Source organism: Triticum dicoccoides, chromosome 1A (assembly GCF_002162155.2).
Source record: "Triticum dicoccoides isolate Atlit2015 ecotype Zavitan chromosome 1A, WEW_v2.0, whole genome shotgun sequence".
Taxonomy (NCBI): domain Eukaryota; kingdom Viridiplantae; phylum Streptophyta; class Magnoliopsida; order Poales; family Poaceae; genus Triticum; species Triticum dicoccoides.
In genome coordinates this window covers 549,933,327-550,004,375 of record NC_041380.1, presented here as the reverse complement: position 1 = coordinate 550,004,375, position 71,049 = coordinate 549,933,327, and the positions used below count along the sequence as shown (strand labels likewise).

Here is a 71,049-nt window from a genome sequence, read left to right as displayed (position 1 = left end):
GTGGAAAGTCTAGATTGCATTATATTTTTTTCATTTTTCTGCCCATATGGAAATTAATTTGACTTGCAAACATCACAAATTGAACCCAGTGCAGTAATTAATATGATAGGAAAACAGACCATCACTATTTGCTCAAAATGCAAATACAAAGATACCATCTACTTGGCACAATCTACTTTGGTCAATGTTTTCCATAGAGATCCCATTGCCTAATTTAAACGAAGAACGCATGACCCACATTTAAATGAAGAACAATTATTTATTGAAATTCGATGGTCCAAGTGGCTGGTTATTATCGTATAGCAGCACCACCTGAAAGCATCATATAGCAGCAGCAGCTCATAGCAACTCATCATACAGCAGCAGCAGCAGTCTGCAATTCATCATATACCAGCAGCAGCTCATAGCAATTCATCATATAGCAGCAGCAGGAGCAGCTCATAGCAATTCATCATATAGCAGCAGCAGGTGCAGCTTGTAGCAACTCATCATATAGCAGTAGCAGGAGCAGCTTGTAGCAACTCATCATATAGCAGTAGCAGCAGCTCATAGCAATTCATCATATAGCAGCAGCAACAACGCATAGCAACTCATCATACAGCAACAGCAGCTCATAGCAATTCATCATATAGCAGCAGCAGGAGCAGCTCATAGCAATGCATCATATAGCAGCAGCAGAAGCAGCTCATAGCAATTCATCGTATAGTGGAAACGGGAGAGGAGATGCAAGCGGGCAAGGCAATGAATGCTTGCGTGTTTGTTTTTACTTGAGGATCAGGTGTGACACGGGCGTCAGCAATTGCATTTTGAGTGTAATATAGGCAGACAATAAAGTCATTTCACTATTCCCCTTCCCTTCAATTTTTAGTGAGGTTCTACCCGAAACACCCCCCTCCAAAGCAAAATTAGTTAAGCCCAAGCCCATAACTCAAAAATGACTTCTTTACATCTTTTATGGCTTATTTTGACAATATGCCCTGAAAAGGCAGAATCGAACTGGCCCTTAACCTGCAATTCAATTGTGCGTGCAATGATGAATCACTCATGCCTGCTATCTGTACATTAGGCATCATCATACATGGCATAACCTAATACATGTGCATTCCATTGTAGAATCTGGAAATATGCAATGTTTATGTTAGTTCATACGTTGCACATGATGTTTCAATGCCCGATCAGTCAAGTGATGGTCTTTAAGCCTCCTTTGCTTCTTTTCTTGATATGTAAGATTTTCTCACACATCTGTTCAATTGCTTGTTTGCATCAGCCAGCCATACTAGGACTGTTTGCTTTGATTACTTGTTGTTCTTGACATAACACTCTAACAGAGCTTGTCAACGATTTAAACACTAAGGGCTGTTGTAGTGGGGCCTTGTCTAACTCATAGGTGACATAAAGGTTTGGTTGTACACTACAGTAGGCTATCCAAGAGTACCTGGAGATCCAGTTCGAAGGTATGCCTTGTTTTTACATAGTGCAGACATAGTAAATGCTCATTTCATTGTGTGCAAGTGCAAGAGACGCAGCATGTTTCATTATGTGGTGTTATTTTGTTATAATCTCATTCTTTTGTGTTCACAGACTGAAAAGTATGCATATTTATCTTCCAAGGAGACGAGTAACTAGTTTGTGTCACCTTGCAGAGGGGGTGCAATGAAGATAAGATTGAGGATTTCCAAGTACAAGATGTTAGGAAGGAGCCTTGCAAGAGAAGTAGGAGTTGCGCTGAGCCTCTTCAACCTGCTAAGGTAAGTCACTGTATGCAACTCAACAGTTCAATTCCTTGTTTGTTTCAGGCATACTTAATTTTCTCTTTTCAATTGCTTTATTTGTCCTTAGTTAATGAGATGCCCAAATAATCATGCCTGATGTTCGGTACTTGTATCACTATTAGTTGACATAATTAAAGGCCTTACCATTTAATTACTCTGCCGAAGTGTGCCTGAAGCTTTGAAGTCTATTAACCAACTATTATTGCATGAGGCTCACAATCTAGTTTATACTACGCTAATGATTGCATAGTTTTGCCTGTTGTAGTATGTTTGTATGAAACCCTCTGCTGTTCATTATGCTTCCTAAGACTTTAATTGAGGCACAGATGGCCAACTGCTTGCTTACTTATACGCAACGTGCTGTCTAAATTTGTAACTTGTCTGTGTTTTCGATTGGGCCCCAACATCATGCTCCTCTGGTGAGCTTAGAGGGATTTCTGTATGCAGGCTGCACAGACTATCTTTTTTATAATTTTTAAAATATCACCTGCTTATGCTTCATGACGTGTAACATTTTTTTGAAAGTGACGTGTAACATTATTGTTAGTCCTGTTTTGCCATGTAGTACAAAATAGTGTCTTGTTCGCTTCACTGTTGTAACTATTATTTTGCCCTAGTCATGTGTACTTACAGAAACATTTCAGGATGAAGTGACATCAACCCAAAGATCTGCGAGCAGTGCGGCATGGCCGTTACCGAATGATTATGGATTGGAATTGGAATGTGCTGATGTTCTCGAGCATCAACTAGAGGTGGCAAGACAACATGTACATGATTGTCAACGTATAATCAACAAGTTGAGACTGGACATGCAGGTATTAGATGCAGGAGTCAAAAAATGAAACAAGACACTGAGGTAACCATGAATGAATTGGAGATTTTGCAGACTGAAATTTGTGCTATCTGAATTCGGCCAATCCTATTTTCTGAAGAGATTATAGTTCAATTGGAGTTAAGTTGATGCGCGTCCATGATGTACGAGCTGTATTTGCCCAGTGTATGTAATTTGCTATTTGTGTATGCTTTATTATCACCTCTGCCGAACCATAATGCCCAGTGGGTACAATCGGCTATAATTTCTTTATTGTATAGTGTAGGATTATTCTACCTTTCTATGCCTTGATCTCTTTGTTGTAATAGTGTAGGCTTTTTAGAGGTGATAGTATTGAGTAGGATAATTCTTTGAATACGCTATATCGTTCAAACGGGGGCCAATTCGCCCAACCATGGCCCGTCACGGGCCGTCGGGTCCATGGGCCTTCTACGTCTCGTAGGATCCATGGGCCTTGTACGTCTCGTAGGATCCATGGGCCGCCAGATCATTTATGGGTCTTGTACGGGCCTTTAATGGGCCGTAGATGGGCCTATAATGGAAATCATACGTTTTATGGGCTGACCATAACGGGCCGTTAATAGGCCGTATTTGGTGATGCTATGAAAATGGCCCAACAGACTAACGGTCCGCAAACGGGCCGACCGTAACGACGGGCTGAATTTGGCCCACAAACAGAAAATGACAGTAACGGGTCGTAAGTAACCGAATGTTGCAAATGAGCCCAAGAATAAATGGGCCCTCAGAAGGCCGAAAGTTAACTTGGGCTGGAAACGGCCCAATGGAATAACGGGTCGTTAATGGGTATAAAGTGATACACTGTTCATTATGGGCCAGTTTCACCACCGGTCGTTAATGGGTGTAAAGTAATACACTGTTCATTACGGGCCAATTTCAGCACGGGCCGCTAATGGGCCAAGAGTTACAAAGGGCCTCATATGGGCCGAAAGACGTCATGGGCTATACGTGGGCCAGAAGTGAAAACGGGCTGGAATCATATTGGACGGCCCAGATGACGCTACTGGGCCTAATTCAGATAGGGCGTAACGGGCCTTGGATTAGCAGGCTGTAAATGGGCTATATGCGAATAGGCCGTTAACAGGCTTTCCATGGGCCGGCCCGCCAGCTTTTAACCAAGTCAAATGGGCCGGCCTTTTCACAGGAATGGGCCACTGTTGGGCCGTGCCACGTGTCGACGTATCATAGGCGCCTTCTGTCCAGTGAGTGGATGACATCTGTCCCAACGATGAGACGACACGTGTTTCCTCTAGCAAATGATGATTTTACACGTGGAAAATCCCCATTGGTCGGGGCTGTTAACGGGTTATCGGATCCAAAACCCGACCCGATAGCTTAACGGTGTTCCGTTAAGGTGGATGCCACGTGTCGGTCACCCTTGACGAAAGCACTTCTGTGACGCGCGATTTATCGTCATGGAAGTGGACGCTTCCATGATGATAATTTTGGTAATGTCATGGAACACTTCTACGACAGCGCAGGTATGACTATCTTGATTCTGTCATAAATTTGTCATGGATGTACATGCATGACAAACAAAGCGACCTACTGTGACAAACACGTATCATCACGGAAGTGTATTTTTTGTAGTGATGGCTCATGCTCATGTATTGTGTGAGGGTTGAAAATGCTAAAGCGCTTTAAAAACTATGAACCAATTGCTTGGCTTGTCATCGGGGTTGTGCATGATGTGAATATTTTTTGTGTGGTGAAGATGGAGCATAGCCAGACTATATGATTTTGTAGGGATAGCTTTCTTTGGCCTTGTTATTTTGAAAAGACATGATTGCTTTATTAGTGGGCTTGAAGTATTATTGCTTTTATGTCAAATGATAGACTATTGCTTTGAATCACTCGTGTCTTAATATTCATGCCATGATTAGATATGTGATCAAGATTATTCTAGGTAGCATTACACATCAAAAATTATCTTTTTAATCATTTACCTACTCGAGGACGAGCAGGAACGAAGCTTGGGGATGCTGATACGTCTCCGTCGTATCTATAATTTTTTATTGTTCCATGCCAATATTATACAACTTTCATATACTTTTGGCAACTTTTTATACTATTTTTGGGACTAACATATTGATCCAGTGCCCAGTGCCAGTTCCTGTTTGTTGCATGTTTTATGTTTCGCAGAATATCCATATCAAACGGAATCCAAACGGGATAAAACGGACGAAGCTTATTTTTGGAATATTTAAAAATTTCCGAAAGAAAAATCCACGCGAGACGGTGCCCGAGGTGGCCACGAGGCAGGGGGCGCGCCTGCCCCCCTGGGTGCGCCCCTGACCCTCATGGGCCACCCGTAAGGCGGTTGATGCCCTTCTTCGGCCGCAAGAAAGCTATTTTTTGGTAAAAAAATCACGGCGAAGGTTTCAGGCCAATCGGAGTTACGGATCTCCATATATATATGAAACGGTGAAAGGGCAGCAGAACAGAACGCAGAAACAGAGAGAGACAGAGAGACAGATCCAATCTCGGAGGGGCTCTTGCCCCTCCCATGCCATGGAGGCCAAGGACCAGAGGGGAAACCCTTATCCCATCTAGGGAGGAGGTCAAGGAAGAAGAAGACGAAGGGGCCCTATCGGTGTCAAAACCGGCGGATCTCGGGTAGGGGGTCCCGAACTGTGCGTCTAGGCTGGATGGTAACAGGAGGCAAGGGACACGAAGTTTTACCCAGGTTCGGGCCCTCTTGATGGAGGTGAAACCCTACGTCCTGCTTGATTAATATTGAAGATATGGGTGTTACAAGAGTGGATCTACCACGAGATCAGAGAGGCTAAACCCTAGAAGGTAGCCTACGGTATGATTGTATGTTGTGATTGTTGTCCTACAGACTAAAACCCTTCGGTTTATATAGACACCTGGAGAGGGTTAGGGTTACACAAGGTCAGTTACAAAGGAGGAGGTATCCATATACATATTGCCTAGCTTGCCTTCCACGCCAAGTAGAGTCCCACCCGGACACGAGACGAAGTCTTCAATCTTGTATCTTCATAGTCTAACAGTCCGGCCAATGGAGATAGTCCGGCCAATGGAGACCCCATAATCCAGGACTCCCTCAGTAGCCCCTGAACTAGGCTTCAATGATGATGAGTCCGGCGCGCAGTTGTCTTCGGCATTGCAAGGCGGGTTCCTTCTCTGAATACATCACAGAAGAATTTGAATACGAGGATAGTGTCCGACCCAGCAAAATAAGTTCCACATTCCACCGTAGAGAGAATAATGTTTTCACAGATCTAATCCGCTAGCTTGTTTTGGCAACATGACGTTATGTCATGGCCCGGCGATCATTCGAACCGTTTCTCTTAACCAGCTCCACACATAACGCGAGGCGGTTTCTTGACACGTCTTGCCAAAGTGGAGATCGTGTTCCTCTGATTACGGGATTCTCATTAATGCGGTTTGTGGGTAACCCAACCGTGTCTAGGACTCCTAGATTATAGCTAAGTCCAAAACGGCTACGGAGAGGACGCTTGATATTCACCCTCTTTATAAGGGGACAAGGTTTTCGCTTTTTCCCTCTCGTGCTCAACCAAACCCTTCCCCCGCCTCGAGTTCTAACACCCAAAGCCCAGGTTAGGTGCTCCAGATCTTCAATCATGTCTGGATCCAGCCTTCAAGGCTGATGGATGCCCTCCTCCGTGACGGAAGAGGACATTAAGAAGTTGAGGGAGGCCAGATACCTGACCGCCGAGGTTTCGCATCGGCTGCCTACTCGAGGGCAGGTCGTCCCTACTCCCGAACCCAACGAGAACGTTGTGTTCGTCTCCCACTTCCTCCAAGGTCTAGGCCTCACTCTGGATCCCTTTGTCAGGGGCTTGATGTTCTATTACGGGCTAGATTTCCACGACCTAGCTCTAGACTCCTTTCTCCACATCATGACATGTATTGTCATGTGTGAGGCCTTCCTCCGTGTGACCCCTCACTTCGGCTTGTGGCTCAAGACCTTTGAAGTACAACCGAAGGTGATCGAGGGGCAGCATGCAGCGTGCGAAGGTGCATCAATAGGCAAGATGGCAGGAGCTCCATGGCCGAAAGGTTCCTTTCCAGAGGTATCCGAATTATGGCAACGGGAGTGGTTCTACGTCACGGCTCCCAGAAGTGCCAAGTGGGCGGCTGCCCCCGCTTTCCGCCCGGGCCCCCCACCACAACTGATGTCATGGATTAGCAGGGGACTGAGCTGGCGTGCCTATACTGCAAAGCCGCATCAGAGATCTCTTCGAGGGAGATTTTAATTTGGTTGCGGTAATACAAGTTATGCTGGTTCGTCAAGTCCAGCCTTGCAAACGCCGGCCCCTGCGCTTGTGGGAGTTCAACCCAGAGGGACCACGTGCCATTCAAAGTTTCCTCGGCCTGACACACGAGGAGATGTACAAGTCATTCTTCGGACCTCAAGTGGAATGTCCGGATATCACCGAGGACGTGGGCTGGAGCAGTAACCGCGTCGCCGAACAAGTAAGAAATCCCCTAGCCGAACATGCTGTCTTTTATTCGAAGTTATTTCTGAGAGTTTGCTTTTTGACCAGGACTGGCTAACAAAGGCGAAGACGATTCGGTGTTTGGCCCCCCTCCCTGAGGGTTTGGAAAATCCGGTATTGGAGAAGATGCTCGAGGTCGCACCTTGCCCGGAGCCCTTGAAGGACGATACTGAGGGAGATAATACGGGCGGACGCGGGCCCCCATCGCCATCTGCTCCAACCGAGGGAACGAGTGTCTCCACGAAGGAGGACGGTCGGGGGAGGAAAAGGACTGCTTCCGAGGATCCGGAAGCCGAAGCCTCCAAACGGGAGAAAAGGTCTCCCACTGAGGGTCCTGCCTTGGGGGGTGCTTCTGCCGCACAGAGTCCGCGAGGGGATCAGCCCTCCAACAAGTCGTAAGTGATCCAAAATATTTCAGTAGTAAGGGTATGCTATCTTTTTCCTCTGAGAAAATAACCACCGCATCTATCTTGCAGTGCAGGCCTCAGCCCCTCTCAAATGAGCTCGTCTTCGGGGGATCTTCTTCCAGAGATGATGGAGAGCAAAACGCCTCCCCCGGACTCCTCCGCTCCAGAAGCGGGCGACCCCAAAGTGTCGTCGCGGAGGGCCTCTCCGGATCCGGTGAGGCCAGAAGATAATCCCGTAGACCCCCAAAGTCCCCAGTGTCCGGCTCCCGAAGAGAGCATACGAAAGAGTCCGGCACCGTCTAGTGTGCGGTCGGACGTTCTGAGGGATTTGGTGGGGCGAGCGGCCATCTCAGAAGAGCACCGTACACTGATGGGTACGGTGATGGAGAAAATCCCGTCCGCTGAAAGCGGATTACATGAAGCCTTTATGAGTCTATTGACAGGCTTTGAGGTATGTGAGATAATATGTGATAGTACTGCACATGTTATAGTAGCCCCTGAGACTCTAGTTGTTGTCGAGAACGGCGGCGAACAGAGGATCATATTCCCAGGCAATAACCAAACTGCCTTTATGTGCAGGTGGTGGGAGCTCCAGTGGCTAGACAAACTAGGAAGTTTGCCCAATTAAAACGGTAACTGGATGCGGCAGACGCCGACATCGAGCTTGTTAACAAGAGGCTTGAAGAGGCACAGGGTAAGTGTTATTATCCGGTGAACACCACATAGTAAGAGCAGCATAATGCCAGTATCTTTAATATGTTGTGACTGCAGATGGAGCTGCCACCGTGGAAGCCTTGCGGGCAGAACTTGCCCGAGCCAAGGAACAAGCGAGGATTAGTAATGCGGCTGCTTTGAAGGCGGCCGAAGAGTTGAAAGCCGAGAAGGCCGCACATTGCGAGAGCCAGGAGAAGATGGCCAAGATGGTCATAGAATTGAAAGACACTGCTTACCGTTGCCGGGTTCTTGAGAAAGAAAACCGAGCGAAGGCAACGGACCTTGAGAAGGCCGTGGCGGCGGACAAAGACACCCGTTCTGCTATGAGAGCGAAGAAGGAGGAGCTGCGGGAAGCCGGGGATATTGCGGCTGGGAAACCCTTCATGTTACGAAGGAAGTCCGGAGATCCTCGGTATGCCCCTCTGGATCGGCTGTGGAGTTCGGCAGATGCGTATATGGATTTGGCGGCGAGTGCTGCCGATGCGGCCAAGTACTTCCAAGGTCAAACAAATCGTGAAGTGGACAAGCTGTTCTGGACGCAATTCCATGTTCCAGAACGTCCACTTTCATTGACTGACCAACTAGCCGAATGGGCCAAACTGAATAGGTTGTCCGGACTCGCCATGAGGTCTGTTGTGGATCAGCTATGGCCGGAAAGACCAAAGCTGAACAGCTATTTCAGCTTAGTGCAACAGTTCCTTGATGCGGTGTCGCGCATTAATGCGATGAAGAGGTCGGCATGCATAGAAGGCTCGCGGATGGCCCTTGCCCGTGTTAAAGCATACTGGGCGGAGATGGACGCTACCACTGTTGCGGCGCAGGGTTCGGCCATAGGCCGTGTGGCTGCCGAACACTATTTCGAGGAAGTTCTCGAGGGTGCTCGTTTGATAGAGGCCAGTGCTCGAAAAATATTATGTTTGAGTGATATGTATTCTCATTGTAAACATAATGCTTTTATGAAGTTTTTAAAAGGCTATGTTTATACTTTTGCCTGAAAGTAGTATGATGCCTCATGTGCGGCCGTTTATGTATACATGTGTATAACCTGAAAGATTGCAGTCGTCGGCTTCAACCCCCACGCATATAATGCAGAGGTGCTCGCAAAAAACGCGTGTTCACACTTAATCCAACGTCTTGGTCCTGATAAGGAGGTGATAGCGCAGCGATCGAGGCAACCAGACTATAATGCTTGAACACTTTCACTTAGCCATAGGAGTTTGACAGTGGGGCTACTAGATAGCACCTGGTGGCTCCGCACTCTCCCGATCGCGGGGTGCGTATATGCCTGGCTGGAAAACGGCCCTTTGTTAAGGCGGAGGAATTATAACATTCCGATAGGTCATCGAGTGGTTGAGCAGTCTCACGCTATATCATGACAATCAGTTTTCGGCTTTCTCTACTGAGGCGCTCGTCCGGATGAACCAGGGCACAATCGCAGTAGTTCTCCTGGTGCTACCTTAGCCGGTAAAGCGGAACGTAAGGCACCAAAACACAGGAGCTGGGTAAACCCAACATTTGACCAAAGATAATGATTCGGAGCTGATGCATATAAGGTCGAACTCGCGACACCGAACACTCCCTAAGGTATTCGGTCTTTATGGTATAAACCGGGCCGAAATAGTGCCGCTTGTAAGAAGCCCCTTGTGTCCAGGTACGTGCATTATTCTGATGTGGCCACATGCCAAGACATCAGCATCCTTCTCAATTGTGCCGAGAATTTGGCGGATATGTATCAACAAGAGACAGTAAAAAAGGTTTACGCAGGGTCTTAATCTAAAAAGAATCCTTGGAGCGGGTCCCTGCTGCACGTCTGCGCCTGTGTCTCCGTTGTGCCGTATCCTGGACGGGTGTAGCATGATGATTATCTGTAAAAGAGAGGAGCTTAGGTAAAAAAGCTGTCATGCAAAAAGATAGTTTTGTAAATAAACCATGTATAATTCGGGTTGAGTAAGAACTGCCACTTGTCTGCACACGTTGAGCCCCTTATATTTGTAACAGGGGTGTGATCATTGATCCGGTATAAATTGCATATAGCTGCACCGGACTCGTCTAACCGTGTCCGAGGTCGTGACGACCTGCTCAATGTTTTAGTTGGTGAGGCCGTGTTTAGTGTGCGGCTGTCAAGGCAGCCGCGCTCTCTTCGGCGTGCAGAAATTGCTTAATATTTCTGTTCACTGTAATGATGCCACGCGGACCGGGTATCTTGAGTGTGAGGGAAGCGTAGTGTGGTATTTCATTAAAGCGAGCGAAAGCTTCACGTTCGAGTAGTGCTTGATAGCCACTTTGGAACGGAGCGATGTGGAAGGTTAGATGTTCAGTACGGAAGTTATCGGGGAAGCCGAATATAACTTTTAGTAGCAGGGAGCCCGTGCAACGAGCCCCTGGGCTTGGCGCTATTCCTTTAAAGGTAATATTGCTATGGCGAATTGCTGGGTCTATCCCCATTTCGCGGATTGTATCCTGGTATATCAGGTTTAGGCTGCTGCCACCATCCATCAGGACTCGTGCGAAGCGGTATCCGTCAATTATTGGGTCTAATACCAGGGCAGCCCATCCTGCACGCCGGATACTTGCTGAGTAATCAAGATGGTCAAAAGTGATCGGTTGAGACGAACAGTGGCAGAACTCCGCGGTGATAAGCCTTCGGGCGTATTTTTCTGGGAGTGCCATTTTGTTTCTTCCATTGATCACGTGTAACACGTTTACTGTTTTGACTTCTGGTGGAAATTTCTTTTGTTCCCCAGCGTCTCCCTTGAGAGGCTCATCTTCATCTTCGCTTGGTGTATCCTCCCCCTTGTGTATGGCGTTGAGCTTGCCGGACTACTTGAAGACCCAACATTCTCTGTGGGTATGATTGGCTGGTTTGCCAGGGGTGCTATGGACCTGACATATTTGGTCCAGAATTTTATTCAGGCTGGACAGTTCGTCTCTGGCGCCTTTAGAGGGCGGCTTCTTACCTGGCCGAGAGCTTTTGAATCCGGCGTTTACTGTTGTGCTCTTCGTGATGTCTCCTTTGTTCCGGCGTTTGTTATTGTTGTTGCACCATGGTTTCCCGTTTTCATCTTTAACTTCAGATGTACTGGGGTTGATGGTGCTGCATTGGGCTAGCCAGCTGTCTTCACCCGCACAAAAGCGGGTCATGAGGCTTGTTAATGCTGCCATTGTTCTCGGTTTTTCTTGGCTGAGGTGTCGGGCAAGCCATTCTCCATGGACGCTGTGCTTGAAAGCTGCCAAGGCTTCGGCGTCCGGACAGTTGACAATTTGGTTCTTTTTAGTAAGAAATCTGTTCCAAAGCTTTCGGGCTGACTCTCCGGGCTGTTGAGTTATATGACTCAAATCATCTGCGTCCGGAGGTCGGACATAAGTCCCTTGAAAGTTTGCCCGAAAAGCATCTTCGAGCTCTGCCCAGCTTCCAATGGAGTTTTCGGGGAGGCCTTTAAGCCAATGACGAGCTGGCCCTTTGAGTTTGAGAGGTAACTACTTGATGGCGTGGAGATCATCTCCTCGAGCCATATGGATGTGGAGGATATAGTCCTCGATCCAGACCCCAGGGTATGTTGTTCCGTCGTATGCCTCTATGTTTATAGGTTTGAATCCCTCTGGAAATTCATGATCCAGCACCTCATCGGTGAAACATAGGGGGTGTGCGGCACCCCTGTATCTGGGTGTACCGCGTTGTTCGGATGTTATATTGTATGCTGGGGCGTGCTTGCGTGGTCCATAGATGGATCTGGTTGCGTTGTCCTTTTGGTGCAAGCCCCCGCGTGAATCGCGTACTATCTTGTGATTGGCATTGTTTGCCGCTCTATGTTGGCCGTGGGGTCGTCTATCCGGCCAGGTGGCTATTTTGACTTTTGGTTGTGAGGGGTCCGAAGCCTCCTCATCGAATTCAGGTAGCAACTTCCGCTTTGGGTAGCTCTTGGTGGGGAGATTGTCGTTGTACTTTGCTGTTGTGTTGAGTACTTTACTCCATCTGATTCGGAGTGTGTCCTGCGCAGCCTTGAGCCTTTGCTTCTGCTTTTTTAGACTCCTCGCGGTGGCAACAAGCCTTTGACGGGCATTCTGCTGCTCCGGGTGCCTGTCCGGCGTTGTGTCGTCCAGACTATTATCTTTGACAGAATTGGTTTGTTCAGTTTGATTCTCCGTATTGCCATGGTCCGGTAGTGGTTCGCCCTGCTCCAACGCTGGGTCTGTGTGATCGTTATTTCTGGCGAGGCGGGATTTGGGGCGGCGCTTGCGCTGCCGCTTTGACTGCTTCTCGAGGGAACAAGCCTTCGCTGCGTCCTTCCGTTCCTCATCGTCGTTTTATTTTGGTGTGTCCACCATGTATACATCATATGATGAAGTGGACGTCCAGCGCCCTGTGGGCGGTGGTTCATCTTCGCCTCCTGCATCGTTGTCCATACCGTCGATGTCTGCGGAGTCAAAGTCGAGCATGTCGGTTAAATCCTCGACAGTGGCTACAAAGTGGGTGGTGGGTGGGCGTCGAATTTCTTCGTCGTCCGCATCCCAATCTTGTTGGCCATAATCCGGCCCGGGCTCTCCTAACAAAGAGAGAGACCTTAGTGAATTCAGAATGTCACCGAAAGGCGAGTGCTGAAAGATATCCGCGGCGGTGAACTCCAGGATCGGCGCCCAATCGGATTCGATTGGCAGGGGCGCGGATGGTTCGGGGTCCGGAAGAGAGTCCGGCACCTTGGAGTCACGGGTCGTGTAGAGGATTATGCTGGTGTTTAGCTCGATCGCCGTCGAGACTGCAGCCCCTGAGGCGGTGTCTAGCCACCCGTCCTTGATTAGCGCAGTTGGCTCCGATCTAAGGGTCGGAGCTGATGCGGGCGCGGCCTCTGGAGTACCGTCCGGTGGCAGAGCTAGGTCATACCCATCGCAATAGTGCGGCGCGCCCGGCTGTGGCTCGAATCCGTCGAAGATCAAGTCCCCACGGATATTGGCCATGTAATACAAACTTCCAAATCTGACCTGATGGCCAGGGGCGTAGCTTTCAATCTGCTCCAGATGGCCAAGCGAATTAGCCCGCAGTGCAAAGCCACTGAGTACGAAGATCTGTTCGGAGAGAAAAGTCTCACCCTGGACCGCATCGCTATCGATGATAGCAGGAGCCATCAAGCCTAATGGCGATGACACAGAGGAACTCTCAATGAAAGCACCAATGTTGGTGTCAAAACCGGCGGATCTCGGGTAGGGGGTCCCGAACTATGCGTCTAGGCCGGATGGTAACAGGAGGCAAGGGACATGAAGTTTTACCCAGGTTCGGGCCCTCTTGATGGAGGTAAAACCCTACGTCCTGCTTGATTAATATTGAAGATATGGGTGTTACAAGAGTGGATCTACCATGAGATCAGAGAGGCTAAACCCTAGAAGCTAGCCTACGGTATGATTGTATGTTGTGATTGTTGTCCTACGGACTAAAACCCTTCGGTTTATATAGACACCGGAGAGGGTTAGGGTTACACAAGGTCGGTTACAAAGGAGGAGGTATCCATATACATATTGCGTAGCTTGCCTTCCACGCCAAGTAGAGTCCCACCCGGACACGAGACGAACTCTTCAATCTTGTATCTTCATAGTCTAACAGTCCGGCCAATGGAGATAGTCCGGCTGTCCGGAGACCCCCTACTCCAGGACTCCCTCAGGCCCCCTCTCCCCTTCTCTTCCAGTGGCGCCGGAACGCTGTTGTGGCCATCATCATTGTCATCGCGATCTACACCAACACCTCCGCCATCTTCACCAACATCTCCATCACCTTCCCCCTCTATCTACAGCGGTCCACTCTCCTGCAACCCGTTGTACCCTCTACTTGGAAATGGTGCTTTATGCTTCATATTATTATCCAATGATGTGTTGCCATCCTATGATGTCTGAGTAGATTTTCGTTGTCCTATCGGTGGTTGATGAATTGCTATGATTGATTTAATTTGCTTGTGGTTATGTTGCTGTCCTTTGGTGCCCATCATATGATTGTGCGCGTGGATCACACCATAGGGTTAGTTGTATGTTGATAGGACTATGTATTGGACGGCAAGAGTGACAGAAGCTTCAACCTAGCATAGAAATTGATGCATACGGGATTGAAGAGGGACCAATATATCTTAATGCTATGGTTGGGTTTTACCTTAATGAACGTTAGTAGTTGCGGATGCTTGCTAATAGTTCCAATCGTAAGTGCATAGAATTCCAAGTCAGGGATGACATGCTAGCAGTGGCCTCTCCCACATAATACTTGCTATCGGTCTAGTAAAGTAGTCAATTGCTTACGGACAATTTCGCAACTCCTACCACCACTTTTCCACACTCGCTATATTTACTTTATTGCTTATTTACTTACAACAGCCCCTACTTTTTATTTACTTGCTCTTTATTATCTTGCAAACCTATCCAACAACACCTACAAAGTACTTCTAGTTTCATACTTGTTCTAGGTAAAGCGAACATCAAGCGTGCGTAGAGTTGTATCGGTGGTCGATAGAACTTGAGGGAATATTTGTTCTGCCTTTAGCCGCTCGTTGGGTTTGACACTCTTACTTATCGAAAACTGTTGTGATCCCCTATACTTGTGTGTTATCAAGAGACAACATACATCTCATCAAAATATTGAATGAATACCAAATTCACATGACTACTAATAGCAAGACTTCTCCCATGTCCTCAGGAACAAATGTAACTACTCACAAAGCATATTCATGTTCATAATCAGAGGGGTATTAATATGCATAAAGGATCTGAACATATGATCTTCCACCAAATAAACCAAATAGCATCAACTACAAGGAGTAATTAACACTACTAGCAACCCACAGGTACCAATCCCGGACTTGGAGACAAGAATTGGATACAAGAGATGAACTAGGGTTTTGAGAGGAGATGGTGCTGGTGAAGATGTTGATGGAGATTGCCCTCTCCCGATGAGAGGAGCGTTGGTGATGACGATGGCGATGATTTCCCCCTCTTGGAGGGAAGTGTCCCCGACAAAACAGCTCTGCCAGAGCCCTAGATTAGTTCCGCCTCGTGGCAGCGGAGTCTCGTCCCGAAAGGTTGCTTATAATTTTTTCTCCTCATCGAAAGACTCCATATAGCAGAAGATGGGCATCGGAGGGCCACCAGGGGACCCATGAGGCAGGGGGTGCGCCCAGAGGGGTAGGGCGCGCCCCCCACCCTCGTGGGCAGGGTGTGGCCCCCCTCTGGAACTTCTTGCGCTCATTATTTTTTTAAATATTCTGAAAATGACTTCCGTGAAGTTTCAGGACTTTTGGAGCTGTGCAGAATAGGTCTCTAATATTTGCTCCTTTTCCAGCCAAGAATCCCAGCTGCCGACATTCTCCCTCTTTATGTAAACCTTGTAAAATAAGAGAGAATAGGCATAAGTATTGTGACATAATGTGTAATAACAACCCATAATGCAATAAATATCGATATAAAAGCATGATGCAAAATGGACGTGTCAACTCCCCCAAGCTTAGACCTCGCTTGTTCTCAAGCGAAAGCCGAAATCGAAAAATATGTCCACATGTTTAGAGAGAGGTGTCGATAAAAATTATATACGGACATGAGGGCATCATGATCATTCTTAAAACAGCAACTTATATAATTCTTGTCATATGATCTCTTATGCTAGAATAACAATTCAATCACAATTTCAAGTATGAATCATAAACTTCATTGAAAACTAAAAAACTATAATCTCAGTCATTGGAGCAATTGCAATTTATCATAACATAGGAAAGAGTCAATATATAAGAGCTTTTTAGCAAGTCCACATACTCAACTATCATATAGTCTTTCACAATTGCTAACACTCATGCAATACTTATGGGTATGGAGTTTTAATCGGACACAGAGAAAGATAGGGGCTTATAGTTTTGCCTCCCAACGTTTTACCTCAAGGGTAATGTCAACAATAATAGTTCATGAAAACTCACATCCAATTAGCCATATATACTAGGATCTTTCCAACATGTTGTGCTTGCCAAAAGATAAAATTTTAAAAAGGAAGGGTGAAGATCACCATGACTCTTATGCAAGGTAGGAGATAAAAGTAAAAGATAGGCCCTTCGCAGAGGGAAGCAGAGGTTGTCATGCGCTTTTATGGTTGGATGCACAAAATCTTAATGTGAAAGAACGTCACTTTATATTTCCACTTGTGATATGGACCTTTATTATGCAGTCTGTTGCTTTTATTTCTTCCATATCACACGATCGTATAAAGCTTATTTTCTCCCACACTAATAAGTCACACATATTTAGAGAGCAATTTTTATTGCTTGCACCGATGACAACTTACTTGGAGGATCTTACTCAATCCATAGGTAGGTATGGTGGACTCTCATGGCAAAACTGGTTTAAGGGTGTTTGGAAGCACAAGTAGTATCTCTACTTAGTGCAAAGAATTTGGCTAGCATGAGGGGGAAAGGCAAGCTCAATTATGTTGGATGATCCATGACAATATAATTTATCTCAGATGTAAGAGAACATAACCCATTACGTTGTCTTCCTTGTCCAACGTCAACTCTTTAGCATGTCATATTTTAATGAGTGCTCACAATCATAAAATATGTCCAAGATAGTATATTTATATGTGAAGACCTCTCTTTCTTTATTACTTCCTATTAATTGTAATGATGACCAAAACTATGTTTGTCAACTCTCAACGGCTTTTATTCATCATACTTTTTCTATGTGAGCTCATTACTCTCCATAAGATCCATATGATCTCTTTTATTTCTTTCTCTTTTATTTTATTCACTCAATATCATGGCAAAATAATCAAGCCCTTGACTCAACACTAATCTTTATTATATAGCTCACAGACTCAATTACATAGAAGGATCATAAAGCAAAACTCACAACTAGATCATATTAAAAACTTTATACTACTAGATCAAGATATTACCAAAAGGATCGAACTAAGAAAAACAATAAAGATAAAAGTGATGGTGATACGATACCGGGGCACTCCCCCAAGCTTGGCAGTTGCCAAGGGGAGTGCCCATACCCATGTGATTATGTCTCCTTTGTTGGTTAAGAAGATGGTGGTGATGAAGGGTAGTCGCACATCGAGCGTAGGAGGTCTTCCAACTTGCGGATAATGCCCTTGAGTGCGATGATATGCTCCTTCACCAAAATATTTTCACGTGTGAGATACTTGTTTTGTATACAAGCTAGCTCAGTCATCTTGAAAGCTTCGATCTCAGTTGGGGTAAGAATATTGTGATCAAGTTGAAGGATGTCTTCTGTTGCCGGAACTTGGTCCTCCGTGGCCTTCTTGATCCCTTCATCCTTGTTGATCTCCATGGTTTCTTCTCTCTTCAGCTCTATCTTCATTAGCCAAGCATCGTTGCCCTCATTGTTGGAGGAGGAGGGAGACGACATGATGCTTAGCTTTGACAACCCTGGCAGAAAACAGCTCGAAACAAGAACAGGAGATTTTTGCGTGATACGGTGGTCAAAAACTTCGGGAGGTTATATAATGAATTTTTACCGACCAGAATCGTGACGTGTAAGAAAAAGGAGTCCGGAGAGCACACGAGGTGCCCACGAGGTAGGGGGCGCCCAGGGGGTAGGGCGTGATACGTCTCCAACGTATCTATAATTTTTGATTGCTCCATGCTATATTATCTACTGTTTTGGACTATATTGGGCTTTATTTTCCACTTTTATATTATTTTTGGGACTAACCTACTAACCGGAGGCCCAGCCCAGAATTGCTGTTTTTTTTGCCTATTTCAGTGTTTCGGATAAACAGAATATCAAACGGAGTCCAAACGGAATAAAATCTTCGGAAACGTGATTTTCTCACCGAACGTGATCCAGGAGACTTGAACCCTACTGCAAGGGATCAAAGAGGTGGTCACGAGGGTGGGGGCGCCCACCCCCCTAGGGCGTGCCCCCTGCCTCGTGGGCCCCTCGGTGCTCCACCGATGTACTCCTTCCTCCTATATATACACATGTACCCCCAAACGATCAGAATAGGAGCCAAAACCCTAATTCCACCGCCACAACTTTCTGTATCCACGAGATCCCATCTTGGGGCCTGTTCCAGAGCTCCACCAGAAGAGGGCTGTCATCACGGAGGGCTTCTACATCATCCTAGCCCCTCCGATGAAGTGTGAGTAGTTTACCTCAGACCTTCGGGTCCATAGTTAGTAGCGAGATGGCTTCTTCTCTCTCTTTGAATCTCAACACAAAGTTCTCCCCCTCTGTTGTGGAGATCTATTCGATGTAATCTTCTTTTTGTGGTGTGTTTGTTGAGACCGATGAATTGTGGGTTTATGATCAAGTCTATCTATGAATAATATTTGAATCTTCTCTGAATTCTTTTATGCATGATTGGTTATCTTTGCAAGTCTCTTTGAATTATCCGTTTGGTTTGTCCAACTAGATTGGTAGTTCTTGCCATGGGAGAAGTGCTTAGCTTTGGGTTCGATCTTGCGGTGTCCTTACCCAGTGATAGAAGGGGCAGCAAGGCACGTATTGTATCGTTGCCATCGAGGATAACAAGATGGGGTTTATTTCATATTGCATGAATTTATCTCTCTACATCATGTCATCTTGCTTAAGGCGTTACTCTTTTTTTAACTTAATACTCTAGATGCATGCTGGATAGCGGTCGATGAGTGGAGTAATAGTAGTAGATGCAGAATCGTTTCGATCTACTTGTCACGGAAGTGATGCCTATATACATGATCATGCCTAGATATTCTCATAATTATGCACAATTCTATCAATTGCTCAACAGTAATTTGTTCACCCATCGTAGAATACTTATGCTCTTGGGAGAAGCCACTAGTGAAACCTATGGCCCCCGGGTCCATTCTCATCATATCAATCTCCATCACTTTTATATTGTTTTCTTATTTACTTTGCTTTTACTTTTTACTTTGCATCTTTATATCAAAAATACCAAAAATATTCTATCTATCAGATCTCACTCTCGTAAGTGACTGTGAAGGGCTTGACAACCCCTAATCGCGTTGTTGCGAGTAGCTATCGCTTTGTGCAGGTACGAGGGACTTGAGCGTGGGCTCCTACTGGATTGATACCTTGGTTCTCAAAAACTGAGGGAAATACTTACGCTACTCTGCTGCATCATCCCTTCCTCTTCGGGGAAAACCAACGCAAGCTCAAGATGTAGCAGGGCGCGCCCTCCACCCTCGTGGAGCCCTCGTGTCCTTCCTGGACTTCTTCTTATTTTTCTATTTTTCTAAATATTCCAAAATGGAAGAAAATTGCCATTAGAACTGTTTTGGAGTCGGTTTACTTACCGTACCACATACCTATTCCTTTTCGGAGTCAAAAACGTTCTGGAAAGTGCCCCTTATGTATTCCTCCGGGGTAACGGTTTTAATAACATTGGTTTCAACATTTATAGGATTACCTGAGATATAATGTTTAATTCTTTGACCGTTCACCACCTTCGGATTTGTGCCTTCGAAGTTGTTGATTTTTATGGCCCCGGAACGATAGACCTCCTCGATAACATAAGGACCTTCCCATTTAAAGAGAAGTTTTCCTGCAAAAAATCTTAAACGAGAGTTGTATAATAATACATAATCACCTACATTAAACTCACGCTTTTGTATTATTTTGTCATGCCATCTTTTAACATTTTCTTTAAATAATTTGGCATTCTCGTAGGCTTGGGTTCTCCATTAATCAAGTGAGCTAATGTCAAATAACCTCTTCTCACCGGCAAGTTTGAAATCATAATTGAGCTCTTTAATAGCCCAATAAGCCTTATGTTCTAGTTCGAGAGGTAAGTGACATGCTTTTCCATAAACCATTTGATACAGAGACATACCCATAGATTTTTATATGCAATTATATAGGCCCATAATGCATCATCAAGTTTCTTGGACCAATTCTTTCTAGATCTATTAATAGTCTTTTGCAAAATTAATTTGAGTTCTCTATTGCTCAATTCTACTTGACCACTAGACTGTGGGCGATAAGGAGATGCAATTCTATGATTAACATCATATTTAGCAAGCATTTTACGGAAAGCACCATGAATAAAATGTGAACCACCATCAGTCATTAAATATCTAGGGACTCCAAACCTTGGAAAAATAACTTCTTTAAGCATCTTAATAGAGGTGTTATGATCAGCACTACTAGTTGGAATAGCTTCTACCCACTTAGTAACGTAATCAACAGCAACTAAAATATGTGTGTATCCATTGGAGGCAGGAAAAGGTCCCATATAGTCAAAGCCCCAAACATCAAATGGTTCAATAACAAGTGAATAATTCATAGGCATTTCTTGACGTCTACTAATATTACCAATTCTTTGACATTCATCACAAGATATAACAAACTTACGGGCATCCTTGAAGAGAGTAGGCCAATAAAAACCGGATTGCAATACCTTGTGTGCAGTTCTATCTCCAGCATGGTGTCCTCCATAAGCTTCGGAGTGACACTTGCATAGGATCTGTTCCTTTTCATGCTCAGGTACACAACGTCTAATAACACCATCTACTTCTTCTTTATAAAGATGTAGGTCATCCCAGAAGTAATGTCGTAAATCATACAAAAACTTTTTATTTTGCTGGTATGTAAAGCTAGGTGGTATAAATGTAGCAACAGTATAATTAGCATAATCAGCATACCATGGAGCAGTACGAGAAGCATTTATGACATTTAATTGTTCATCAGGAAAGCTATCATCAATAGGTAGTGGGTCATCAAGAACATTCTCTAGCCTAGACAAGTTGTCTGCAACGGGGTTCTCAGCTCCCTTTCTATCAATAATATGCAAATCAAATTCTTGTAGCAAGAGAAACCATATAATAAGTCTAGGTTTAGCATCTTTTTTCTCCATAAGATATTTAATAGCAGCATGATCTGTGTGAATAGCTACTTTAGCATCAACAATATAAGGTCTGAACTTATCACAAGCGAATACAACTGCCAAAAAATCTTTTTCAGTAGTAGCATAATTTCTCTGAGCATTGTCTAGAGTTTTACTAGCATATTGAATAACATTTAATTTCTTATCAACTCTTTGCCCTAGAACAGCACCTACAGCATAATCACTAGCATCACACACAATTTCAAAGGGTAAATTCCAATCAGGTGGCTGAACAATAGGTGCAGAGATTAATGCTTTCTTAAGTATTTCAAAGGCTTCTACACAATCATCATCAAAGACGAATGGTATATCTTTTTGTAATAGATTAGTCAGAGGCCGAGAAATTTTTGAGAAGTCCTTAATGAACCTCCTATAAAAACCGGTGTGACCAAGGAAACTTCGTATACCTTTGATGTCCTTGGGACATGGCATCTTTTCAATAGCATCAACCTTAGCTTTATCAACTTCAATACCTCTTTCAGAAACTTCATGCCCCAAGACAATACCTTCATTAACCATAAAGTGGCACTTCTCCCAATTCAAGACAAGGTTAGTTTCTTCACATCTCTGCAAAACTCGATCAAGGTTGCTTCACAAATATTTTCACAAAAGTCGGAGAAAATAGCCATCATGCATCTTTGGAAGGTAGCAGGTGCATTACATAAACCAAAAGGCATATGTCTATAAGCAAAAGTACCGAACGGGCAAGTAAAAGTGGTCTTAGATTGATCATCAGCTGACACAGGTATTTGAGAGAAACCAGAATAACCATCTAGAAAGCAAAAATGTGTATGTTTGGATAATCTTTCTAGCATTTGATCAATAAAAGGTAAAGGGTAATGATCTTTTTTAGTCGCCTTATTTAATTTGCGGAAATCAATTACCATCCTATAACCTGTAATAATTCTTTGCGGAATCAATTCATCTTTATCATTAGGAACGACAGTAATACCTCCCTTTTTAGGGACACAATGGACAGGACTTACCCACTGACTATCAGCAACAGGATAAATTATACCTGCCTCAAGGAGCTTTAATATTTCCTTTCTTACCACTTCTTTCATCTTAGGATTCAGTCGTTGCTACCTCTTGAGCACTTGCGTTGGTGCAGCAAATTAGCGTAAGTATTTCCCTCAGTTTTTAAGAACCAAGGTATCAATCCAGTAGGAGGCTATGCGCGAGTCCCTCGCACCTACACAAAACAAATAAATCATCGCAACCAACGCGATAAGGGGTTGTCAATCCCTACACGGTCACTTACGAGAGTGAGATCTGATAGATATGGTAAGATAATTTTTTGGTATTTTTATGATAAAGATGCAAAGTAAAATAAAAGCAATGAAAATAACTAAGTATTGGAAGATTTAATATGATGAAGATAGACCCGGGGGCCATAGGTTTCACTAGTGGCTCCTCTCAAGAGCATAGATATTTTGCGATGGGTGAACAAATTACTGTTGAGCAATTGACAGAATTGAGCATAGTTATGAGAATATCTAGGTATGATCATGTATATAGGCATCACGTCCAAGACAAGTAGACCGACTCCTGCCTGCATCTACTACTATTACTCCACACATCAACCGCTATCCAGCATGCATCTAGAGTATTAAGTTCATAAGGACAGAGTAACGCCTTAAGCAAGATGACATGATGTAGAGGGATAAACTCATGCAATATGATGAAAACCCCATCTTGTTATCCTCGATGGCAACAATACAATACGTGCCTTGCTGCCCCTACTGTCACTGGGAAAGGACACCGCAAGATTGAACCCAAAGCTCAGCACTTCTCCCATTGCAACAAAGATCAATCTAGTAGGCCAAACCAAACTGATAATTCAAAGAGATTTGCAAAGATAACCAATCATACATAAAAGAATTCAGAGAAGATTCAAATATTGTTCATAGATAAACTTGATCATAAACCCACAATTCATCGGTCTCAACAAACGCACCGCAAAAGAAGATTACATCGAATAGATCTCCACAAGAGAGGGGGAGAACTTTGTATTGAGATCCAAAAAGAGAGAAGAAGTCATCTAGCTAATAACTATGGACCCGTAGGTCTGAGGTAAACTACTCACACTTCATCGGAGAGGCTATGGTGTTGATGTAGAAGCCCTCCGTGATCGATGCCCCCTCTGGCGACGCCAAAAAAGAGTCTTGATGAGACACAAGTATAGGGGATCTATCATAGTCCCTTCAATAAGTAAGAGTGTCGAACCCAACGAGGAGCAGAAGGAAATGATAAGTTGTTTTCAGCAAGGTGTTCTCTGCAAGCACTGAAATTATAGGTAACAGATAGTTTTGTGATAAGATAATTGGTAACGACTAACAAGTAACAAAATTAAATAAAGTGCAGCAAGGTGGCCCAATCCTTTTTGTAGCAAAGGAAAAGCCTGGACAAACTCCTATATGATGTAAATCGCTCCCGAGGACACATGGGAATATCATCAAGCTAGTTTTCATCACGTTCATATGATTCGCGTTTGGTACTTTGATAATTTGGTATGTGGGTGGACCGGTGCTTGGGTGTTGTCCTTACTTGGACAAGCATCCCACTTATGATTAACCTCTATAGCAAGCATCTGCAACTACAACAAAAGTATTAAGGTAAACCTAACCATAGCATGAAACATGTGGATCCAAATCAGCCCCTTACGAAGCAACGCATAAACTGGGGTTTAAGCTTCTGTCACTCTAGCAACCCATCATCTACTTATTACTTCCCAATACCTTCCTCTAGGCCCAAATAATGGTGAAGTGTCATGTAGTCGACGTTCACATAACACCACTAGAGGAGAGACAACATACATCTCATCAAAATATCGAACGAATACCAAATTCACATGACTACTAATAGCAAGACTTCTCCCATGTCCTCAGGAACAAACGTAACTACTCACAAAGCATATTCATGCTCATAATCAGAGGGGTATCAATATGCATAAAGGATCTGAACATATTATCTTCCACCAAATAAACCAACTAGCATCAACTACAAGGAGTAATTAACACTACTAGCAACCACATGTACCAATCCCGGACTTGGAGACAAGAATTGGATACAAGAGATGAACTAGGGTTTTGAGAGAAGATGTGATAACCCACAAGTATAGGGGATCACAACAGTTTTCGATAAGTAAGAGTGTCGAACCCAATGAGGAGCTAAAGGTAGAACAAATATTCCGTCAAGTTCTATCGACCACCGATACAACTCTACGCACGCTTGACGTTCGCTTTACCTAGAACAAGTATGAAACTAGAAGTACTTTGTAGGTGTTGTTGGATAGGTTTGCAAGAAAGTAAAGAGCACAAAAATAAAACTAGGGGCTGTTAAGGTAAAGAAGCAACTAAAGTAAATATAGCGAGTGTGGAAAAGTGGTGGTAGGAGTTGCGAAATTGTCCCTTAAGCAATTGACTACTTTACTAGACCGATGGCAAGTATTATGTGGGAGAGGCCACTGCTAGCATGTCATCCCTGACTTGGAATTCTATGCACTTATGATTGGAACTATTAGCAAGCATCCGCAACTACTAATGTTCACTAAGGTAAAATCCAACCATAGCATTAAGATATATTGGTCCCCCTTCAATCCCGTATGCATCAATTTCTATGCTAGGTTGAAGCTTCTGTCACTCTTGCCCTCCAATACATAGTCCTATCAACATACAACTAACCCTAGGGTGTGATCCACGCGCGCAATCATATGATGGGCACCAAAGGACAGCAACATAACCACAAGCAAATTAAATCAATCATAGCAATTCATCAACCACCGATAGGACAACGAAAATCTACTCGGACATCATAGGATGGCAAAACATCATTGGATAATAATACGAAGCATAAAGCACCATGTTCAAGTAGAGGGTACAGCGGGTTGCGGGAGAGTGGACCGTTGTAGATAGAGGGGGGAAGGTGATGGAGATGTTGGTGAAGATGGCGGAGGTGTTGGTGTAGATCGCGGTGATGATGATGGCCCCCAGTGGCACTCCGGTGCCACCGAAAGCGAGGGGGAGAGAGCCCCCCTCCTTCTTCTTCTTCCTTGACCTCCTCCCTAGATGGGAGAAGGGTTTCCCCTCTGGTCCATGGCCTCCATGGCACGGGAGGGGCGAGAGCCCCTCCGATATTGGATCTGTCTCTCTGTCTCTCTCTGTTTCTGCGTTCTCAGATTCTTCCCTTTCACCGTTTCTTATATTCTCGGAGATCCGTAACTCCGATTGGGCTGAAATTTTAACACGATCTCTATCCGGAAATTAGCTTTCTCGCGGCGAAAGAAGGGATCCAACCGCCTTACGGGGTGGCCACGAGGGTCAGGGGCGCGCCCCCCTATCTCGTGCCTCCCTCGGGCACCGTCTCGCGATGATTCCACTTCCCAAAATTCATAAATATTCCAAAATAAATCTCCGTCAATTTTTATTCCGTTTGGACTCCGTTTGGTATGGGTTTTCTACGAAACAAAAAACATGCAACAAACAGAAACTGGCACTGGGCACTGGATCAATATGTTAGTCCCAAAAATAGTATAAAAAGTTGCCAAAAAGTATATGAAAGTTGAATAATATTGGCATGGAACAATCAAAACTTATAGATACGACGGAGACGTATCAGCATCCCCAAGCTTAATTCATGCTTGTCCTCGAGTAGGTAAATGATAAAAAAGATATTTTTTGATGTGGAATGCTACCTAGCATAATCTTGATCATGTAATCTAATCATGGCATGAATATTAAGATATGAGTGATTCAAAGCAATAGTATATCATTTGACATAAAAATAATAGTACTTCAAGCCTACTAATAAAGCAATCATGTCTTTTTAAAATAACATGGCCAAAGAAAGTTATCCCTACAAAATCATATAGTCTGCTATGCTCCATCTTCACCACACAAAATATTCACATCATGCACAACCCCGATGACAAGCCAAGCAATTGTTTCATACTTTTGACGTTCTCAAACCTTTTCAACTTTCACGCAATACATGAGCGTGAGCCATGGACATAGCACTATAGGTGGAATAGAATATGATGGTGGAGAAGACAAAAAGGAGAAGATGGTCTCACATCAACTAGGCGTATCAATGGGCTATGGAGATGCCCATCAATAGATATCAATGTGAGTGAGTAGGGATTGCCATGCAACGGATGCACTAGAGCTATAAGTGTATGAAAGCTCTAACTGAAACTAAGTGGGTGTGCATCCAACTTGCTTGCTCATGAAGACCTCGGGCATTTGAGGAAGCCCATCATCGGAATATACAAGCCAAGTTCTATAATGAAAATTCCCACTAGTATATGAAAGTGATAACTCAAGAGACTCTCTATATGAAGAACATGGTGCTACTTTGAAGCACAAGTGTGGAAAAGGATAGTAGCACTGCCCCTTCTCTCTTTTTCTCTCATTTTTTGTTTTTTATTTATTTATTTATTATTATTATTATTTGGTGGGCTTCTTTGGCCTCTTTTTTTTATTTGGGCTTCTTTGGCCTCTTTTATTTTTTTGTAAAGTCCGGAGTCTCATCCCGACTTGTGGGGGAATCATAGTCTCCATCATCCTTTCCTCACTGGGGCAATGCTCTAATAATGATGATCATCACACTTTTATTTACTTACAACTCGATATCTAGAACAAAGATATGACTCTATATGAATGCCTCCGGCGGTGTACCGGGATGTGCAATGATCTAGCGTAGCAACGACATCAAAAAACAGACAAGCCATGAAAACATCATGCTAGCTATCTTACGATCATGCAAAGCAATATGACAATGAATGCTCAAGTCATGTATATGATGATGATGGAAGTTGCATGGCAATATATCTCGGAATGGCTATGGAAATGCCATAATAGGTAGGTATGGTGGCTGTTTTGAGGAAGGTATATGGTGGGTTTAAGGTACCAGCGAAAGTTGCATGGTACTAGAGAGGCTAGCAATGGTGGAAGGGTGAGAGTGCGTATAATCCATGGACTCAACATTAGTTATAAAGAACTCACATACTTATTGCAAAAATCTATTAGTCATCGAAACAAAGTACTACGCGCATGCTCCTAGGGGGATAGATTGGTAGGAAAAGACCATTGCTCATCCCCGACTGCCACTCATAAGGAAGACAATCAATAAATAAATCATGCTCTGACTTCGTTACATAACGGTTCACCATACATGCATGCTACGGGAATCACAAACCTCAACAAAAGTATTTCTAAAATCCACAATTACTCACTAGCATGACTCTAATATTACCATCTCTATATCGCAAAACTATTGCAAGGAATCAAACATATCATATTCAGTGATCTACAAGTTTTATGTAGGATTTTATGACTAACCATGTGAATGACCAATTCTTGTCATCTCTCTAAATAGATATAAGTGAAGCAAGAGAGTTTAATTCTTTCTACAAAAGATATGGCCGTGCTCTAACAAATATAAGTGAAGCAAAAGAGCATTCTACAAATGGCGGTTGTCTATGTAAAGAGAAACATGCAATCCAAACTTCAAATGATATAAGTGAAGCACATGAAGCATTCTATAAAGCCATACTCAAAAGATATAACTGAAGTGCAAAGATCATTCTATAAATCAACCAAGGACTATCTCATACCAGCATGGTGCATAAAAGAAAAATGAAAACTAAATGCAAAAGATGCTCCAAGATTGCACATATCGCATGAACGAAACGAATCCGAAAACATATCGATACTTGTTGAAGAAAGAGGGGATGCCTCCCCAGCATCCCCAAGCTTAGACGCTTGAGTCTCCTTGAATATTTACTTGGGGTGCCTCGGGCATCCCCAATCTTGAGCTCTTGCCTCTCTTCCTTCTTCTCACATCGAGACCTTCTCGATCATCGAACACTTCATCCACACAAAACTTCAACAGAAAACTCGGTAAGATCCGTTAGTATAATAAAGCAAATCACCACTATAAGTACTGTTGCAAACCAATTCATATTTTGTTTTTGAATTGTGTCTACTGTAGTATAAATTTTTCATGGCTTAATCCACTGATATAAATTGATAGTTTCATCAAAACAAGCAAACTATGCATCAAAAACAGAATCTGTCTAAAATAGAACAGTCCGTAGCAATCTGAACATTCACCATACTTCTGATACTTTAAAAATTCTGCCAAAATTAGGAAAGATAAACAATTTGTACAGAAAGACAGTGCAAAAAGAATCAGAACCATTTGACGTTCCAGTAAAAAATTAAAATTCATGCACTACAGCCAAAGTTTCTGTCCTGCACCGCACAAACCAACAAGCATCGTAAACATCCTAAAGGCAAACCTTGGCACATTATTTTTATAATACAATGGAATTGTACAAGGGGATAATTATTTTTGTTGAAAAGTTTCTGTAATCAAGATTCACAAAGTTGCCGTGAGCATGAACAAAGTTCAAGGAGCTCTCCCACTTCAACAGTGCTTGTCTTTCTCACTTTCACTTTCCTTTTTGAAAAGTTTTGGGTTCCCCTATTTATTTTTGTTGTTTTAAAACTATATGAAAGCACTCAACAGAAATAAATGACTCTCTAAAACTTCCAGGTTGTCTCCCTGGCAGCGCTTTCTTTAAAGCCATTAAGCTAGGCATATAGTGCTCAAGTAGTGAATCCACCCGGATCCCAAGGTATATCAAAGCCAATTTTAATTAACAATGATTTGTAATTTAGTAGTGAGCACAAAGCAACATATATCAAGCAATGACGAAGTCTAACTCTCTTCCTATGCATCAGCATGTCATAAAAGAACAATTCATGCACACCTAGTAAAGGCCAATGCATAGTATAAACAGTTTCTTGCAATTTTATCATGTGGGAAGCATAGAGAGGTGGAGATATAGTTCCTCTCTCATAATAATTGCAAGTAGGAGCAGCAAGCACATGCATATTATATTCATTAAAATCATCATGTGTAACAGTAAAAGGCAACCCATCAATGTAATCCTTAATAAGTGCAAACTTCTCCGATATAGTGTAGTTTGGAGAATTCAAAAAGATAATAGGACTATCATGCATGGGTGCAATAGCAACAATTTCATGTTTAACATAAGGAACTATAGCAAGTTCATCTCCATAAGCATAATTCATATTGGCATCTTGGCCACAAGTATAGCAAGCATCATCAAAAAGGGATATTTCAAAAGAATCATAGGGATCATAACAATTATCATAATATTCATCCTTCGGTAAGCATGAAGGGGAATTAAACAATGTATGAGTTGAAGAGTTACTCTCATTAGAAGGTGGGCACGGGTGATCAATCCGCTCTTCCTCCTTTTGTTCTTCGCTCTCCTCATCATCTTTTTCATCCAATGAGCTCACAGTTTCATCAATTTCTTCTTCCATAGACTCCTGCAAAATATTAGTCTCTTCTTGGACAGCGGAGTATTCCTCAATATATTGTTTAACATAGGTATTAGAAGCATAATTATCATAGCAATATTTAAGTATAGCAAAATTTTCATATTTGTGAAAAGTAGCATCATACTTTTCAATCAAAGAAGCAATTTCAAAAGCACCCTTATAAGCAACAAATTCTTCAATTTGTTGAACATCATAGTAACTATAAACACCTTTAGCATAAGAAGATAAGATTCTATTATCAATAAACTCACATTGGTAGGGAAGGTGTTTCTTAGGGTTTTCAGAACAACAAGTAAAATCATATAATTCACATAAATTCCAAGCATAGCATTGCAAACATTGGATTTGACTCCATAATAATTTCCCTTTTTCAGATATACGGTGTCGCACATAACAAGCATGCTCATCTAAAGATTTGCCCTCAACTAAGCTAGTTGGGGTTTCGGCACGAGACAAAGGGATCGAAGATGATCCAAGTAAAAAGCTTCGGCAGTGTGATAGATTTTGAGTGGTTCTTCAACCATTGGTTCAATAGGTACAACTAATTTTTTTGGTATTTTGTGTTTCCTACCCATAACTAAAGATAGAAAACAACTAAGAACAGCAAATAAAAATTACTTAGTGATAAAGCAAACAAGCACACACGAGAATATTCACCCCACGCTATTGCTCCCCGGCAACGGCGCCAGAAAAAGGTCTTGATAACCCACAAGTATAGGGGATTGCAACAGTTTTCGATAAGTAAGAGTGTCGAACCCAACGAGGAGCTAAAGGTAGAACAAATATTCCCTCAAGTTCTATCGACCACCGATACAACTCTACGCACGCTTGACGTTCGCTTTACCTAGAACAAGTATGAAACTAGAAGTACTTTGTAGGTGTTGTTGGATAGGTTTGCAAGAAAGTAAAGAGCACGAAAATAAAACTAGGGGCTGTTAAGGTAAAGAAGCAACTAAAGTAAATATAGCGAGTGTGGAAAAGTGGTGGTAGGAGTTGCGAAATTGTCCCTTAAGCAATTGACTACTTTACTAGACCGATATCACGTATTATGTGGGAGAGGCCACTGCTAGCATGTCATCCCTGACTTGGAATTCTATGCACTTATGATTGGAACTATTAGCAAGCATACGCAACTACTAATTTTCATTAAGGTAAAACCCAACCATAGCATTAAGATATATTGGTCCCCCTTCAATCTCGTATGCATCAATTTCTATGCTAGGTTGAATCTTCTGTCACTCTTGCCCTCCAATACATAGTCCTATCAACATACAACTAACCCTAGGGTGTGATCCACGTGCGCAATCATATGATGGGCACCAAAGGACAGCAACATAACCACAAGCAAATTAAATCAATCATAGCAATTCATCAACCACCGATAGGACAACGAAAATCTACTCAGACATCATAGGATGGCAACACATCATTGGATAATAATATGAAGCATAAAGCACCATGTTCAAGTAGAGGGTACAGCGGGTTGCGGGAGAGTGGACCGTTGTAGATAGAGGGGGGAAGGTGATGGAGATGTTGGTGAAGATGGCGGAGGTGTTGGTGTAGATCGCGGTGATGATGATGGCCCCCGGTGGCACTCCGGTGCCACCGGAAGCGAGGGGTAGAGAGCCCCCCTCCTTCTTCTTCTTCCTTGACCTCCTCCCTAGATGGGAGAAGGGTTTCCCCTCTGGTCCATGGCTTCCATGGCATGGGAGGGGCGAGATCCCCTCCGAGATTGGATCTGTCTCTCTATGTCTCTCTGTTTCTGCGTTCTCAGATTCTTCCCTTTCACCGTTTCTTATATTCCCGGAGATCCGTAACTCCGATTGGGCTGAAATTTTAACACGATCTCTATCCGGAAATTAGCTTTCTTGCGGTGAAAGAAGGGCTCCAACCGCCTTATGGGGTGGCCACGAGGGTCAGGGGCGCGCCTGACACCCTGGGGCGCGCCCTCTACCTCGTGCCCCCCTCGGGCACCGTCTCGCGATGATTCCACTTCCCAAAATTCATAAATATTCCAAAATAAATCTCCGTCAGTTTTTATTCCGTTTGGTATGGGTTTTCTGCGAAACAAAAAACATGCAACAAACAGAAACTGGCACTAGGCACTGGATCAATATGTTAGTCCCAAAAATAGTATAAAAAGTTGCCAAAAAGTATATGAAAGTTGAATAATATTGGCATGGAACAATCAAAAATTATAGATACGACGGAGACGTATCAAGATGGTGCTGGTGAAGATGTTGATGGAGATTGCCCTCTCCCGATGAGAGGAGCGTTGGTGATGACGATGGCGATGATTTCCCCCTCCCGGAGGGAAGTGTCCCAGGCAGAACAGCTCTGCCGGAGCCCTAGATTGGTTCCACCAAGGTTTCGCCTCGTGGCGGCGGAGTCTCGTCCCGAAAGGTTGCTTATGATTTTTTTTCCTCATCGAAAGACTCCATATAGCAGAAGATGGGCATCGAAGGGCCACCAGGGGACCCAAGAGGCAGGGGGCGTGCCCAGGGGGGTAGGGCGCGCCCCCCACCCTCATGGGCAGGGTGTGGCCCCCCTCTGGAACTTCTTGCGCTCATTATTTTTTATATATTCTGAAAATGACTTCCATGAAGTTTTAGGACTTTTGGAGCTGTGCAGAATAGGTCTCTAATATTTGCTCCTTTTCCAGCCCAGAATCCCAGCTGCCGGCATTCTCCCTCTTTATGTAAACCTTGTAAAATAAGAGAGAATTTTTGGAGATATGCCCTAGAGGCAATCATGTGATGATGATATTTCCATATGTATTCATGCGTCCTTTGTATTGTCCTCGAACATCATCAATGATATGTATCAATAAGTATGTGACTTGTTTGTGGAACTATGTATTGTATGATGATTGTTTTAATGGTCCCTAGTTGATAAGGTTATGCGGACACATATCCTTGACTAGTATACGGTTCGGTTGATGACTATGTTTCACAAGTCATGTGCATGGAGATGCTAAACCGATAGTATGGGCTCGGGGATGGAGATCACCGAGCCGGACAGACCCACTTTGAGACGTGGCGAGATATAGTCATCTGTTAGTCTCAAGTGCAATGTCTATGCCATGTCCTAGACCTGAGGTCCTCACATGTTCTCGGGATGAGGATCGACTCACTTAGGGTCTATCAAACGCTACTCAATAATTGTGTAGTTATAAAGGTAGCTTTCGGGTGAGTCGTGAGACATGCCGCGATACATGGTTGACCAAGATGGAATTTGCCCCTCCTATTTGGAGAGATATTCTCTGGGCCCTCTTGAGTGATCAGATTCGGAAAGCATGGCCATGTGACTTGGGTTAAGTGTTAACCTAGTTCAGGAATCTGTATCATGGTTTCGAGAAGAGAGGTCGAGCTAACACAAGGGTGACAAGTACTCGCCTTGAGCTCGACAACAAATATCGTGAGGCAAAAGGAATGTTGCATATGCCACATTGTTGAGGTTCGTCAAACGACTTTACGCCCACATGGGAGTTGGCACGTTCTGCTAGGAGCCGCTACCAACTATCGACTCTGGTCGTGTCCATGTGTATGTGAACCTATAGGGTCGCACACTTAAGGGGCTGCAGCCCATTCGGATTGGATCTGAGTGGAAAATGGATGTGGACTCCTAGTGGGCTCAAGTGTTGAGCCCACCTCGGAGGTCTATATAAAGGGGAGTGGGCACACCACTTAGGGTTGAGGGAATTGAACCCTGGTTAGCCACCGCCACTCCCCACGCCCATGCCGCACGACTGGACCTAGCAGTCCGCCGCTCGACGCTGCTCCCCATATGTGTGGATACCTTGGAGGCATCGCATCTGCGGTGCTTGGACGAACCGTTCGAGGGAACCGCGAGGTGCCGTTCGCGGGAGATCACCGTTCACGGGTCTTCACTGTTCACAGGAGATCGGCAACGCGAGGAGGAGACGGCCCGGGAGATCGGCTACACGCATCACCAACTCTACTTCTGCTGCGGTGACTGCGCGTCTAGTGGTAAACCTGATCCCGTGATCTATTTCCAGCAGCATGATCTTGGGTGCGTGGTAGAAAATTTTATTTGGCGCTAGCGTAGCGTACCGCGTACTCCAACAAGAATAGGCATATGTATTGTGACATAATGTGTAATAACAGCCCATAATGCAATAAATATCAATATAAAAGCATGATGCAAAATGGACGTATCACTCATCCCACGCACGTACACATGTTCCATTCCACAGCTGTAAGAGTTCTTCAACTAATGGCCTTAGGTACACATCAATGTCGTTGCCAGGTTGCTTAGGGCCTTGGATGAGCACTGGCATCATAATGAACTTCCGCTTCATGCACAACCAAGGAGGAAGGTTATACAAACATAGAGTCACAGGCCAGGTGCTATGGTTGCTGCTCTGCTCCCCAAAAGGATTAATGCCATCTGCGCTTAGACCAAACCATACGTTCCTTGCGTCACCTGCAAACTCCTTCCTGTACTTTCTCTTGATTTTTCTCCACTGCGACCCGTCAGCGGGTACTCTCAACTTTCCGTCTTTCTTACGGTCTTCTCTGTGCCATCGCATCGCCTTGGCATGCTCTTTGTTTTGGAACAAACGTTTCAATCATGGTATTATAGGAGCATACCACATCACCTTGGCAGGAATCTTCTTCTTGGGGCGCTCGCCCTCGATATCACCAGGGTCATCGCGGCTGATCTTATAGCGCAATGCACCGCATACCGGGCAAGCGTTCAAATCCTCGTACTGATCACCGCGGTAGAGGATGCAGTCATTAGGGCATGCATGTATCTTCTGCACCTCTAACCCTAGAGGGCAGACATCCTTCTTTGCTTCGTACGTACTCTCGGGCAATTCGTTGTCCTTTGGAAGCATATTATTTATCATTACCAGCAACTTTTCAAATCCCTTGTCAGATACACCATTCTCTGCCTTCCATTGCAGCAATTCCAGTGTGGTACCCAACTTTTTTCTTGTCAGCTTCGCAATTCGGGTACAACAATTTCTTGTGATCCTCTAACATGCGCTGCAACTTCTTCTTCTCCAAATCACTTGCGTAGTTTCTCTTCGCATCGGCAATGGCCCGACCTAAATCATCAGCGGGCTCATCTGATGCCTCTTCTTCAGCTTCTTCCCGCATTGCCGGCTCAGCTTCTTCCCCCATTGTTGTATCATCATATTCAGGGAATCCATGGCCAGGATAGCTCTCATCGTCCTCTTCTTCTTCATTGTCTTCCATCATAACCCCTCTTTCTCCGTGCTTGGTCCAGACATTATAGTGGGGCATGAAACCGGACTCAAACAGGTGGACGTGAATGGTTCTTGACGTAGAGTAATCGTGATCATTCTTACAGCCAACACATGGACAAGGAATAAAACCATCCGCCCGCTTGTTTGCCTCAGCAGCAGCAGAAAAGTATGCACGCTATTAATGAACTCGAGAGAGCATCGATCATCGTACATCCATTGTCGGCTCATCTTCATTACACAACACCAAAAAGACCAAATTAATACAAGTTCATACATAAAGTTCATACAACACTTAAATGCAACAAACAAATAACTCTCTAGCTAAAGAATTTAAATGCAACAACAAATGCGATCAAGATCGCAACTAAGGTGATAATTGATCCAACAGCATAATGATACCAAGCCTCACTATGAATGGCATATTTTCTAATCTTTCTAATCTTCAAACGCATTTTCTCCATCTTGATCTTGTGATCATCGACGACATCGGCAACATGCAACTCCAATTCCATCTTCTCCCCCTCAATTCTTTTCAATTTTTCTTTCAAATCCTCATTTTCTCTTTCAACTAAATTTAACCTCTCGACAATATGGTCGGTTGGAATTTCCGGTTCACATACCTCCTACATACAAATATCTATGTCAACTTGATGGGCATAATTTGTCATAAACACGAAATGCAACAAATAGTTTTAAAAGATAATATACCACATCTGAATCATAACAAGGACGAGGGCTAACGGGGACAGATATCAAAACCATGGCACTATGTATAACAAACAACGTACGGGTAAGATAGTTATATGAGTAACTATATATCCAAATCACACAAACATCAATTTTTTATATAAAACATTCATGAACAAGAGGCTCACCGCAAGGTGGTGCCAGCGATGGGACGGTGCGGGCGATCGACGGTGGTTACGACAGAGATTTAGAAGGCACTAAGTAAACCACACCTACATATGCAAACTAAGTGTTATTTTTGACCTCAAATTGCATATAAATCAAATACTAGCACATATAATTCCTCCCAAATTACTAAACTCACAAATTAATCACTATATAAAGCATTGCAAGAGCTAATCTAGCAATGAGAGATGAAAGGACAAAGTTGCTAACCTTTGTGATCATTTGAATGGATGGGGGCCTTCAAATCTAGATAAATTTTGGGCAAAATGTGTGATGAGCTCGAGAGGAAGAGGGGAAGAACAGAGAGGAGAGGGGAAAGGGGAAGAATAGAGCGAGCTCAGGTGGACGAAGGGTTTATGTATGACGACCTTTAGTACCGGTTCGTGACACAAACCGGTACTAAAGGTGCTGGAGGGGCCCCAGACTGACAACATCCTGCCACCACTCTCATTAGTACCGGTTCATGGCATGAACCGATGCTAAAGGTTCGCCACGAACCGGTACTAATGAGAGCGGCCCGGCTATCCGTTGGAACCGGCACTAATGGACACATTAGTGCCGGCTCAAATTCAAACCGACACTAATGTGCTTCACATTTGACCCTTTTTCTACTAGTGCAAGGCGGGGGGGCTGGGGGTAGCAATGCCACCGGAGCATCGCACCGGCCCTCATACATGTCTTACGGTGTCGTGGCATGTCTGAAGAGGCAGCGCGCGTCTCCGGGGTGTGGCCCCCTCATGGACGGTGCCGCCGTCGGCACCTGGAGGGGGGAAACGGCCGCGTCGGATCTACACGGAGGGGATCTTGCTGTGGTTTTGGCCCGGATGTTTCTCCCAAGTGATCCTATAGGTTGACCTAACACAACCGGGTAGAGAGGTCCACTGGTCAAAGCCCGTCCGGCGAAAGTCAAAGGGCTAGATCTCCTGGTCAAACGCTACAGGGTTTGGCGGGGCGGGGGCCTAGGGGGTAGCAATGCCACCGGAGCATCGCACCGGTCCCTCATACATGTCGTACGGTGTGGTGGCATGTCTAAAGAGGCAGCACGCGTCTCCGGGGTGTGGCCCCCTCACGGACGGCGATGACACGGTAGTAAACGTTCTGCGGTAAAGGTGCGGCGTCAATATTATTGAACACTCGGAGCATGATAAAATCATGATTTTTATTACACGACATGGGCACATGTGGTATAAGACTGATGGTAATTTTTCATAATTATTGGTGATGCGGAAGTATCTGAACACTTCCCTCTACGCGGATTGCTCTTCGCATGTCTACGATTGTGGTCGGCGGCCTCCACGGGCTAGCATGCTGCCAAATCTTCCGTAGGAGGCCTCTCACAAGTCTGGAAGTGTTGTGGCGGATGCAAACGCCCGGCACATGTCTCCGGGGTGTGGCCCCCTCATGGACGGCGCCGCCTCCGGCACCTAGAGGCGGGAAATGGCCGTGTCGGGTCTACACGGAGGGGATCTTGCTGTGGGTTTGGCCCGGGTGTTGCTCCCAAGTGTTCGTATGGGCTGACCTAACACAACCAGGTGGAGAGGTCCACTGGTCAAAGCCCGTCCGTGGAAAGTCAAAGGGCTAGATCTCGTGGTCAAACGCTACAGGGTTAGGCGGGCGGGGGCCCTGTGGGTAGCAATGCCACCGGAGCATTACACCGGGCCCTCATACATGTTGTACTGTGTGGTGGCATGTCTAAAGAGGCAGCACGCATCTCCGGGGTGTGGTCCCCCTCACGGACGGCGCCATCGCCGACACATGGAGGGGGAAACGGCTGCGTCGGGTCTACACCAGAGGGGATCTTGTTGTGGGTTTGGCTGGGAGGTTGCTCCCAGGTGTTCCTATGGGCTGACCTACCACAATCGGGTGGAGAGGTCCACTGGTCTAAGCCCGTCTGTGGAAAGTTAAAGGGCTAGATCTCGTGGTCAATCGCTCCAGGGTTAGGCGGGGCGGGGGCCCTGGGGGGGTAGCAATGCCACTGAAGCGTCGCACCGAGCCCTCATACATGTCATACGATGTGGTGGCATGTCTGAAGAGGCAGCACACGTCTCTGGGGTGTGGCCCCCCTCACGGATGGCGCCGCCATCGGCACCTAGAGGGGGGAAACGGCCGTGTCGGTTCTACATGAAAGGGATCTTGCTATGGGTTTGCGTGGGATGTTGCTTCCAAGTGTTCCTATGGGCTGACCTAACACAACCGGGTGGAGAGGTCCACTGGTCAAAGCCTGTCCGGCGAAAGTCAAAGGGCTAGATCTCGTGGTCAAAAGCTACAGGGTTAGGCAGGGCGAGGGCCCTGGGGGATAGCAATGCCACCGGAGCATCGCACCGGGCCCTCATACATGTCATACGGTGCGGTGGCATGTCTAAAGAGGCAGCACGCGTCTCCGGGGTGTGGCCCCCCTCACGGACGGCGATGACATGGTAGTAAATGTTTTGTGGTAACAGTGCGGCGTGAATATTATTGAACACTCGGAGCGATAAAATCATGAGTTTTTTACACGATGTGGGCACATGTTATATAGGACTGGTGGTAATTTTTTCATAATTTTTGGTGATGCAGAAGTATCTGAACACTTTCCTCTACGCGGATTGCTCTTCGCGTGTCTACGATTGTGGCCGGCGGCCTCCAGGGGCTAGCATGCCACCAAATCTTGCGTAGGCGACCTCTCACAAGTCTGGAAGTTTTGTGGCAGTTGCAAACATCCGACACGTGTCTCCGGGGTTGGCCCCCCTCACGGATGGCACCACTGCCGGTACGTGAAGGGGGGAAACGGCCGCGTCGGGTCTAGACGGAGGGGATCTTGCTGTGGTTTTGGCCGGGACGTTGCTCCCAAGTGTTCCTATAGGCTGACCTAACACAACCGGGTGGAGAGGTCCACTGGTCAGAGCCTATACAGGGAAATTCAAAGGGTTGTCAACCACTACAGGGTTAGGTGGGGCGGGGGGGCTGGGGGTAGCAATGCCACCGGAGCATCGCACCGGGCCCTCATACATGACGTACGGTGTGGTGGCATGTCTGAAGAGGCAGCGCGCATCTTCGGGGTTTGGCCCTCCTCACGAATGGCGCCGCTGCCGGCACCTGGAGGGGGGGAACGGCCGCGTCGGGTCTACGGCTGTGGTTAGGTCGCTCGGTGGTCGTCGGAGGGTATAGGAAGGCTAGTCTATAATTAACATATTGGTAACAGAATTTTTTTTAGAAAAAAATGAGGTTGATGCATAAAAAGAAGAAAAAAAGAAATATCTATGCCTACGGCTTAGCCGTCGGCATAGATGCACACGTTGCATGATTGTATCTATGCCGAGCCGTCGACATAGTCTGCCTTATCCCCTCGCGGCGCCTTCCCCTCCACTCATTTCGCTTCCCCCCCATCTATCCCCCGCGCCTCCAAACTCGTGTTGCCGCCGCTGCCGCCTCCACCCGTCGTCGCTGCCCGGATCTTCGCGCCCCGCCTCCACCTCGACTCTGCCCCGCCTCGACCCGACCCCTGCCTGAACCTCCCTGACCCCGCCCCTGAAATGTTGTGGTAGCCGATGAAATGTTGTCTCCGCAGAATATGATTGTTGAGGACGAGGATGAAGGTGTAGTCTGAACCCGTGATTTTGAGAAGGCTAGAGAACAAGTCCACATTCCAGAACAAGATGTAGATCAAATTATGATTTTTTTATAGATGCATCAGAATCTGTAAAATGAACATGTGCACGTGCAACTACTCAATGATCTTGTGGAGTATATGTGGACTCGCGATAAAAATTGGGAAGAAAACCAAGGAGTTTATTGTTTGAATTGTGCACTTCAAATAAATTTTATGCTTGAACTATGCATTTTCACTATGAATAAATGTTATTTTACCTGTGATATTCATTTGCATGGATTTGAGCGTTTTCATATGAGTGTGACTGTTCGATAGGACATATGAAGGGTGACCGGTCACTTTCTATGAATGTTACCGGATGTACTTGAGACTAGATTATCTAGATCCAACCACTGGCAGAGGACTCCAGTGGGCAGGTTATAGCGGCTGCCATACCTTAATTTTTAGCAAAAAATATTTTATAGATATGCATGCCATCCAGTTCTGGTCGATTCGCTGTCTCATTCGGTAATCTTACGCTATCGCTGGACGCTGGCCTGATGGGCCGACACAGCCAGTGTATTGGGCCAGGGCTCGTCCACTCACTCATGACTCGCCAGGTTCGAGCGCCCATGCAGGCACGCACGAAGCAGAGACGCCTAGGCGCGACCGGTGGCGGCTCCAACGGCAGCTCCACGCGACGACGGCAGGAGACAGCGGCGAGTGACGGTAGGAACGCAGGGTGCAGTCCGGCGCAGTTTCGTGCTTCCGGCCAGAAGATACTAGAAAGGAAGGGGAAGAGGCGGAAAATGCCATCGGAGGCCGAGCTCCAGTGAGCTCGTTTTCATTTTTTATTTTTCTGGAGCAAAAAAATTCCAAATTTATTTTTTGAACACACATGCACATGTATACTATGTATATTGAAAATTTCACAGTATTATACGTTTACATGTGGCCTACAGGAAAAAGACAAATACACATTTTTTAATGGGCCTTTTATTTTTGTTATTGGGCCAGAAATTTGTTATTTTTGTACAGCCTACAAATCACAACATTTTTCGACAAAATTTAACACGTTCTTGCGGAATACATATAAGTTTTCATGATATTTTTTTCAGATTTTTTTGGAACTTTTAAATACGCTTTTTGATTTTTTCAAAATACCGAGCTCACTGGAGCTCGGCCTCCAAAAATCCGCACTGTAGGGGAAGAGGTATATTTCTTCTCTGAAATTTAGTACTCCCTCCGGTCCTTTTTACTCCGCATATTAGAGTTGTGTCAAGTCAAACTTTATAAACTTTGACCAAATTTATATTAAAAAATATCAACATATACAATACCAAATATATATACTATGAAACTACATTTCATAATGAATCCAATAATATTAATTTGACATTGTGAACGTTAATATTTTTTTCTAAAAATTTGGTCAAAGTAGAGATGCTTTGACTCGGACAAAACTTATATACAGACTAAAAAGGATAGGAGGGAGTAAGTAGCAATTTTTAACAGCAGCTCAAATCCAAGCAGATTTTAGTGACAAATTGATATTGTTTTTCTATTGAAACATGTCTACATTTTTATTATATTTGGTTATTTTCTATTGAAACATGTCTACATTTTTATTATATCTGGCTATTCATTTGTAGTGTGCATTGTTAGTGTGTGTTAGCTCTTTTAATTTGCATAAAATAAAATCTTTGCTTAAGACTTCGCCTTATCATAAAAAAAAATTGTCCTCCGCCTCTGCGTCCAACCGTAGATACTCTTAATGCACGTAGTATCTCATCTAAAGTATTAATGCATTGGAAAAGTCCTCAGGACGATAAAATGTCATTTCAGGAACAAGTAAAGGTGAGGTGACATTTGGCGAGGCGAAGTGGCCACATGGGACATGGCCTAGGAGAGGAACTGAGGAAGAGTACGTGGAACTCATGGAGCACATGAGCACGTGTGGACGCTTAATGCAAAAGCGAAACCATTTTGGGTGTGGGAGCCAACGACAAAAGCAAGTGAACCAACAAAACTTATTTGGTTGCTTTTTTATGCATCCTGGATTGGCTAGCTAGACGTCGCCAAATTTTTCTTCATGCTCAGCTCAACTGGTATAATTGCCACAGCCATAAAAAAAAAGAGACAAATTGCAGCATAATTGCACTCTAGTTGACTTGAATGATTGAGTGCGTGTGCCGGCTCTATGTTTCGGAGGGCCCTTGGCCGAACTCGCGATATGGGCCCCATGTACGTGTTTGCATACTTTATAAACATGTGTATGTCTAACTTCATTTGCAAAATATTAAGAGTGTTCACCTGCAAAAAAAAAATATTAAGAGTGTTTTTTCAGCTATACATCCCCAGTTTGAGAACTCTAACAATAATTGCTGGAAAATTTCATATTATAATAGAAAGACAAAAGACAGCAAAATGAAACTAATAAGATCACCACAAATAATAATCAAATTCTAGTGACTCCGTTCACAACAATAGTAATGCGCCAGTGCTTCAAAAAAATTCTTCAGGCATTTCTTTTATTTTTCCCCGTTTTGCAGCACCTGACAAATGTTTGGGAGGAAACATTGCTAGACTAATGACCTAAAATTATGAAAAGAAGAAGTACTCCTTAAGTACATAAGCAGTTCAGCACCTTAACAATCATGCACCCTGTATCCTGAAATTGGGGATGGATGATTATATAGGTACTTTTGAAAGACCGAGAGGACGATGATCGATGAACTCGCACAGTCACACCATCACAGCCTCGCGGATGGTAAGAGCAAGACGGGCCAACGACGGCACGGCGACAACCCAACACCAGCAGTCAGCTGGCCCTGAGCGGTGAGCGGCGGCAAGAATCCGGAGTGAGGGTGAGACGAGGAAGCGATTGATGAATCATTGATTTTGGAGATGGATAGATGCGTGCGACTCTGCGAGATGCGGCCGTGTGACGCTTAACCTTTTTTTCCTAGCGCTTGCATCCTAGCAATGAGCCAGTAATTGGGCCAAGCCCACCACGCTGCTCCCCACTTCTTCTTCTTCTCATTTTTTAGTAGGCTATAGCATACCAGATTGTGGGCTCCCTTAAGACCTGGGCCCTAGGCGGTGGCCTCTCTGGCCATACACCAGGGCGGGCCCTGTGTTAACAAAAAAAGAGATAAGAAAACTTGTGCTTATTTTCAATTCGACCGGTGCAACAACCTCCTAGCCTTGCATTAGTTAATGAAAGGTAGGTGTTATATATGAAGCTTCTACCTTTAGCTGAAGCGATAAACCAAGAGAACAAGACCAATGCAATGCGAGCAGCTGAGTTTCTGGGGCCACCTAGAGCAGTGCGAAAGTGTAGATAGTAGAGATGGGGGTGGAAGGTATCAGCAAAATGTTGACTGTCCAATCTAAATTTTCCACACGTACGTTGGGGTTTTTGGTTTATATTAACAATGTGCTTGTTGGACATTTGCCCAACAGTTGTAGCATCATAATTGGCAAATTTTCTCCAATACATAGATGTCTACTGGCACAATTGTTCCTTCACTAATTGGACACATGCATACAATCTGTTTATCTGCTTCATTGACATCTTAGCATTAGGGACCCTCGTGTGTAACTTTCAGTTTTTTTCGTGTTTTTATGTTTCGCATGACACATGTCTTCTTTGGGCCCATCTAGTAGTTTCAGTGTGTGTTTGTACCTATATGTATCCCTGATGATGCTTAATGGTGCTGCATCATTATACTCTTCAAACATGCATGAAACTGTTTGGATGTGATATAAGGGAGAACATCAGGTGCTCCCACGACTTGGATGCTACGGTGATACAAACTTCTGGGAGCCGCTGTATCTGAGATCTAACAGCTCTCAGGAGGTCTAAAGTTTTGCAAAAAAAGCCTTCAAAGAGTATAATAATTGCGCACAAGTACAGAAGCTGCTCAAATATCATTGGAGCTCATATAGTGAACAACATTTCATTTCATTGTGCATTCCTTTGTGCCGCACAATGTAGTGAACATCATTCTCTAGCAGGGATGTAACCATGGAGTGGGATGCGATGGCCTGGCCGATAAAACGTCATTTCATTTCGGGTGCACGGTTTTATCATCATCAAACACCCGGCCACAACCACAAAGCAGAAAGGAGCAAGCACCAAAAAGGGTTGGTTCGTTCGTTCGTTGGTTGGCTCGTTTGCTTTTGCCCGCCGTTCGCTCCCACGCCCAAAACGAACGCTTTCGCTTTTGCATTAAGCGTCCACGCGTGCTCCCGTCCCCATCCCAGTGAGTGCCGTGTACTCCTCCTCCCAGGCCTTGTCCCATGAGGCCAGGCCACCTCCCCTCGCCAAATGGCAATCGCCACCGCCACGCTAAGCCCATCATCATCAAATAATTTTCTCAACCGGCGGCAGGTGAGGTGACACCGTGCCAGATCCGGCCCTCCTCGTCGGTGGAGTTTTACCCAAGCCGCCCGCTTCACCTTCAATTTAACCGTCCGCCTCACGTCGGCAAGGCCAAGGCCAAGGCAGTAGGGGACGGCGACGAGGGAGACCACACCTGCACACCACTGTGGGTGTGGGTGGGGCAGTGGGATTGGGAAGGAAGGAGGAACCGTCCTCGTCTGGTCTGCCCACGCGCTTCCATTCCAAGGGAGGATCACATGCTCGCTCCCGGACGACGGACACCTACCAATTCTGCAGATCATCGGCCCCTCGCCGCCACCGCCACCGCCATCTCTGCGGCGCCGCGCTCCTAATCCCCACCCACCCGGATCGCTCCGCCACTCGCGCCTTAAGTGGCCTCCCTCCGAGTCATCTGCGGGCGGGCGGCTTCGCCGAGGCATCGGTCCTCCGCGGATCTGATTTGGCCGCGCGCGATCCGGCCATCGAGGGGATGCGGGGGGAGGAGGGGCGGAGGTGGAGGCGATGAGCGGCGCCGCCTCGCTGGGGCTGCGCACCGGGAGCTGCGGCTCCCTGCCCGCTGCGGGCGCCGGCGCCGGCGCCGCTGTCCCCGTCGGGAGGAAAGCCCGGGGCTGGGGCCTGCGCGCCGGCGCCGGCGGCGGGGACAAGGAGCGCCTGCAGCTGCTGCACCGCGCGCTGCGCCTCGTCGGCCGCCGCGGGGCCGGACTGCTCCTGCTGCTCGCCGTCGCCTCCGCCGCGCTCTTCTGCTCCCTCTTCGCCGTCGTCAAAGGTGATCCCTTTGACTCTGGTTTGGATTTTTCCGCTCTCTGCTCCTGGCCGCAGCGAAATGTTCTGCAGCTTGTTCGGGTCACGCGGCTGGCGTTTCTGAAATTCGGGTTGGTTTTGGGAATTTCATATGGTTTAAACAATAGTAGAATGTTGTCCGTGCAGATTGTGTGACCCTCCCCACGTCCTTAGTGCTCTTCTTCTCCATCGTTTCACGCTCTAGGTAGCTGCTGACCAATTCCCTTGCTACTGTTCTATCCATTTTGGTTCATGCTTGCCATAGTTCTCGAGGTCTGAAACATTTCAAATGGGCAGGGTTTAGCTCCGCTCAGCTTTTGTAGGCCCAGTCTTTAGATGACCTAACCACCTAGTAACCGAATGAAATAATCAAACTGGTGTCCAGACATCAAACTCGTTTGCTGATCAAAACCTTACAGGGTAGCTGCAGCTAATGTGCCACGCTTTTCTTAGGGAATATTCCAACATGTATTCTGCCCAAGAGTTAATAATTCAAAACAAATGTTGCTTTATAATACAATATAAAACTAATTGTTTTGTTTTGTTTTGTTTTGCATGATGTTGTTTCAGATGACAATACTTCTTCAATTATCATTGCTAGCAACTACGAAGTCACGAACGCCATCCAGAATTCTGTATACCCCAGCACGACAAGGCCTCTGATGATGTCCAATGACCACAACAAATTCGAGCATCCAAATCGGCTTCATCTTTCACCTGGAAACTTCACAAATCATCCTTGTGAAGGTTTTGCAGTTCCTCCTATCCTGTTTGATAAGAAACGCACTGGGCCTCGACGTAAGCTTAGTTCTTTTCATTTTCTTTTCTACTTGGCATTGCAAAATCTTTTGTCCCAATCATGTACCTTATCGTCTGATCTCTTCTCACCCCTCCCTGTAGCATGCCCTGTTTGCTATGTCTCGGTAGATCAGGCATTTGCTCTGATGCCTCTACAAGCTTCGCCATCTCCTGTTCTTGAAAACTTAGATTATGCCTTGGAAGACAGCGTCACAGCAAATTTCTCAAATCCGGGCTCTGCATTTGGAGGGCTTCTATCTCTGGAGCAGAGAAATAAATCTTTTGACATTACCAATTCGATGACTGTCCACTGTGGGTATGTTACATGCATCTGCTGTTCCAGAATTCCAGATTAAGTCCCTGGCTTGTCCAAAAGATTAGCCTTTGAACTATGAAATGTGAATATCAATCAACATTGTTTGCGCTGTTTTATCAGATTTGTTAGAGGAAAGAAACCTGGCCAAGGTACCGGATTTGACATCAGTGATGATGATCTGCTAGAAATGGAGCAATGCCGTGAGCTTGTTGTAGCTTCTGCCATTTTCGGTAACTAGCACTGTTGACCAATAGTTGTAACCTTTTGTTGCACTCAATTATCTGCTCACAATTTGATACCATTGTCCAGGGAACTATGATATGATTCAACATCCAAGGAATGTCAGTGAACTGTCAAAGGCATATGCGTGTTTTTATATGTTTGTAGACGAAGAAACAATGGCTTATGTCAAGAATTCCAGCTCACTGTACAAAGATAATAAAGTTGGCTTATGGAGGCTAGTGGTTGTCCGGAACCTCCCGTATGAAGATCCAAGGCGCACGGGGAAGGTACCTTTGGCAGCTACTTTCTACTTGAACATGCAGTCACAATATGAACACATCATGTGCAATTCATGATAAATTAAATACTTAAATCAAATATTAACTACATGAACAAAGCAAGTGAAGTCTGTAAGGTGATAGTATGCATGGCAAACTTGTTGAGGGGCTACTGTGCAAAACATGCCTTTGTCTTCAGTTGTCTCATATTTTAACCAGTTTACCAGAGATTCAGAATCTGATGACTTGCTGATTTGCCTTTGCCTGGTTCCTTACCCTTACTCTCAGTTTTGGGACCATTTTATAGCCTATAAGCTTGGTCGTTGAGACCACATGTCATCATGCAAGAGATTGTAAGTTTATGTCCAGATGTCTAAATGAGTATTCTTCTAGGAGGTTTTAGTTCCAACATTTTAAGTAGTTCAATTGAAGAAATCTAGCAATTAATGCCCTACGACAAGTTTATCTGTATCTATATGTTGTTATGAGCATGTTGAATGACCAAATACTTTATTGGTGCAGATTCCCAAGCTTCTGCTCCATAGGCTATTTCCAAATGTAAGATTTTCAGTTTGGATAGACGCAAAGCTTCAGCTTGTTGTGGATCCTTATTTACTGCTTGAGAGGTATGCTTGACGTAAAGAGCTTGGTTTATTATGTGTTATTTCTTGGTGAGTCTGTTCTTAAGGAGAAAGCTTGTTGTAGATCCTTATTTTGCTGCTTCAGAGGTATGCTTGATGTAAAGAGCTTGATGTATTATGTGTTATTTCTTGGTGAGTCTGTTCTAAAGGAGAAAAATCTGCCAAATATTTAGTCTCGTGTCAAATGTGGGCCTGCCATATTTAAATCAGTGGGGTTAGAGAATGGTCCGATTTATCCTCATTGGAGTATCGAAATTGCATACATCCAACTGTTATCTTGCGCATCTTTTGTCCCTGATGCTCCTGTCACCTGTACTGTTGAGCCTGACTATTTATTCTACCAATCAGGTTTCTGTGGAGAAAGAATTCTAGTTTTGCGATATCTCGGCACTACAGACGTTTTGATGTGTATGAAGAAGCAGAAGCTAATAAAGCTGCTGGAAAGTATGACAATGCATCAATCGATGAACAAATAGATTTCTACAGAAATGAGGGCCTAACACATTATTCTCCCGCCAAGCTTCCTATCACAAGTGGTCAGTGGACTCACCGGAGTGTAAATCATGCATGATTCATGCACTGTTTGGTTTCATTCTCAGACATTAATCTTTTTCCCTTTCGCATTGTGTGCAGACGTCCCGGAAGGCTGTGTGATCATCAGAGAACACGTCCCCATCTCGAACCTCTTCACATGTCTTTGGTTCAATGAAGTTGAGCGCTTCACCGCCAGGGATCAAATCAGCTTCAGCACCGTCCGGGACAAAATAAGGGCTAAAGTCGGCTGGATGCCCCAGATGTTCCTGGACTGCGAAAGGCGCAACTTTGTTGTCCAGGTAGTACATCTTCCCCGATTCCATCTTTGGCCACGGAGAACTTGTTGCATGAACAACTACCTTACGGTTACCGCACGTCTCAACAACTACCGAGCAATTTGGCCTACAGGCAGGCACAGCACATGGCTCACCTGTTCATCTCATGATTTACCTCATTTGTCCAGGCATACCACAGGGAGCTGCTAGAGCAAATGATCGCGTCCGGCAGGAACACGCCTCCCATCGCGGTCGAACCATCGCGGAAAATCAGACCAGGTAGCAGCAGGAGAGCTCCCCCGTCGAAGAAGCCTGTCGTGAGACGGAAAAAGGAGAAGAAATCGAGCTCGCGGAGGCGGGTCGCGAAGCCGGTTACCTGGGCGATGGATGCTGTGTGACGGAGGTTCACCGGGATGGACGGACGGACTCCTGTCACTCGATAGTTGGGGGTGGCCGTATGTATGGCAGCTGGTGCCACTAGGTGGGGAGAGGGAGAGAGAGAGAGGGAATGGAGGATTGTAATTTTTTGCCGGCCACGAAATGGAATTTGTTCATAGCCAATTCTTCATTGTTGTTGTAAATAACAGCGGAAAGCAGTGTCATTCAATTGAGCCCGGCCTGTTTTGGGTCGAGTTATTACAGTGAACTCAAAGCAAAAAGTGGGGACTAGGCAAAACCTGTTCTGTGAGGTGTAAAAAGTAAAAAAATAATGGCAAGCGCCCACCGTGGGGCTCGAACCCACGACCACAAGGTTAAGAGCCTTGCGCTCTACCAACTGAGCTAGACGGGCTTGCTGCTGCTTCACTGAGCTAGGGCTATTTGAAATGGAACCACTTCATTCTCCATTTCCTGGCAAGCCAAAAGAAGTGAAGTTGATACTACAAGTACCTGAAAGCAGGCAAAACATCATCCCTGTGCCACTCCAATTAGCTTAGGACCCGTTTATCTGGCGAACATTTGTTGTGGACAACACCCCAGTTGCCATGCCAACATAACTAAAATTGCATTGCATTTTTGAGGGACTTGTCATGTATGGAAGGAAAAAATGCTAGCGACGCAGTGTTTTTTTTTTCTTTCTTAAATGTCATGCGTTTGATCACGATCCCAACGGCTTTTAGGTCGTTCGCCGGGAGCTCCCTCCCAGCGAACGTTCACCGGTTAGATATAATGTTAGTTTAACAAGTTAGGACTTGGCACTGAAGCGTCTACATCAGCAACAGATTCAAAGTTAATACTTTTTTCTGTTCCAGAATACACTTTATTATGAACGAATCTAATGAAACTAATTTGGTGTTGTAGATGTTTGCATATTTTTCTATGGACTTGGTCAAATCTTAAAAAGTCTGACCTAGGACAAAGTTAAAAATTCAAACATTTCGGAATGGGGGGAGTAAATAATACTCGTACATTTGCATGGCTTTTCTAGAATTAAAGTTATCTCGTACAGTTATAAAAGACTTCTGATATATTGCACTTTACCAACGTGACCTTCGACTGATTTCACCATAAATCATGTTAACTGATGCTGAGCGGCACCGGCCACTTTGCAGCATCAGTTTTCTTCCCAGGTTTTGCCATAAATAAATCACCCAAAAAAGCACATCAAGCCTTTGTAGCAGTATGTTTTATTAGCCACCGATTTCCTTGTGGTATAAAACAAACACCCTGTGACTGGGATGAATCGACAGTTCAACACTGCCCATGTCTACACGACAACAGTTTTGCAAAATGCACAAGATATCAGTACAAAATGCATATTTTTGTGACGCGGCCACTTATTGAACACAAGGCGGCGCGAGCCCGCGAGACTTGGAACCCGTTGCTGATCCATTGATCACTGCAGTTTTGGCTCTGGGCACTCATACATGGTTGATGGAGACCGTTATAGACAATAGGGATGGGTTTCAGTCTCCAATCCCACAGCTACAGCGCCAGAAAGAAACAAGTGCCCTCTGCTGCTACTCTGAATCATTCAGCCTCCTCGAGCATGTCGATGAATCTCCTCCCATCGGGCTTCTGGAAGACTGACCTGTCTAGGTGCAGCTCGTTGGTCGAGACCGCCTCGAATCTTGCCCAGAGCTCCTTCTTGAGAGTAGTTTCGCCGGCGTGCCTTCCCTTCAGGTTGGTGCTTTCCAGGCCTTTCCAGGGAGTGCCAACCAAGGCCCTGCTATGCACTGCTGGGGTCTGGATGAGTTTGTCATCTGGAAGCTCCTGCTTCCCCTTCAGGTTATTGCTTTCCAAGCCTTTCCGGGGAGTACCAACCAAGGCCTTGCTATGCACCGATAGAGTTTGGATAGGATTGCAATCTGAAAGTTTCCGTCTTCCCTCCAGCTTATTATTGCCTTCCCAGCCTTCCCAAGGATTTTCTATCAAGGATTTGTTATCCTTTGCTGGAAGGGGAACGGGCTTATCATCTGTTGGACTTGGATCCATTAGCACGCAGGTCTTGAGGGGCGACAAGAACCAGTCAAGAGCCACATCGGCTTCTTTCTTTCGGCGTCTGTCTCCGGTAGGCTGATTAAACCCATACAGGTCTGGATACCTTGATGCCAAATCCTTCTCATCAGACAGCATTTCATCAGAGGCCCCAGATGGTGGTTTGTCACTCTCAGCCGGTCCAGCACTGAGAATGTCATCCTTACTTGAGCCCTCCGATATCGGTGAGAACACATGTTGCTTACCCCGCAATGCTGTCTTCGGGCATGGAGTAGGCAGTGGTGCTCTCCTGCTCTTCTGAATTGAGAAGCTAAAAGGCGAAAATAGATTGTCTTCTGATGAGCTTTTCTTTGCTTTACTAGGATAAGGTGTCGCGACACCAGCCCTTGCTTCCTTTCCTTTCACACTTTGCTCCAGATCAGGACTATTGTCATCAGAAATGGTCAGTTTCCAAACAGGTAAATCGGGAAGATTCAGCTCATCCATGCTGGCAGTTGTCCTCAACTGTGCTTTTGATGATCTTGGGCACATGGATGAGCGTGCTTTTGATTTTGGCAATGGTGTCAAGAGAAATAACTGCTTCCCACTGTCAACCATACATGCCCCAGTACGCCATGAAACAAGAGGTGAAGGCGAGACAATCAGGTCAGTCTCTGGTAAGTTGTTGCTGCTGCTGCAGACCAAGTCTTGTGAAGGCGATACTGCCGGGCCTGCTGGAGGTAAGATGCTGTTGCTGGGAAACAACTTGTCACTCCCTTTCGCAACAGATTTTGAACAGGTTTCCAAGGTGTGCTTTGAGGCATTTTCACTTTTGGCTGGGGAAGCTTCAAGCGCTTGCTTAAGTCTGGAAGCCCATTGCTGCATAAGAACAAAACGAGTAATGATGACATCTGAAAGCATAAAGGGCTCATGCTCACGTAATTTTGCTTCAGAAAGAATGAAAGATTCGATGACAGTGCCCACCTTCAAAGAGGAATTAGTGTCTGACAAGAAGCAACTGAAGGATTCTATCTCTTGCTCCCCTCTTCTGGATATAGTCTGGCATTGGAGGGCGCTGGAGACCAATTTGTCAATCTGATTTAGGGGCAAAAACAGGAGAACATTATAAGAACCAGCAAATTGGCAAGCTCAGGTGTAACAGTAATGATCTATCTACAACTTAACCGACAAGAGGAAGCAGCATTACTAATCCATTCCAAGGACAGACAAGAGACAAACGTTTCAGTCCACATACAGTAAGGTACTAACCAATTCCAGGGCCAAAACAAGTGACTAAAGTTTCAGTTGGCAGACATAAATATATACAATCTCTCTGTTTATTTTCTTTGCAGAAACTGTTCTTCCATCCAATATCAGTCCAGACCAGTGATGACAACAATTCAGAGACATAGAAAGGACACTGGACGAGGCACGCCATAAAAGATTTCCGGTCAGGATGCAGATTTGCACATCCACCGTTCTTCAGTTATACTGAACAGACACCAGTACGCAACCACATGTCGTGACTGCAGACATCACAAGGCTAGGGAAAAATTCTGTGCCCCAAATCGGCACGGGGTCGGCCAGTACAGTACAGTACAGTATTATCCAGGAATATGAGATCCTAGCAGGATACCCCCGAGCAGCGGAGCCCACCCAACCCCATCCAGACGAGCGTCGGATCGGATCGGATCGATCCATGGCACCACCGCCCAAGCTCGGACGAATCACGCGGCGCTTCACATCGCTAACCTACCTACCCAACGAGACGGGGAAAAGGGGCTACGAGGGTTTCGAGCGAAGGGCGGAGGGAGGGAGGGGTCGACCTGGGAGACGAGGCCGGGTAGGGCGGAGCTGGCGAGGAGGAGGCGGTCGAGCGCCGGCTCGGCCGCGGCGGCGGCGGCGGCGGAGGAGGGGGGAGCGGCCGCGGCGGTGAGGGTGGGGGGCTTGCGGCGGAGGGATCCGGGCGGCGCCGGGTGGGGCGTCCTGTTGCCGGAGAGGACGCGCAGGGGGCGCCGCCGCGCCGTCGACTTGGGTCCCTGGCTCTTCTGCATCGGATTGGATTGATTGCCCGGAGAGGGAGGGGGACAGGAGGTGGGTGGTGGCCAACGGTCGGGAAGGGGGGTGGATTTGAAACCCTTGCGGCTGTGCGCGTCGGTGTCGCGGTTTTCCACAGAGTGGAGACCGCGACGCCGGGGTCGTCGTTTTGAGATTCGTGCGGGTATTTGTGAATACTATTTTAATATTAAGAAGACTAAAAATTGCCTGCCGTTCATTTTGCGTGCACGAATCTTGATGCGGACTTTGTGTCCACGTCGACGTATCACTCCGAATTACGAACTGCGCAAACAGCCAAATATGCCATTTTCTTTAATGCCCACTCCCCTCGGACTACTAGTAAAACAGGGGGATGGATCAGACCTCCTATAAGTTTTGTTAAGCTGAGTGTTGATAGTTCTTTTGATCACGATCTACTTAGGTGCACAACATGGGCTATCCTCACAGATGACAAAGTAAAGTTCACTGTTGGTGAAAACTGGATGATTGATTGGTGTGCTGATGTATTAGCGGTAGAAGCATTGGCTCTAAGGTTTGGCTTATTCCTTGCACAAAATGTGGGTTGTAATCGTCTTGTTAACTCTGACAATATGAGAGTGATTGACTCAATGAAGAAGGAGGACAATAGGCGGGAGCCGCGTTTGATGATTGCTACTTTATGGCTTACGGATTTTCTTTTATTAGGTTCGGACGTTGTAATAAGGAAGCAAATTAGATGGCTCTGCCAGGCTGGCGAGATTTTCTGTCACAGGTGATTGGTTTGAGAAGCCTATGGATGATATTTTACCTTTTCTTATTGACGATGTGACAATTATTTCTATTTAATAAAGTTGATGTTTATTTTTTAAAAGAACAATGACATGTTTTGTAGTAGCACCCTCCTCCCCCACTCATCTATCCGCGGGGAGCAGACCCGAGTAGATCTTCGACGTGGGGATGGGACGCCCGATGCCGGGAGAAAATACTCACGCGCTTTTGATTTCGGGCTTGCCGTGAGGAGGTGCAAGTAGGGTGAGAAAGCCGTTGCCAGCGATGCGTTGCTTCTTCTAATGGAAAAATGTGGCCACACTAGAAATTCGTTGGTGCTCTCGAGAGCGCGCTCCTGCACGCGGGACAAATATTTCAGTTTTTGTTGGACTTGGACACCCTCGTGCAGTCGTTCTTGCTGGGACCGCTCGTGTAGCAGTCCGTGCGAAAATTCATTACCACACATTTATGAACTTCTGTGACACCGAAATGATTTGGACATTTGCATATTCAGCCACATGTTACCAGATCAGTTTGGCCGGCCGGCCAAGTCAATATTTCCATGCTGTCAAAATTTCGGAACGGACTAGCGTTGGAATTCCGAGGCAGTCCTCCATATATTTATTTCTCAAATTTATTTATTCCAACAATGTACAATTTATATATTTTTCAGATCAATAAACTGATCGTTCACAGACTTCTACTATTTAGTTCACTTAGCTACAAATTTTATTCATGAAAGTCACTTTACCACAAAAATATAAATACAAATAAATTTTAAAGAACTATTTTTCTTTCCTTCTAAGTATATACTCTTATCGATATCAGATTGAGAGATATACAAGCAAGCCAACTATACTTCCAATTATCCGCCTACTTAATTTGAATTAGCCCATAACTTACAGCTTAGAAGCAATTATGAAATGGTTTGTGGACTGTGGTGGTCGATATCTTGTTCTATTTGGTGCTAGACCAGTGCGCGTAGCTTCTGCTTGCGTAGGGTCTGGAGAAAGATCCGACTACATTGAATCTATAGTACGCAGACTTTTCCTACATTTATATAGAAGGCTGTTTTCAAGACTCAAAAGCAACAACTTTACTGCTGCTCCAAGGCTCCCCTTTCTGTATTATAACTAAGAGAAAGAGTTTTCTTTCATGAAAATACCAACATATATAATAGAACCGAATTAGGTGAAAAATGAGAAAGGAACTGATTTTGTTTCTGGAAAACTTGTGGTCAAAATAAACCAGCAAAACAGTGTGGAGGATATCTACGTCCCTATTGGCAGATGGAAATTTTGTTGACGCATGCGCTTGTTTCCAAAAAAATATGGAAAAATCATAGAGAAAGAAAAGTCCACCTTGTGTGCTGATGGTGCCGCTTCGCAGTCCCAATTCTGGTGGTGCCGCATCAACAAAGCGGTTGTGCATCCGTTATCGTGTTCGGACGTCAAACGAACCGCACCGCCTCCGGTGAGGTAGCGATGACACGCCTCACGCCGTACCTATGCATCATTTGGGCAGACAGGACGGATTTCTGGCAGAAGGTGTACGGCCGCTATTGTCGGGTGGCCTCCTCCGGGAGCGGCAGAGCGAAAGGTGGAAGGACATCTCCTCAGAGCCGCATGGAACGAGCTCCGGGTCAAATGGATCTGGAGGTGTAGGACTCTGATCCACTGCGCGCCATCCCGGAGAAGGTGAGAGGTCGCCGGATGGGAGCTTGTGGGCGGAGGAGACTGGGTTGGAGAAGAGTGGAGTGGAATGCGGTTAGGGTTTCGACCGGAGTGTGGATAGGGTGCCACTTATGTGAGAAACTCCGCGAGCACCATGCGTCAAAGCCGGGGCTCGAACTCGGGTGGGCTGACAGCTACCCCAGCTGCCCAGCCAACGAGTCGACGCCCCGTCCTCAAGAAAATGTGGAAATTTTGTTGACGTATGAAAATTTTGTTGACGCATGCGCTTGTTTCCAGAAAATGTGGAAAAAAGAAACTCATCATCATGGAAAAAGAAAAGTCGACCCTGCAGCAAAAGCCCATTTCCATCAAAAGCAGTTCAGTTCAATCACAGGCAGCCTCTCGATCGCCGCCAAGTCGCCACACTTCCGATTGCATACACCACATCATCTCCTTCTCCAAAGATGGCCGGACGCATGGCGCTTGCGGCGGTCCTGCTGAGCGCGGCGGCTGCGGCGGCGGCGGCGCAGTCGGCGTCGAACGTGCGCGCCACCTACAACTACTACAGCCCGGAGAAGATCAACTGGGACCTCAACGCCGCCAGCGCCTACTGCGCCACCTGGGACGCCGGCATGTCGTACGCCTGGCGCTCCAAGTACGGCTGGACGGCCTTCTGCGGCCCCGCCGGGCCGACCGGCCAGGCGTCCTGCGGCAAGTGCCTCCTGGTAATCGATCAAGGACAATCTTTTCTCAGGCGTCTGCCTTTCTTCCTCTTGTCTTGTGTGGGCTTGCTGCTGGAACGGCGTTTCCCCCGTGATGTAGGTGACGAACACGGCGACCGGCGCGCAGATCACGGCGAGGATCGTCGACCAGTGTAGCAACGGCGGGCTGGACCTGGACTTCGACACGGTGTTCAGCAAGATCGACACCGACGGCCAGGGCGTGGCCCAGGGCCACCTCACCGTCAACTACCAGTTCGTCGACTGCGGCGACAACTGATTAATTAATTAACCCGTGCTCAAGCGCTATGGAAAATAAGAAGCTGCAAATAAAAGTAATGTGCTATTTGTATTGATGCACTTCGTAATAAATAAAGTGGGATGAATTGGACGTGATTGTTGAAGTATTCTTACCGTGGAACTATTATGAACAGTCAATGAGATAGCAAAATGCCAACGGCGGTCGACCTCCATGGAGATGGCTATTTTGAAAAAAATCGAAAAACATATTTTAAAGTTTCAAAAAAAATCATAGACCTCCATGAAGGTGGGTATTTTGAAAAAAAAATTCAAAAAAAATATTTTGAAGTTTTAAAAAATTCTGAAAAAAATCATACATGTCAACATGGATGTATTCTACATGTGTATAAATACATTATGATGAGAGCTACAAATCGCGGTTTCAAACTGATGAGCAGTGCAAACACTGTTCGCTATTAGAAATGCACGATTTTCTCTTTTTTGTGTAGCTCTCAGCACAATGTATTTTGTTGTGATAGTTTATATACATGTAGAATACATCCATACGAATGTGTAGAAATTTTTTCAGAATTTTTTGAAACTCCAAAATGTAATTATTGAATTTTTTAAAACATCCACCTCCATGAAGGTCGCCCGCCAAAAGCCCTCACTCTGAGCTGCTTTCGCTATTTATTTCAAAAGAAGTGTGTAAAAAGAAATAAATTCTGTGTATACTCACTCCGCCCCAAATTAGTTGTCTTAGATTTGTCTAGATACGGATGTATCCAGACATGTTTTGTGTTAAGTATATCCATATACAATTCGAAAACAACTAATTTGAGACACGACAGAGGTTCCCACAAAAAAAAATGAGGGAGCTAATAACTTAATATTTGTAATGCCACTTCTTCATATTGCCATAACTCCCATTCAGTTGAGATGTTGCAACAATCCACTTGAGGTCACAAAATGCGTCTCACTGGTTTGAAATTTCTGGAGACCCGAAATTTTTGGCTGGACGACAGAATCGTCTTCCTGCGTTTATACAGTTACAGAGCTACCAGTTACTAAGAGACACAGCTCTCCATGGATGCTCCAGCTACACACACAGACAGGACCCTGGCGCGACTCAGGCATCACTGCTCCCGAGGAACAACCTATATCTATATCCAGGCTAGGCTCCTCAGACCTCGGCCTCGAGGTACTGAGAATGAGCTGCAGCGAGGAGAGCGGCCCCGATACCTGACCCGTCGTTCGCGAGCTTGATGACAACGGAGGAGGATACTTCCTCCCCTAGCATCTCGCGCAGGGTGTTCTCCAGGGTTTCGCTGAAGATTGTGTAGTGCTCATAGAGCCCGCCGTCCATGGCAATAACCGTCCTGTGCTTGTCGCTGCCGGGGATGTCCCGTCCAAGCTTTTTGAGGACCCCGTGTATCCCTGCAGCAGCAAGGCGCGCCCCACGCTTTGCAACGATGTCGCATACGGCCACAACTAGCCGTCTCGTTTTAAGTGAAGTGCCCTGGATCTGCAAAATAAATCAAGGATTTGGATGTGTTCAATTAAGTGTTACCATGAAGGGAATATTTGAGACAAGCGCTAAAATGGGGAGAAATGGTAAGGAGATTACCCCTAGGACATCTTTCAGTTTGGCTCCAACTGTTCTGAGATCAGCTGACGTGTCATGGTGCATCATTGACATATGTGGCGTCCTGGATACATCACCTCAAGCTCTCACTCTCTGGGTATATAACTAAAGATATCCCACAGGAAAATGGTGTGGGTGGCAGACAGAGTTTATCTGACTTCTTTAAAGACTGGACTGCTGTAAATCTAATAATCAGGTATGAAGTTATGCTTGGCAACTTTTTTACTATGTCAAGTATGTTGCCAATGCATTTCTACTGGGAGCTCATTAGCAGATCAATGCAAGAATTCTAACCCTGGACCATTTACAGTCTTCACGGTTACAGTTTTTTTTCTTTTGCGGGTCTTCATGGTTACAGTTTTAGTTCATCTATCTTCCTACCTTAATTCAGCATGGCAAGGCAAACACTGTAGCATTTTTGCTTATCTGTGTTCCGTACTTTGTTATGAAACAGGCCAGATCTGTTGAAGTATGCTGGCAAAATCGAGTTGAGACTATGCTTACCTAAGAATAAATGGGATCTTTAGTTTTGGTGGTATATCATCACCAAAAAGAGAAGCTTCTTCAGTCATCTTTAACAAGACTCTTCTTACAATTTCCCCCAAATACATACCAGAGATCAGCTTTTCATAAATCTGCAAAAAGGAAATTAGTTATAGCCAGCAATGAAAGAAAACAACAAGATGTATCTCTTTAGTATGAGACCTGTTCACCAGGATTCAGGCTTTCTGCATCTAATGCTTGATCAAATTCAGTCAAAGGAAGATGGGACGATCTGAAGTTCCCCCATTCCATATTTATTACCTGTGACAAATCACAAAACTCATGACAGTCCTGACAACTATCTCAATCTTAGGAATAGACTAAGCATGTACAAGCAACATGAATTTTGATAATTACAGACAACATGCTGTTTCTTCTCCAGTTTTTCACTATCATCGATTACCTCCGTCCCGAAAAGCTTGTCTTAGGTTTGTCTAGATACGGATGTATCTAACACTAGACAACCTTTTCGGGACGGAGGCAGTATTTTCTTTTGGCATCACAATACATTTTTTGAACATCTCTATAGTCTTTGCCTTGTGAAGCACAATAATACTCACCATATCTCCTGACTTGGGAAGGAGGCCATGCCATTTAGGGATTGCATTGGCACGTTCCACGTATGCTGCATTGGTACCTGTGCCCAGAATAACAGCAGCAACGACATCATTGTCATCATATCTGCCCCCAGCCAATGTTCCTATAGTATCATTTACCTACATAAGATCATGTGGGTACATGTCACTGATGTCAGGTTATAGAAAAGATAATCGTTGGAGTTTGGACACAGATATATAACAAAAATTATCATGTCGCTTTCACAGCAAAGAAACTAACCAATGCTGTCACTTTCATATCAAGCCCCTGACGGTCTAGAGCACTGCTTAATTCAGCCACCACATCTGCGCCTACCTGACTTCACAGCAATGCAGTAACTATTATGTTCCAGATAAATTTGTAAGTTCCAACAACCATAGGTGATACAGGCATAATTTTGAGTAAACAGCATAGGTTTCCAGTGAAAGGTCAAGTCTTGTCAGTCATTGTTAAGAGTACAATATTAATCTGTGTGATGTGTATGAGTTGACCCCATAACAAGAACTAACCGTTTCATCAATAGAAAAACCCTTAGTCCACTTGATAAGAGTTCCGGATGCAATTGAAGACTGCTTTACTGGAAAAGAGAAAGTGAAACCAAGCTCTCTTTGCCTTCCCTCAAGAAGATGAAAGTCTTCACCCTCTGAGGCAACAAATTTTGCTAAAGCAGCGGCAATAAAATCAAATAGTTCCTGAAAAAAAAATATGACATGTGACATACTTATCCATTGATCAGAAAGGGTGCAAAACTGACTATGGAACAGTTTTACTTGTGAGGTCCCAGTCATTAAGTGTGCCGGGATTGAGATCTCATCACATTCTTGCTTCACAACTCGCCCTTCCTTGCCTCCTAATTGAACACGTAAAACGCGAAAATTTGTCCCTCCAAGGTCAAGTGCATAAAATAGCCCCTTCTCTTGCCTGCCAATATAGCCCTCGACATATTAGATATATAAATGCAAAGTGCAACTGCGTGAAATGGTTCAATGATTCGCTGGAGGCTGCAGCTCCACATATTAGTTTAAACAGTGTATGGCACTTGTTAGTATATAAGATACCCTTTGTGTAGTGTTTAACAGAAAAATACAGAAAGACCATCAAATGTGTGTGCTGCAATTCACCATAAGAACTACAGGATTACATGTAACCACCGCAGCAGACGACTAAAAATTGCTTGACCTTATACACCATAAGACCAATAGACTTTCAGAAACATTTCACTTAAAGTTGTAAGGCAGTTCAGAACGACTAACAACCTTAGTCCTGTTCGGTCTCAACTAAAGAACAGTGGTCTACATCTTGCAGTAACCATATGATCAGGGACTCAATAAGGTTGGCACATCCATCCAACCATAGCCTACACGAGCGAAGTTCCAAGAATTAATTGGCAAGTGACAGTCTTCCCCCCCTCCTAAAATCACACAATATATAAGTGATAAAGCAAACAAATTTCCCTCATTTTACTAAGCCCCGCGACAAATTTGTCTCAATCTATTAATAACGCTGAAAAGAGTAGCATGTTTTCCTCAGTTACAGAAGCATGCCTAGTTGTTGTTGTTTTGAGATGCACATACATGCCCAGTTGGTACAGAAGCTGTAGACAAATCATCATCACAACAGTAGTACGGGCACTACCTTAAAACGGTCAAATCTACAGACAGAATCTTGCCCATTTCACGGAATCAGGAACCTGACCCTGCAGCCCATTTCTAGCATAACACGTTAGAGGGAAGGGGGCCGCGACAGCAATCCCGCAACCGCGGAGCAACCCAGGCACCAGACAGCGACAAAAATCCCTAGTGTGACCGCTTCTCTTGTTCTTTTTTTTCTCTCGCAGGAACAGACGGAGGAAAAAACAAGGGCAGATCCATTGGACCTGACGACGCTCGCTCGAGGCACACCGGCTCCAGACGAACGGATTAGGCGGGGCAAGGGCAAGGGAATCTCCCAAGCCTCCACCCCGGCGGACGTCCGAATCCAAGTAAAGCAGGGAGAGGAAGGAGGAGCGTGCGTTACCCCGAGGGGAGGGAGTCGACGTAGCTGATGATCATCCCGAGCTTGCTGCCGCCCTCGGAGGCGAGGCCGGCGTGCATCTCGACGGCCATGGCGTCGGCCACCTGGCGCAGCCGGGCGGGCGGCGCCGCGGAGCGCTCCTCGAGGCCCCGCAGCACGGCGTCGGCGCGGCCCCAGCGCTTGGCCTCCCGCATCTGGCGCCGCGCCAGCAGCGCCACCCCCACCGCCGCCGCCGCCGCGACCGCCGTCACCGCCGCCTTCCTCATCGCCCGCCCGCCGCCGCCGCCTCTGCTCTGTACTGTGCTATCGCCTCCCTCGCCACCGCCCCTGCCCGACTGGCTGACTGACTGGAGCGGGCGGGCGATCCCCCTCCGCCGTAAATATGGGCGGGGGGCGGGGGCCGTTCGGGAATGCGTCGTCGGCTCCTTTCTTAGCCGTTTGCGCCTGCCTATGGGAAGGTGGTGGGCCTATGGGGCGGTGTCGGGCCGGGGCGGTGGGCGGGTGGCTTTCGCGGGCCTGTGGGGTGGGGTGGGAGTGGGCCGTGACGCGGAGGGGACGGGGAGCACGTGGGTTCGGCGCCGGGTGCGCGGCACGTGGCGGGCGAGGTGGGGGCAGGCGGATCGACCTTTTCGCTGGTGCGTGCCCGCATGTGGCGCGAGTGCCCCGGACCGGACGGGACCGTTTCCTCTTTGTACGCTCCGAAACTTCCGAAATCCGAAAGGGCGCACCGAACAGATGGGTTTGAACGATGGGTTTTTGTTTCTTGCGATGATGAAAGCTCGTCGGCACGGTTTTGAGTAATGGAGCAGCTACCACTAACCGGAATCCATTCTTCTTACGGGCGAAAGGGCTAGAAAAATTCAATAGGGAACATATATATTCTTATAACATTTTCCTACAAATCAAAGGAGATCAAAAGTGACAATAAAGTTATTTGGTCTGATGAACAAAGGTCGGGCCACAAACTCCCTCAAAAGTTGGAAGCAAGTCGCCACCTTGATCATCTAAAAGGGCCGCCACCAAATATCCTCAGGCGACAATGGACAATCTAACATTGTGTTTTGGATGAATCGTGCTTGGGGTGTGTGTCTAATTTTGGCTGGAAAAGATACCATGTGAAATGACGACTAGTGTGGCCGTCGGATGAAGAGTGAGTGCGCGGGAATAAGTATGGGACATCATCGAGATAGCAGACAATAGTGGCAACATAAATATGTCGCCAAAACATATATAGCCCAATAACTATTTCAGAAATTGCTAAATAAATCCTAGAGGCTCACTTAGCCCATTTGTACAAGGCAAGAGATACTACTAAAGTTTAGTCCCACATTGCTAATTTAGTGGGAGTTGGACCTCCTTATAAGAGATGTTCTTTCCTCACTTGTATGAGCATGAATACAAGAGGGACATCCACGTGCTTTCCTCCTTCGCCGCCTGCCTCACCACGCCACGCCACGTCACGACGCGGGTTGCGGGAATGAGCCGAGCCGATGTCTAAATTTTTGCCACGCACTGCGGATGTACGAAAGGCCACTCGGGAGCTGGAAAGTTTTTGCTGTAGTGGACATTGAATACGAACGCTGCACCCTCCGGTTGCTGCTTGTTCGTTTCGTCTCCGGCATTCCCTTTAGCTCCCGGCGCAGCCTCTCGCCTTCTTCTCTTGCGCCTATAAAAGGGAGGTCGCTCCTCTCAGAGAGACGCACCAGAACTTCTCCTTCCTCTCGCCACCGGTTCCAATCTCTGAGATGCTGCTGTCTTCCTCATCCCGGTTTGCGGCGTGCACCGCGAGTCGGGACAGTAGACCTTCGAAACCGCACCTCTTTGAGTCCTGTACGGGAGAAGGGTGATAAGGTTTTTTGGGGAGCACTCGGCGCGACTACTGACTTCTTCGTCACGGACGCCCCGGACTCCGACGACTACTTCCCCGACGTCGACAACCTCCTCGACGGCATGGCTGGCGAGGACACCGACCGCAAGTCCAGTACTGCAGTTGCTGCTGTCACGTATGTGTTCTTCTTCTCTTTTAGATGACATGCCACAGTTTTCTCGTACTAGTACTTGCCCTACATGTGTTAGCTTCTACTCCTTATATGCAACTACCTCTACTGCTTGCTCTAGATATGCTAGGCTACAGTTCATATATGCAGATGTTATTTACCTTCTCTCTGTCAGAACGCATGACTCATTTTATCACTGCTATACTAGTCGTGCTTTATCTAGTATTTCTGTCAATAAAATCATTCGGTAAATTGCTCATATTTCCAACAATCCAAAAACCTTATTATAGGCAAATTACCCCAAGTGGTTTTGCTGCTTCCATGAGACGTCCTATGTTTGAGGGTATCCACTATAAGAGGTGGCGCGTGAGAGCAGTCTTATGGTTTTAAACCATGAGTTGCTATGACGCCACGCTTGGCAAGCCTGAAGGGGAGTTTGATGCCCAACAGGAACAAGCTTTTCAGAAAATGGATACTCTGTTTAAGGCTGCTCTCTTGAGTGTTCTTGGTGAGAACATAGTTAATGCTTATGCGTCAATTGACAATGGAAAAGATATGTGGGACGCACTCGAGGCCAAGTTTGGGGTCTCGGATGTTGGCACTGAGCCGTATATCATGGGGCAATTCTATGATTACAGGATGACTGAAGAGCGCTCCGTGGTTGAGAAAGCTCATGGGATACAGTCATTTGCTAGAGAACTTGAGCACTTCAACTGTATGCTACCGGACAAGTTTGTTGCTGGAGGTATCATCACCAAGCTTCCTCCTTCGTGGAGGAACTTTGCTACCTTAGTGAAGCATAAGAGACAGGAGTTTTCCGTTCCGGATCTCATTGGTACTCTTGATGTCGAAGAAAAGGCGAGAGCAAAGGACACACATGCTCGAGGTATTGAGGGAGGATCTAGTGCCAATCTGGTACAGAAGAAGAACTTCCAGCCCCACAAGTTCAAGAACAAGGGCAAATTTGATGGTAAAGCAAAGTTTGATGGGAAGAATAAGGCTGTGCAACACATGAACTTCAAGAAGAAGAATGACAAGAAGAAAGGTGTTTGTCATGTGTGTGGGGATCCTGATCATTGGGCTCCGAGTTGCCCTAATCGTTATGACAAGCGTCATCCTGGGAAAGGCGTCAAGACTACTAATGTTGTCATTGGAGACATTGACATGAAGCATGTTGGGTATGGTATATTTCTCACTATTCTTTCAGTATGTCATTCTCCTGATTGGTTGATTGACACGGGTGCTAATGTGCATGTATGCGGTGATATTTCCATGTTTTCGTCTTATCAGACCGCATGGACTTCAACCGTGCTAATGGGCAATGGTTCAAGTGCTTATGTTCATGGTGTTGGCACGGTCGATCTGAAGTTTACTTCGTGGAAGATCGTGCGGCTGAAGAACGTGCATTATGTCCCCTCCGTCAATAAAAATCTTGTTAGCGGATCTCTTCTGTGTAGAGATGGCTATAAGCTTGTCTTTGAGTCGAATAAATTTGTAATATCCAAGTATGGAACCTTTGTTGGTAAAGGCTATGAGTCAGGAGGCCTGTTTCGTTTATCCTTATCAGACGTTTGCAATAAAGTTGTTAATCATGTTTGCAACAATAGTGAATCAAATGTGTGGCATTCACATCTTTGTCATGTTAACTTTGGTTGCATGTCGCGACTAGCGGAGTTGAACTTAATCCCTAGTTTCACCACTGTCAAGGGATCTAAGTGTCAAGTTTGTGTGCAAGCTAAGCAACCTCGTAAGTCTCACATGACTGCGGAAACGAGAAATCTTGCACCACTAGAGCTCATACATTCAGATCTATGTGAAATGAACGGTGTTTTGACAAAAGGTGGAAAGACATATTTCATGACGTTAATTCATGACTCCACTAGATACTGCCGTGTGTATCTTCTAAAATCTAAGGATGAGGCTTTGAACTTTTTCAAGATCTATAAAGTTGAAGTGGAAAACCAACTTGATCGAAAAATCAAGAGGCTTGATATGTCTCCAACGTATCTATATTTTTTTATTGTTCCATGCTATTATATTATCAACCTTGGATGTTTTATATGCATTTATATGCTATTTTATATGATTTTTGGGACTAACCTATTAACCCAGAGCCCAGTGCCAGTTTCTGTTTTTCCCTTGTTTCAGTGTTTCACAGAAAAGGAATATCAAACGGAGTCCAAACGGAATGAAACCTTCGGAAAAGTTATTTTTGGAAAGAAAGCAATACAGGAGACTTGGAGTGCACGTCAGGGGATCAACGAGGAAGCCACAAGGCAGGGGGGCATGCCCACCCTCGTGGGCCCCTCGTGGCTCCCCTGATGTATTTCTTCCACCTATATATATCCATATACCCTAAAACTGTCGAGGAGGAGAATAGATCGGGAGTTCCGCTGCCAGAAGCCTCCGTAGCCACCGAAAACCAATCTAGACCCGTTCTGACACCCTGCCGGAGGGGGAATCCCTCTCTGGTGGCCATCTTCATCATCCCGGTGCTCTCCATGACTAGGAGGGAGTAGTTCTCCCTCGGGGCTGAGGGTATGTACCAGTAGCTATGTGTTTGATCTCTCTCTCTCTCTCTCTCTCTCTCTCTCTCTCTCGTGTTCTTGATTTGGCACGATCTTGATGTACCGCGAGCTTTGCTATTATAGTTGGATCTTATGTTTCTCCTCCCCCTCTACTCTCTTGTAATGGATTGAGTTTTCCCTTTGAAGTTATCTCATCGGATTGAATCTTTAAAGATTTGAGAACACTTGACGTATGTCTTGCCGTGCGTATCTGTGGTGACAATGGGATATCATGTGATTCACTTGATGTATGTTTTGGTGATCAACTTGCGGGTTCCGCCCATGAACCTATGCATAGGGGTTGGCACACGTTTTCGTCGTGATTCTCCGGTAGAAACTTTGGGGCACTCTTTGAGGTTCTATGTGTTCGTTGAATAGATGAATCTGAGATTGTGTGATGCATATCGTATAATCACACCCATGGATACTTGAGGTGACATTGGAGTATCTAGGTGACATTAGGGTTTTGGTTGATTTGTGTCTTAAGGTGTTATTCTAGTACGAACTCTAGGGCTGTTTGTGACACTTATAGGAATATCCCAATGGATTGATTGGAAAGAATAACTTTGAGGTGGTTTCGTACCCTACCATAATCTCTTTGTTTGTTCTCCACTATTAGTGACTTTGGAGTGACTCTTTGTTGCATGTTGAGGGATAGTTATGTGATCCAATTATGCTATTATTGTTGAGAGAATTTGCACTAGTGAAAGTATGAACCCTATGCCTTGTTTCCTAGCATTGCAATACCGTTTACGCTCACTTTTACCACTTGTTACCTTGCTGTTTTTATATTTTCAGACTACAGAAACCTATATCTGCTATCCATATACCACTTGTATCACCATCTCTTCGCCGAACTAGTGCACCTATACAATTTACCATTGTATTGGGTGTGTTGGGGACACAAGAGACTCTTTGTTATTTGGTTGCAGGGTTGCTTGAGAGAGACCATCTTCATCCTATGCCTCCTACAGATTGATAAACCTTAGGTCATCCACTTGAGGGAAATTTGCTACTGTCCTACAAACCTCTACACCTAGAGGCCCAACAACGTCTACAAAAAGAAGGTTGTGTAGTAGATATCAAGCTCTTTTCTGGCGCCGTTGCCGGGGAGGTCAGTTCTTGAAGGTATATCTTTAGATCTTGCAATCGAATCTTTTTGTTTCTTATTTTAGCACTAGTTTAGTTTATAAAAGAAAACTACAAAAAATGGAATTGAGTTTGTCTCGTACGCTTCACCTCTTTAATATCTTTCGTGAGTATGATGGAAAAGAAAATTGTGCCAAAGTGTTGGAAGAAGAATGCATTAAAATGTTTGGCACTAAATCTTTGAATAATGAGCATGATTGCAATGTTGTTAGTATGAACTCCTTAAATATCCATGGTAGTAATGATGATTGCACTAGTTATGATGAAAATGTCTGCTATAAACATGTCAATTTTTGTGGAGTGCATTGGGTTTGCAAGTACACACCAAATAGGGAAGATAGATATTGCAAGAGGCATAAGTACTTAGAAACTAAATTGTTGCAAGAAAGGCTAGATGTTTGTGCTGAAGATTTAAATTTTCTTGGCCGTACTTGTGGACTTTGCAATGAAAGTGGTCATTTAGCTATCCGATGCAAATTGTTTCATGATCTAATCATGTCCAAAAATTGTGATGAGTTGATTTCCCTTGCACATTATAATGAACTTAGCTTGCTTATGGGTTGCGAAGAAATGAAACATATAACTAGGCATCTTCTAGAATTTGCCCGTTATATACTTCTTGGTTTTGATCTAGAAGAAATTTATATGTATTGTGCGGTGAATTGCATTGAAAATCCTTATATTGCCAATTACATAAAGAAAAGAAAACAAACAGAAGATGAAGAGAATATTAACGAAAGGGAAGAGACTTCCCAATATCCTCCTATTATTTCTTATGATGAATCAGGTAACGAGGAGGAGCCTCCTATTCGACCAATCTCATTAATAAGGAGCTCCAAAAAGAGGATTGAACCCACACATGATGTGGTGAAGAAGAAGAAAAGAAAAAGAAAGAGAGGTAAAAAGATATCTCCCCCAAATAATGCTGCTCCTATTACTACTGTGCCTCATGAAAATATAATTATGGAAGATAATGATACTTCTTATGATCTTGAAAATCTTTTTGGCACTTGCTTGGAAGAATATGATAATTGCTATACTATTGGTGCTATCCATACTATTAATGATGAGAGTGATTATGCTTATCTACTACCACTATAAAGGGAAGAGAGGGGCAGATCCAAACAATCACATCCATCCATCATCAAAATCTAATGGATCTTAATCCCTTTGTGTTTAACACTACCAACCACGCATTAACCCACAACCGATCGATCGCTAATCTGCCCCGCCGTTCAGAAAGAAAGAAAAAACGTTGCCGACACACGATCGCACATCGCACGACCTCACCCCTCCTCCCTGCACGACCTCTCTCGCCCCCTGAGGGAGTCCTGGATTAGGAGGTGTTCGGATAGCCGAACTATACCTTCAAGCCGAACTCCTGGACTATGAAGATACATGATTGAAGACTCTGTCCCGTGTCCGGAAGGGACTTTCCTTGGCGTGAAAGGCAAGCTTGGTGATACGGATGTTCAGATCTCCTACCATTGTAACCGACTCTATGTAACCCTAACCCTATTCGGTGTCTATATAAACCGGAGGGTTTTAGTCCGTAGGACAACATACACATCAACAATCATACCATAGGCTAGCTTCTAGGGTTTAGCCTCTCTGATCTCGTGGTAGATCAACTCTTGTAATACCCATACCATCAATATTAATCAAGCAGGACGTAGGGTTTTACCTCCATCGAGAGGGCCCGAACCTGGGTAAAACTTTGTGTCCCCTGCCTCCTATTACCATCCGGCCTAGACGCACAGTTCGGGACCCCCTACCCGAGATCCGCCGGTTTTGACACCGACACGTGGAAAACGACCATTATTGGGCGTAGAAGCCAAGGAGCGCAACATCTACAAGAAACCGGACTTTATTCGAACAGGTACACAAAATTTGGAGGAGAACCCGCCTTGCAATGCCGAAGACAATCTGCGCACCGGACTCATCGTCATTGAAGCCTGGTTCGGGGGCTACTGAGGGAGTCCTGGATTAGGGGGTGTTCGGATAGCCGAACTATACCTTCAAGCCGGACTCCTGGACTATGAAGATACAAGATTGAAGACTCTGTCCCGTGTCCGAAAGGGACTTTCCTTGGCGTGAAAGGCAAGCTTGGCGATACGGATGTTCAGATCTCCTACCATTGTAACCGACTCTATGTAACCCTAACCCTATCCGGTGTCTATATAAATCGGAGGGTTTTAGTCCGTAGGACAACATACACATCAACAATCATACCATAGGCTAGCTTCTAGGGTTTAGCCTCTCTGATCTCGTGGTAGATCAACTCTTGTAATACCCATACCATCAATATTAATCAAGCAGGACGTAGGGTTTTACCTCCATCGAGAGGGCCCGAACCTGGGTAAAACTTCGTGTCCCCTGCCTCCTGTTACCATCCGGCCTAGACGCACAGTTCGGGACCCCCTACCCGAGATCCGCCGGTTTTGACACCGATATTGGTGCTTTCATTGAGAGTTCCTTTGTGTCGTCGCCATCAGGAAGGATGCCTCGCCCCGTCTTTAAAGACGGCACCGTTGCTAAGGGAGCTTTGGCTGTCGGCCAAACCCTCCGACTAGGTGGTTTTCTTATGACCACCTGTTTGGATTCTACACCAACGATGACCTCTCGAGCCATCGAAAACAATCTTCATGTCAACTCGGAACTTGCCGAGCAGTTAGATCCAATAGAGCTTTCCTCCATAAACGAGCTCTTAGATCGCTTCGCCACCCTGGGAGTCACTACGGATTACGACCAGATTGGGCCTTAAACCGATCTGAGAAAGATTAACTCTCCCCAAGCCACCCACCACGTTGCCGTGGTAGAGGGACAGTGCGGCGACCCTTCATCTATCCTAAGGACTCGCTACGTCCGGATTCCTGATCCCTCCAAGCCGGATGTCCGCGGAGGGGAGGATATCACTCAAGACCTGAACCTAGAATCAGGCGACGGACTGGATTCATTGGACAACATCCAGGAATCCAAATTTTCGAGTTCGGAAATTCCTCGACCTCTGAGCCTCAGAAGGGGTAAGGCTTCGGATTTAATTCCACCCACCCACCCAAACATTAGCGATCTATCCAAAATTAGGCAAGAGCCCAACGAAATAGTACATCATTACTGGGCCAGATTCCTCCTGGTTATGCACATGATAAAGGGCTGCCGCGAGGAAGACGCAATTCTATCCTTCTGCAATAATTGCACGGACAAGGGAATACTCAACGCCATAAGTCGCCGTGATATTACACGCTTCGCTGACTTAGCATCCATAGTACGAAAGTACTGTGCGATGGAAAGCGCCCGGAAAACCGAAACAAAATTTTGGGACAATCCGGCCCTTAATGCAAGCCCAGTCCGAAACAAGGGGGTGCATCATCGCCAGACACCCGGGTCAAACACCAAAAAGCAAAAACCCTCTACAGGGCATGGAACCGTACTGGAAGGATGGCTTAATGGACCCTGTAAAATTCATAGCACAGAGGACACCACACCAACTCACAGCCTTAGAGCATGTTGGATACTCCGGCAGGTGGCCAAGATCGGCGAGAACCTCCTAATCACGGAGACCACAGAAAGCCACCCCAGAGACTCCAATACGGTACTAACAGTCTTCGAGACCTTCGCATCAAATAATATGCCAAAAAGGACACTCTGCAGCCTTGCCGAAGTCTACCAAGTAGCAACAGTAAACCCGTGGAGTGACACGGCCATTACCTTCAACGCCAGTGATGAACCTAAATTCCGAACAGCCCGAGCAGCAGCCGCATTGGTCCTCAGTCCAATAGTGGACGGCTTTCGTCTCACCAAGGTACTCATGGACGGCAGCAGCGGATTGAACCTCATCTATGAGGAAACCCTCCAAAAATGGATATAGACTGGAACCGCATCATGCGAAGCAGCACAACCTTTAGAGGAATAATCCCCAGTCGGGAAGCACGTTGTACAGGAAAAATCACACTGGATGTGGTGTTCGGCACGCCGGACAATTACAGGTCCAAAGAAGTCACGTTCCACGTGGCCCCGTTCAGCAGTGGTTATCATGCTTTGCTAGGGCGGGAAGCATTCACAATCTTCCAAGCAATACCCCATTATGGGTACATGAAGCTCAAGATGCCCGGGCCTAACGGGATCATCACTCTCGCTAGTGATCCGGATGTAGCACTCCGTGCCGAAAACAAGACAGCCGCACTGGCCCTCGAGGCACTATCCGAAGCCCTAGCAGCCGAGGAACTGACTGCGTCACGCTCTACCATGAATAGGGACGACGTGGTACTCGACAAAAGATCCAAGTCCACCTCCTTTAAACCAGCGGACGAAATAGTCAAATTCCAAGTCCATCCAATGGACCCCAACAAAACAGCTTCCATCGGGGCACAGTTAAACCCTGATGTCGATGCCACATTGCGAGAGTTCCTATGGGAGAACTGGGACATTTTCTCCTGGCATCCTTCGGACATGCCAGGAATCCCACGCAGGCTGGCCGAGCACAGCTTAAATATCCAAACAGGATTCAAACCTGTCAAATAGGCTCTTCGGCGTTTTTCCGAACCTAAGAGACAGGCTATGGGAGAGGAGCTAGCAAAGCTATTGGAAGCTGGATTCATCAGGATATAAAACATCCAGACTGGCTAGCAAACCTGGTGATGGTACCAAAGAAGGACAAATCCTGGCGCCTGTGTGTCGATTTTAAAGACCTCAACAAGGCTTGCCCAAAGGATCCCTTCCCTCTCCCCCGTATCGATCAAATTATCGATGCCACCGCAGGACACGTTTCGTTGTGTTTCCTCGATGCATATTTTGGCTACCATCAAATCAAGATGGCAGAATCAGACCAAGCCGCAACGACATTTATCACACCATACGGGCCATTCTGCTTCAACACGATGCCCTTCGGGCTCAAAAACGCCGGCGCAACATATCAGTGCATGATTCAGACATGTCTAGCAAGCCAGATCGGTAAAACAGTGGAGGCATACGTAGATGATGTGGTCGTCAAAACAAGACATGTTGAATCTCTAGTAGACGACTTGAGGCTCACATTTGATAATCTCCGAACATACGACATCAAGCTCAACCCGGAAAAATGCGTTTTCGGCGTCCCAGCCGGAAAGCTCTTGGGCTTCAGAATTGAAGCAAATCCAGCCAAGATCCGAGCTCTGTCGCAATTGGATATCCCAAAGGACCTCAAACAAATACAAAAGTTAACCGGATGTGTGGCGGCTCTAAGCCGCTTTATCTCCCGCCTGGGAGAAAA

General features: G+C 45.6%; 4 protein-coding genes and 1 non-coding gene across 5 annotated transcripts; 2 read left to right on the top strand and 3 right to left on the bottom strand.

Annotated features, from left to right (window-relative positions):
- Positions 1-43,500: 43,500 nt before the first annotated feature.
- LOC119288351 lies at positions 43,501-48,084 on the top strand. Its single transcript, XM_037567990.1, has 9 exons — positions 43,501-44,360; positions 44,945-45,172; positions 45,275-45,488; positions 45,609-45,718; positions 45,798-45,997; positions 46,511-46,614; positions 46,978-47,165; positions 47,263-47,462; positions 47,627-48,084. The coding sequence occupies exons 1-9, from the start codon at positions 44,096-44,098 to the stop codon at positions 47,834-47,836; spliced, it is 1,719 nt and encodes a 572-aa protein (XP_037423887.1). The 5' UTR covers positions 43,501-44,095; the 3' UTR covers positions 47,837-48,084.
- Positions 48,085-48,155: 71 nt separating this feature from the next.
- Positions 48,156-48,228, bottom strand: TRNAK-CUU. Its single transcript has one exon. It is a non-coding gene; the product is annotated as a tRNA-Lys (tRNA).
- A 621-nt stretch (positions 48,229-48,849) lies between these two features.
- On the bottom strand, positions 48,850-51,931 carry LOC119288344. Its single transcript, XM_037567978.1, has 3 exons — positions 51,680-51,931; positions 50,838-50,948; positions 48,850-50,732 (listed from the first exon to the last, which is right to left on the bottom strand). The coding sequence occupies exons 1-3, from the start codon at positions 51,905-51,907 to the stop codon at positions 49,407-49,409; spliced, it is 1,665 nt and encodes a 554-aa protein (XP_037423875.1). The 5' UTR covers positions 51,908-51,931; the 3' UTR covers positions 48,850-49,406.
- A 2,783-nt stretch (positions 51,932-54,714) lies between these two features.
- On the top strand, positions 54,715-55,454 carry LOC119288338 (pathogenesis-related protein PR-4-like). Its single transcript, XM_037567964.1, has 2 exons — positions 54,715-55,056; positions 55,154-55,454. Exons 1-2 carry the CDS (start codon positions 54,796-54,798, stop codon positions 55,328-55,330), a joined length of 438 nt encoding a protein of 145 aa, XP_037423861.1. The 5' UTR covers positions 54,715-54,795; the 3' UTR covers positions 55,331-55,454.
- A 722-nt stretch (positions 55,455-56,176) lies between these two features.
- Positions 56,177-60,369, bottom strand: LOC119288328 (hexokinase-2-like). Its single transcript, XM_037567954.1, has 9 exons — positions 60,092-60,369; positions 58,846-58,996; positions 58,585-58,767; positions 58,316-58,390; positions 58,039-58,194; positions 57,641-57,739; positions 57,440-57,570; positions 56,918-56,999; positions 56,177-56,815 (listed from the first exon to the last, which is right to left on the bottom strand). The coding sequence occupies exons 1-9, from the start codon at positions 60,352-60,354 to the stop codon at positions 56,474-56,476; spliced, it is 1,482 nt and encodes a 493-aa protein (XP_037423851.1). The 5' UTR covers positions 60,355-60,369; the 3' UTR covers positions 56,177-56,473.
- Between the last annotated feature and the right edge of the window lie 10,680 nt (positions 60,370-71,049).

What these genes read in the sequence shown, in the direction of transcription:
- LOC119288351 (XM_037567990.1), top strand. Translation starts at nt 44,096, where the DNA reads ATGAGCGGCGCCGCCTCGCTGGGGCTGCGCACCGGGAGCTGCGGCTCC. An exon ending in ATCCAAGGCGCACGGGGAAG is followed by an intron (nt 45,998 to 46,510) that starts GTACCTTTGGCA and finishes TTATTGGTGCAG; the next exon opens with ATTCCCAAGCTTCTGCTCCA. An exon ending in CCTTATTTACTGCTTGAGAG is followed by an intron (nt 46,615 to 46,977) that starts GTATGCTTGACG and finishes TCTACCAATCAG; the next exon opens with GTTTCTGTGGAGAAAGAATT.
- LOC119288338 (XM_037567964.1), top strand. Translation starts at nt 54,796, where the DNA reads ATGGCCGGACGCATGGCGCTTGCGGCGGTCCTGCTGAGCGCGGCGGCT. An exon ending in CCTGCGGCAAGTGCCTCCTG is followed by an intron (nt 55,057 to 55,153) that starts GTAATCGATCAA and finishes CCCGTGATGTAG; the next exon opens with GTGACGAACACGGCGACCGG.
- LOC119288344 (XM_037567978.1), bottom strand. Translation starts at nt 51,907, where the DNA reads ATGCAGAAGAGCCAGGGACCCAAGTCGACGGCGCGGCGGCGCCCCCTG. An exon ending in TACCCGGCCTCGTCTCCCAG is followed by an intron (nt 50,949 to 51,679) that starts GTCGACCCCTCC and finishes CCCCTAAATCAG; the next exon opens with ATTGACAAATTGGTCTCCAG. An exon ending in ACACTAATTCCTCTTTGAAG is followed by an intron (nt 50,733 to 50,837) that starts GTGGGCACTGTC and finishes GTTCTTATGCAG; the next exon opens with CAATGGGCTTCCAGACTTAA.
- LOC119288328 (XM_037567954.1), bottom strand. Translation starts at nt 60,354, where the DNA reads ATGAGGAAGGCGGCGGTGACGGCGGTCGCGGCGGCGGCGGCGGTGGGG. An exon ending in GTCGACTCCCTCCCCTCGGG is followed by an intron (nt 58,997 to 60,091) that starts GTAACGCACGCT and finishes CTATATTGGCAG; the next exon opens with GCAAGAGAAGGGGCTATTTT. An exon ending in GTTTTTCTATTGATGAAACG is followed by an intron (nt 58,391 to 58,584) that starts GTTAGTTCTTGT and finishes CTGTGAAGTCAG; the next exon opens with GTAGGCGCAGATGTGGTGGC.